The sequence below is a fragment of the Pinus tabuliformis genome, chromosome 4_1 (genome assembly GCF_031772625.1).
Source record: "Pinus tabuliformis cultivar Carrire ecotype Pingquan chromosome 4_1, CPIR1, whole genome shotgun sequence".
In the NCBI taxonomy this organism is placed as follows: domain Eukaryota; kingdom Viridiplantae; phylum Streptophyta; class Pinopsida; order Pinales; family Pinaceae; genus Pinus; species Pinus tabuliformis.
Genome location: NC_142303.1, coordinates 904,105,743 through 904,177,831, shown reverse-complemented (window position 1 = coordinate 904,177,831; position 72,089 = coordinate 904,105,743). Strand labels below are relative to the sequence as shown.

The following is a 72,089-nucleotide window of genomic DNA, read 5'->3' as shown; positions in this document are numbered from 1 at the left end:
CCTATTTTGTACAAATGCCTAGCAATGACAGAAAAATCTATCATGCACACCACTAACTCCTTCTTTTGTTGGACAATGTATCCTTCCAGGGCAGTTCCTATCCTTAGGAAGTGTATTATATCCTCAAAATGACCATCTGCAATGCGTACTGCAAATAGTTATGCGTCAGGCAATCCCTCCTCAAAATTAGTGGGCTCTTCCCCTATTTCTATGCACGACAGATGGTCTGGTCACGTGTTCAGTCATCCAAGCTTCACAATAACTTCAAAGTCATACTCCTGGAAAAATAACAAAAACCTACAAATTCTCCCCCCCCAACACAGGCTTATTGACCAGGTATTTCAGCGTGAAGTGATCTGTATACATCTTAAAATGGCCACCCTACAAGTAGTTTCTAAACTTCTAGAGCATGTATACCATAGCTAACCCTTCGCGCTCGATGGTGGAATAGTTCTTCTCTGCCCTGGATAACCTTTTGCTTGAAAACATGATAGGATGGTCCAAGTCTCCTCCGCTAGCCTGTGTCAATACTGCTCCCAACACTATACATGATGTGTCGACATGTACTTGAAACTCCTTCTTCTAGTTCGGGAAGACTAGAATTGGTGCAGTGACCATCTTTTCTTTGAATACATCCAAGCTCTTCTTACAATCCTCATTCCAGAAGAATGTGACATCCTTTTTCAACAACTTTTCCATATGCGCAGGGATCTGGGTATAGCCTTTGATAAACTTTTTGTAATATCCCGTATGTAATAGGGTAGAGTGTAGTTGTTTCACACTCCTTGGCACTTCCAAGTTCAGTATCACCACTATCTTCACGAGATCTACCATCAGTCCCTATCTGCAAACCACATGACCCAGCAAGGTTCTGAAAGGAGCAAAAAACAAGCACTTCTTCAGACTGAGTGCGATTTGGTATCTTCGACAAGTATCTAACATCAGGCGTAAGCTGGTGACATGGCATTTCACTAGCCCAAACATAGTCCAGTCATCCAAATACACTTCCAGGAACTTATGAATAAATTCCATGGACACAACAATGACTACGCGTGAGAAAATCGTAGGTTCATTCTTCAATCCAAACGGCACTACAGTGTTCTGGAAACACCCCCACTCAGTCGCGAAGGTCATCTTGCTCCTATCCTCTGGCACGATTTTGATCTGATGGTAACTAGAGAACCCATCAGTGAAGGAATATGCTTCCTAGCCACCTACATTGTCCAACACTTCATCAGTGAACAGAGTCGGGAAAGGATCACGTACGCATGTGTCATTCAGCTTTCTAAGATCCATGAATATCCTTATTTCATCCTTCTTCTTCTTCTCCTGTACCACCATTGCGCTTACCCAGTCAGATTATTCCACAGGCTCAATGATGTCCGCTGTGAGCATCTTATCTAGCTCTAAGTGAACCTTATCCTTATACTTCGGATTGAGACGGTAAGGTCTTTGCTTAACCAGCTTCACATCGGGTTTCAACGTGATCTTCATAATAGCTAGGTCTCTAATTATCCCTTTTAGATCCGTAAACTTGGTAGGGAATAAATCTTGGTATTCACGGAGAAATTCAACAAACTTATCCATCGTCGTGTCGTCCCATTAGTCTCCAATCTTCACGAATTTGGGATCTGCGTCCATACCAATGTTTACTTGTTTTGTTTTTAGTGGTGTGGTTATATCAGGATTCTCAATCTACGGTCCTTCAACCTCGTGGTGGCCTTTTGTTTCAAGGATGTTAATCTTTCACAGATCCTCATCTTCTTCTTCAGCGGTCATGTTATAGCATTCCAGTGTGTGACTCAGTTGAGTAGCCCACTCAGGCTAAACCAGGTCCAAAGGATCCTACGGTATCCTAAAGATTGTTGCTTTCACATATTGTAGCGCCTCATCAATAGAGTCAAACCTATCTTCAAAACTGAATGTCATTATGAATCCTTTGCACAGAATATCCCATTCACCTGTGCCACGGCGGAGGTTCGTTTGTACATACTAATTCATCAGGATGACTTCCAGGGTGTGACAAAATAAGTGCACCCATTCAGGTTGGGGCCTCTCTCCATAAGCCTAAGCCCATGTGGCCAAGTGCACGTGTGGGTCATCCTACCTATCATACTTGTCTGTGATTCGTACCCTCGACTTCTCAAAGTGTGTTCTCATCATTCTCCTAAATTCGCACCAATCATCAAAGATTCCCTTGTGCGTACCCCACCATCTTGTGGGCGTAGCACGTAGTGCCCAGTCCAACACCTGTAAACGCTTATTTTTTGGTACCTCCCTCTCAAATGCATCCAAAAAGATATCTACATCATTCAGGCCATCATAAGTGGCCAGATTTCTTACCTCTGACAACACACAATGCAACGATTGGGTCATCATGTTACAGCTCAGTGTAGTTACTTCATGTATCTGATTCTGCCAACACTCTAATTCTTCATCAAAGTCCAAGGTGCAGGACCTCTCGCGATCCCATGTAATTCCACCATCTGCTGTTAGATTCACCCAATCTTGGTCTCACGTTATTATCTTATAGATACAGCCAAATCGTCATCACTCTCATAATCATGGACTAGTTCAGTATATCACAATCCCTCAACAGGATCTAGGGGTACTATTATGCAGAGTGATTTCTTTTCAAATATCATTTTTTGCTTCTTTAGGTTGATTACCCCATTCATATCGGTGGCCCAATAAATGCTAAGGAGCGCAGGGTAGGGGTTGCTATCATCCACAATTTCTATTACTTCAAAGTCAGCTAGCGCACTCGCACGTTCAATATCTATAGTCACCCCTTTCATCAGCCCCATGGGGATGATTTTTTGCTAGTTTTCCATCCTTAGCTGAATCAAAGACCATTGGAGCATAGGTCTCCCCATCTGTTCCCAAGTCTACTTCAGTAGGATGTTTGTGTTTGACCCCAGGTCCAAAATAACTTGATCCATTTCATACTCTCCTATCTGCGCGGTCAGTCTCATCTCTCATCTCATCCTTGTTTTATGCTTACCAATCTTTCATACTACGCACGACTCACTTGGAGCATTTCTGGTGCTTCTATTTATCAGCTCTTGTAACCCCTTCACAGCCTTGCTATCACGTAGTAACTTCATGCAAGTCTCTAAGAAGGTTGTAAGCATAGAAGGGCCCATCTCTTGATTGAGCTTATGCTTGCTTCCTGAGGTGGATACCTCAGCGACACTCTTCTTCACTTCCATGAAGGTTTCAGGTGCACACTACAAATCAAACTCAGTATCCTTCGCCGGAGCTTTGCGAACCCATGTACTGTCCTCGGGTTGTTTCCCCTTGTCATCTCGTGTTGTGATTCCACTTCAGAGCACTATATTCATGTTTGGATCCTCTTCGCATGGCTCAGAACTCATCATTTGTAGGTTCTAAGTCGGCTGAGGCGGTAGTGCCCCTTTGTCACGTATCCTTGCTATCAGCGTAGGAAAGTCTTCCATTTCATGATCAAACAAAGTGAAATACTAGCACGACGGACATGCTGGGTTAGTGAAATTGCAGGCATAGTGTATTGGTCCTCCTCAATTGTGGTAGATCAGTTGCCCCTGACCTCTGCGAGGTCCTCCTCGGCCTCGTCCTCGTCCTCGTCTACACTCTTGAAATCCTGTCCACACCATTCCCGTGCTCTGATCAAGGGGGCGCGTTTCTTCCTGAACCCTATAGGTAGGATTCTATCCATCATGAATTCATAACTTCTGTAATTATGCTCATCATGTCCTACCAACCTACAAAAGTTGCAGAACAATTGTTTCGGTGTCTGTACAAACTTCTACAGCAAATGATAGTTATATGTGGCATGTTTTCCTACTACCTGACATATAGCGCACCATAATTGAGGCCCCGCGCTCGGTCCTGCTTGAGATTCCGGCCTCAAAGGAATTGGTTCCCCTCTTGCAATGTAGTTCGTAAAGACCAGGAAATGGTATTTTTCATGCCCCTGACCCTTGCATTTTAGGCATCATACCTCTCCGTGCACCTCTGGTAGAACTATTCTATCTTGCTTCAAACTTTGCATCTCAAGGCAAAGATTTTCCAACTGCACATGGATCTACTGAACCCCCAAATTTGGATCTTGCATCGGTGTTTCATGTAGTCTCATTGCAATCTCCAAGGCCTTGGTTTGAGTCATTATCTTCTGTTGTGACAGTGCAACCCTTAAGTGTGGCAGGAGCATAGCCACAAACCATTCACGATGTTGTCTGTTTGTTAAGTTCATATTAGCTTCATGGATTTTACACTTCAATCTCTAATCTAATTCCCAAGGTGTCTCGCCTAGCTGCATCATGATCTCCTTGAACCCCACAATCGACTGTGCCTCAGATCTAGGCCTACTGAATTCTCTATTCAGTGTTGTTTGGATGTCTGCCACTCTAGCATTCGGGTTATCATTAGAGTACTTGATATACCAGGTTAGCGTGTGATCCTGCAGAGCACTAACCAATGTCTCCTTATTCATGTGACCATCTGTAACGCCTTGAGATTCCTATACAGCTTTCACAACAAACCAAAATTGGTCCAGGTCCTCATTCCCCAAGCCTTTGAACAAAGGCAACTTCATTGAGTTTGGCATGCTAAATTGTGGTGGAGGTGGAGGAGGTATGGGTGAAGTCTCAAGTGATGGTGGTGAAGTTGGAGGTGGTGTGGGTGGAGGTGGTAGTTGTGGGAATCCTTGTCTTATTAACTAAATATAACTTTGCAAAGAAGCTTGCGTTATTCCCTCTTCATCACCTCATGGAGGTAAAATCAATGGACTATATTGAGGACCCTTTCTCCCTTAATTCCTGTAAGTTTTTCTGCTTCGCGTAGCTCTGAACATCAAGCTAGCTACATAACCCATTTTTCACACAATAACGTTTTAATCAAGGTATTCAAATAATTAAAGTGCTTACCTCACAGACCTTTGAAAAAGTGTCGCTCTGTCTCGCTGTAGATGATTGAGGTGCCGACCACGAATTCAGCTACAAATCCTCCTATGACGTGATCGAGCCAATGATCGACAACATTGGCAATCTTATCCTCAGATGCTTCCAATTTTTGTACCAACTCCAGGGTCCAAAAAATAGGACTGTCAATTTTCCACCTTCCTTGGTTATTTACTAGCTTCACAATCTGCTCGTATAGCTCAACCAGAAAGGAACAAAAGAATATCTCGTGGATCTCTAAATATAGGTACCTGTCGAGCCACTATTCCTTTGTTAGTTGCAGGTTCCTATTTTCTATGCCACAAATTCATGGATCTTCCTATGCAACCAATCTCCGATCTCTCTCTTAGTTGGATTCCAATGATATGACATCACACATCTCTTATGCAGATTTTGATCCTGGAAACGGAAGCATTTCTTGGCTTGTGGGGGCCTGACCCAAGTTCAACGTTAATTAGGCAAACAAATCCTTACACTACTGGCCCTTTCGGCATCAGCCCACAGATCACGGACCGAAGTATCACCCGAGGCAGTAAGGGGGGATGCTGGAACCACGTTTCCACACCCTGAGATGATTGTGATGTTCGTTTATCCTTTCTATTCCTACTTTCATGCAGGTCACTTAGCTCTAGGGCTCGCTAGACTAGCCCATTATTCCACCCTTTAGTACCTTTGCGAAAGGGTATGATTGACCTTAGTGTAGACCTAACCTGCAGCTCACGTACTTTCGCACTGCTATGGCAGTGTACCATGCAAATTCCCAAACTAGTTTAAGTGTCTTACTTATCTTATTAGACAATCATAGTTAGCATCATGTAAACATATGTTCTTACTTGCGTTCACTTAACCAATGTAATTACATACATTCATGCATCATATAAGCATTATAAAGGAAATTCATACATAACATGTCAAGATGCATTAACAGGAAACAAAGACATAGAATTCGTAGAATGGTTCTCTTTATTGATATCTTCAGAAGATTACAAACTCTACCCAGCCTGTGCATATAGCTACAGGGGTCTGCGCTCTCAGCTACAGACTTCTATCCTAGGCCTCTCCACACTCAAGTGCAGAGCCTCTACCTACGCTACAACCCAAAACTTAGGCTTCTTACTTCAGAGCTATCACTATCTTAGCAACTACTGAACTACTTAGAGTCTAATTACTTAACTCTTTTTATACAATCCCATGGTCTACGAACCATGGGTAGATCCTTTACAGCCGACATTACTTTACAAACATAAGGGTGGACATCCTTTTATGACTCATGACACCTTCGCGTTCCACGACCACAAAATGCGGATACTTTACAATTTTATTACAACATTGGACCCAAAAAATGGGCTTTTAGCCCCAAAACTTTCCTTGGGGGATCCTGTTCCCAACACAATAATTCTGGGCAGAGGTGGTAGAGACAACATGTTACCTAGTCAACAGATCACCTTCATCAGCATTGGAGGATAAGACTCCACAAAAGGTATGTACTGGTAAGAAACCCTCTCTTTCACACCTTAGGGTATTTGTATGTGATGCATATGTACATGTTCCAAAGGAGAAAATAACTAAGTTGGATAGTAAACCTGAAAAGTGCATCTTTATTGGGTATAAGGATGGTTTAAAGGGTTATAAGCTTTGGAACCCAGTAACAAGGAAGGTTGTGTATAGCTGAGATGTGGTCTTCAGAGAGGTGAAATATGTTACTAAACATGAAGTCCCATCAAAGGAACTTGAGAAGATAGAGTTTGAGCTAAATGAGGAAGAATCAGACTCTACAACAGAAGAGGAATCATAATATGAAGAGCCACAAACTTCGGTTGTGAGAAGATCAATTCGAGAAAGAAGGCAACTAGAAAGGTATAGTCCATCTACTTTCTGTTTTTTCTTTATCTATTACTACTGATGATCCCAGAACTGTGAAGGAAGTAATAGATTCAGAGGATGGAAAACTTTGGAACGAGGCCATGGTTGATGAAATGGAATCTTTTCACAAAAATGAGGCTTGAGATCTGGTGGAATTATCGGCCGGAAGGAAACCCATTAGCAGCAAATGGCTTTTCAGGAAGAAGACAAATGCAGAAAGAAAGGTGGAGAAATACAAAGCTTGGTTGGTAGCAAAAGGTTATTCCTAGGTGCTGAGAATTGATTTTGGTGATATTTTTTCTCTTGTTGCCTAGGTAGCTTCTATTACATTACTTTTATATGTTGCTATTGCTTTTGATTTTGAGGTAGAATAGATGGATTCGAAGACAACATTTATTCACGGGGATCCTGGAGAAGATATCTACATGAAGCAACCTAAAGGCTTTGCGGTGAAGGGTAAGAAAGAACTGGCATGCAAGTTAAAGAAGTCTTTGTATGGGTTAAACTAGTCACCAAGGATGTGGTATCAGAAATTTGATACATTTATATGGGGACTTGGCTTCACCAGAAGCAAAACAGATCACTGTGTGTATTTTAAATTAATTGGTGACCATGTTATTTATCTAGTCTTGTATGTGGATGATATGTTGCTGGTTGGAAATGACAAAGAAATTATCCAGGATTTGAAGACCCAGTTCTCCTCAAAATTCGACATGAAAGATATTGGTGCTGCAAACTATATTTTGGGCATGGAAATTAAAAGAGATCAGCCAAAGAGGAAGCTCTAGTTGAACCAGAGGAAGTATGTTGAGACAATACTACAGAGGTTTAATATGCATGATAGTAAACTGGTGAAGGTTCCTATTCCTATTGGTGTAAAGTTATCTGTTGAATAGTGTCCCAAGACACAAGAAGAGGAAGAGGACATGTTCCATGTTCCATATGCAAGCACAGTTGGTAGCCTGATGTATGAGATGGTTTGTACTAGACTAGACATTGCACATGCAGTGGGAGTATTGAGCAGATTTATGTCCAAACCAGGAAAGGAGCATTGGACAGCAGTGAAGCGGGTTTTTGGGTATTTGTGTGGCACTAGTGATTATGGTTTGTGCTACCAAGGAAGACCAGGATTGGATAGAGTGTTGGATATTCGTGGCATTGTTGATGCAGATTGGGCTGGAGTTCTAGATTAGAGAAGATCTACAAGTGGGTATGTGTTTAACTTATTTGGAGGTGTAGTTAGTTTGATGAGTAAGAAACAATCTGTAGTGGCACTATCAACTACAGAGGCACAATACATGGCAACCACTCATGCAAGAAAGGAAGCAGTTTGGTAAAATAGATTGTGTTCAAGTATGGGGTTAGTATAGGGAGCTATAAGGATAGACTGTGATAGCCAAAGTGCAATTTTCTTGGCAAAGAACACTGCTTATCATTCAAAGACAAAGCACATTGATGTTCAATATCACTTTGTGAGGGATATGATAGAAGACAAAATGGTGTTGCTGGTAAAGGTGGACATTTTGAAGAATACAATAGATGCATTGACAAAATATTTGAGCTCTAAGAAGTTCCCTTGGTGTAGAGAAATAATGGGTGTTGAAGGGCTGGATAAATGACTAAGCTCTCCTAAGGAAAGAAAACAACAAGTGGGAGAATGTTGGGTTGTGTTATATTCCTTCCACGACTGGTTCCCCTAGTTAATCAGGGGGTTAGAGGGGGTGGTGGGTAGCTCCCCTCTACGGGGTCTAGGGCAGCACCCTAGGGAATTTTTTTTTTGGACCCCATATTAGGTGGGGTGAACCTACCTATGGTTTTATGCATGGTTTTCCCACATGGTTTTGGGCGCAATGGTTTTCGATTCACGGTATTGGATGCTTTAGCATGTATATATATGTATTGTAACATTGAAAGGAACATAATGAAAAATCAAGCTAGTAGTCCTAGTGTTGGGATCTAGGGGAAAATCTCTGTGTATATGTGTTTTATGTGTTATTGTTATTGGGAAATCTAGTGTCTATGCAGAGCTGCTAGTCCCACTAACACTGGTAGCTATCTTAGAAAAAAACAAACTAAAACTACCTTCGTTTTCCTTTATGAGAAGTAGATAAGAGGGGAAATAAGGAGACCAACCTCTTTCTTGCGCTTGGTTCCTTGCTTGATTCCTCTCCCTTCTGATAGATCTTTGCCACTCACTTCCTCATCTACCCAGCTTCAAAGAGCACCTGTGGAATCAAAGCAGCATAACACTATCCAAGAACAGAGATCTACTATCATAAACAATATAGGACTAGATATATATTGACCACATAAATGCATATATCATCAATCATACAAGAATGTGGAGGAAAACTTGAATAGCTTTATTAATATCAAGAATAGAAAAGAGGATTACAACCAATTGTTCTGACCCAGCGTCATCCTCTCAGCAAGAAAGCCCTTCTTCACCTCATGAAAAGCTTAGATCACCCAACACTATGATGTTACACCAAGAAACCAACAACACTTCTTTACAAGATACAAAATTCCAGCCTCCGGATCTCTGGGATGAGGGATCCATATATAGATGATTGCAGGGAGGTGAGTCAGCTTTTCATATTTGATTAGTGTCCTCTCTCTGATCGTTCTTGATTCCACTTGGAGATTGATGATCTCTTACTCATCCCTGGGCGAATGCAGAGAGGCAAGTGTCACAGGAGAAGTTTCTGGAAGATTCCATGATCATCCACCTCGCAAATTGACTCTGCCATTTGTCCACTCTCACCCATCGCACCCGATATAAGGGATTTTCAGTATGCATCACACCTCCCGTGTGCATTTAGGTGGGATGCAAAGCACTTTGACCATGGAGCAAGTGAGATAGTCCATCTTTGACCAGTTCTAAGTAGTTTTTCATGGAGAAGTTCTGGGAGATGATGTAATCAGCTGACCTTGCTCTTTTAGGGGATGGAAAAACACTTTTAGGGACTTAGGAGTCCTTGATTTATGGACATGTTTGATTGGGGTTGCAGTGCCCAAAAATTTCTATAACAGTTGCCCCCTAAAGCATGAGGTCGTTAAACTTTTTATGTCAGGTGAAATGCTTTATCATGAGGATCTGAAGTTTTTTCGAGCTGGAAGGTGACCTGTAATAAGATACAATACAATACATTATATTTATAATATTTTCATGATCTAGCTGAGGTGGGCATTCCCATGCTTAGCTTTATAAATTCATTTTCATGTACATAAGACAGACAATCGTCTGTGTGTAGACTGATGATTCTGGTAGAGCCATCATCCCTTATGTTGGATGATTATCTGTGCAGCAATGATGTACATTTTATGTCTTTATTTTCCTGAATATATATCGCAGCCCGGATGGATGAAACTAGATCCGAGGTATTCAATCTCGTTCGATCTTCACTCAAAGTACAATTCGATCCATGTGAGAGATGTTATGGAGTCGAACATGGAAAGACATCGCCTGATTACCAGCTAATGATGTAAGCTGTTAATAGGCGTGCGAGGAATCACCGATAATGATGATGACCCTCAAGGTACTATAGTACAATTCACGTGGTGTGAATAAGGGACTTTGCATCGAACACCATGCAAAATCTTTCGGTCGAAGGCCATTGATGTAAACCTGTCACCGGAAGTGAGAAACTTGCCATTGAGGCATGCAATCTTCAAAGTACTGAAAGGATTGTCCCTAAGTCGACTTCTTGGATAATGAACTGATGTCGACAAGAAGTGACCCACCATAGGAGGGCCTTAATGAATCCCACATCTACGACACGGAAAAGAGTAAATGATTTTGGAGGTGAAAATGATCTGATGATACAGGGTTCAAGGTGGTGGTCATGAAAGAATGGAGCGTGAATGTATTGCAGTGGATGAGACACATGTGAATTCTCTGGGCGAATTCTCTTGAACATATCGGTGACACTAACATGATGGATTGGTAGCGTTAACCCCAAATGTGGATGGTGTGATGAACCAATGGTGATATGACCAGTGAACAGAACAACCCAACCCAACTCAGATGCGGAGTGAAAGTGTCATGTCCAAGAGAGACTTGCTACCAATAAAGTTTCTTCAATTTTTCTTCCCAATTTTTCCCCAGTCATTGCTGACTAGTACCTCTTTATTTTTTTCAAGCTTGAGGAGGATAACATATTCTTGTTCTATATTTTTCCCTTCAGGCAAACACATCGCTATGTTTTAACGAGCCTAGTGATAGTGAAACTCGTTCTTGTTTGTATGGACAAGTTTGTCGCTATTCGGTTTTAACGAGTTTAACGACAAAGATAACTCAGTCCTTTTCAATTTTAGAGAGTCTGAAAGGGACGTAAAGAAAACTCCAACAATCCTTTTTTGTCATATAATCCCTTAAGTCCGAAAAACTACAAAATAATACAAAAGGGATGAATTTTTGGTAATTTTAACGAGCCGAACAAAACAAGCGCTCGATCTTTTCGTGTAATAATCCCTCAGGTCTAAAAAGATTAAAATCTAAAGGAGGGATAGCACTTCCAGTCACTTTAACGAGCTGGAGAGGCCAATTACTCGGAAATCTTTTCATATTTTATGAGTCAGATGAAAAGAGCTTAAAGGAGACTCGTTTTTCGAGGAACGAGTGATAAATTAGAGTAGCAGCTAATTCCAGGTAAGGTTTGGAATTTTCCAATCACAGAAGTGTCACAAGGATGGCTAACAGGATCACTCTTCGCAGCTGTTCCTCAAAAGGGGTAAACAATCAAATGGAGGTGAATGATCGACCAAAACAGAGTGGAGGTGATGATGAGAACACAACCAAGGTTCGAAGTTTGATGATAATGCATTCACAATGGTTATTTACCTGAAATTGGTTCATTATTTAATGAATGAGCTTAAACTCTGGGGGAAACATTTTCTCACTGCTTACGTTTAATTTTTAATGAGCTTGAACTCCACATAAAACTGCTCGATCCAGTCGTATAATAAGGATGTATCATCTAAGATGCCATTTTTTATGGAGCTTGCACCTTACAAAGCTTTGCCCCGCATCCTTTCTTTATGCAAGTTAGGAAACGACCAATCCTACGATTTTAAAGGGTTAGAGGACCTACAAATTTAAAAATAAATGGTCGCTCTTCACTTGCATGCCAACAGGTTTGCATGCCCCCAGGTATAGCGAAAAATTTCCAGGTTACCAAATATTCTTCTATCCGCACTGCAAACAAAACACATCCTCAGTGATGTCTACCGAAATAGACAAAGGTGAGTGGTGCAACTTGCCTCCACTCACATAACTTTGACGGAGGAATCTTATTCGAGTCTAATCTCATAAACTAGTCATATATCCTTCGCGGAAACCTACCCTATACCCAAGGTCTTCCTGCCGAAACAGTCCAGGGTGCATGCCCCCTCGGTTTCAGCCATGTCCTCCTGAATCAGTCGCACTCATCAAGTGGATGGACTAGGGATTGATGAGACATTTCTTGCGTGAAAAGACCATTCAGGGATGGTATTTGACTATTTGTTATGTGTGAGCTAGGAAATGAAAGCTGGTCTACGAGCTTGACCACTCTTCCTTCATGCGGAAAACACATTACTCTAAAGAGCGAGGAGACAATGGCTCCGATGCAATAAATATAGATGCGTCCAAGGAGTAGATTATAATCTAGGGGTCCTTGGACTACCATTACATTCATGTGAATGGTTTTCCTTCTCAATGTTATCGGCACATTGGGAAGGATCCCTAACGGTCGACTGGTTCCTTTACCAAAGCCTGTTAGATTTCTCATTTCAGGCAAAAGCAATGGCGAACCAAGCGCTTTCCAAGCAGTTGAGGAAAGGATACTCACAGAAGCCCCTTCATTTATTATGGTACCAGCCATGACCATTCTGTATATTTGTGCAATGATTCGAAATGGTACACTAGCCGGTAAATGGAGTCTGCCTAGTAGGTTCCAATCGAAGGAAACAACTAGGTTGCTTGGAGGTGGGACCGAATAGACGACCAGATATGACTCTGACGAACTTCCTTCCTGCAGTAAAGGAACGGGTAGACTACCCCCATGTTCATTGGAGTCTTTGTTTATGAAGAGAATTTGAATGGTGTCGCTCTTGTTCTCTTCGGCGACTGTATCATCTGAAGATGTACCCTCTGAAGGCAAGACCGGGTCAACTGCCGCCTCGACCTTTTGAATTTCATCTGGTGTGGATTCAGATGGTTTAGCTTCAATGATAGATGCTTCAACTGACCACAATGGCATGTTAGTTGGATTTTCAACTAGTGATGGACTTGGCAAGAGTTTCTTAGATTCAGGAGGAAGCCGTAACAGTGAAACTGGATGGTCGTCCAAAACTCTTTTAGCCTTGTCTAGGAAGGGACAACAGTGGATGGCGTGATCACCTTCACACAATTTACAAGGGAATTTACTTTTCCTTTTCTATCCCAACATTTCGCTTTCACTAGTTGACGATGTACTTTCAACATGGTCATCAGAGGTTGTTGACACCGGATTGTGCAAACGAGGAGACCAGTCCCTTAAGATTCGAGGGATGCAAGGACAATCTCTATGATAGTGATCTACTTTGCAAATGACACATGGAGATTTAGGCTTTGACAGTGCAGTGTGTGGATTTTCACTAGATGATGCTTGGTTGCCCCTTTTCCCCTTTGGCTCCTTCTTCTTCTTCTCTTTCTTCTCCTTCACCTTCTTCTCCTTCTTAGTTACTTGATTTTTGCCTTTACCAGCTTCATCAAGCGAAGAGGAAGGAGGAGAGGGAGAACCGGATGAAGTAGAAGGTTGGGGGGTAGCTTTGGTATCGTCTAGCTACTTACTTGATTGCTCAGGAATCACAGTGTTCTAAATGACAGAGGTTGAAAAGAGCCATACGGGCAGGCCAATTGTCAATCTTGGAAGCAACAATGTGGCCATATGGGGTGCACCAGCATCTACCCAAGAGGAGAAAGGACTAGGATTTCCTCCAAGGGGAAATCCTTGGTTGGTGGACTCCATTTTTCTCAACCTAAGACCAACGTAGGAAAGGTGATGTTTATTCCGATTAAAATAAATTTTAGACGCTTTGACACAACTTGTTTTTTCAATTTTTAAGAGTCGAGAAAAAACAAAAGATGACTCTATTCGCCTTCGATTTTTAATGAGCCTGAAGCAACAAGTGCTCAGATGGACCTTTTCCTTTAAGGAGTCTGAAAAGTAACCAAAGAGACTACTATGGAAATCTAGACAGAGGGATTACCAAACCAATCGCAAAACTGCATAATACTTTTTACGGTACGGCAGTCAATCTTCCCGAATGCTGTGCTTAGTGCATTGCAATCGATAGGGCGGCAGAGACGACTTCCTATGGATAAAGGATATAGCCTATTGTGGTCTCCAAATATATACTGGATGATACTTGGGAGCACAAGTCCATACTGGCACTTGTCGTCTCAAAGTGGAGGAATCACCCAACCAGCAATGAAAACAATAGTTACCAGGCTTTACGACGCCGGAATACGTCTCTAGCCTAGACTTCTAAATGTTGTGCATTAGGTTCCAAAGCATTTTTAGATTCATTAAATTTATTTTACAGTTGATCTTGCTTAAGAAATTTGCCTTTCAGGTTCACCGCATGATGTAGATGTACAATTCCTAAAATGTAATCTAAGATGATAAACAATCATTTAATCTTCTTTTTGCAATGAAAATCCTAGCTAATAAAGAAAGAGAGACGATATTCTTTCAACATAGAGCAGAGAGCACACACTATATGCACTGTCCTAAATCAAACCAAGAAATAGTCTAAATGCAAATGCACATGCATGTATTTGTTTTCAGCCTTCTTAATGTGTGAATGATAAAAGGAAAGCTAAGCGCAAATCTGAATTATTTTTCGAAGCAACATTACTAACAAGCTTCTTTTCAAGACAAAATGAAGACAATAACGATACTTTGTGATTTGGAATGGAAATCTTGCTTTCAACAGTTGAAAAACTACTAATTCAAATCAAATACAAGAGTAACAGTGTAATCGACTATCAAGAACAATCGGATTCTCTTCTATGACTGAAAATGACACTTGCGACACTTCCAAATCAAGAAACGACAGTTCAATTGCACTACTTCTTTGTAAGAGAGAACTGAAAATGGCTCACAATACATAAAAACATTTCCAATGGAGGTAGAATAATGGCAAGGAGTGGGTTTCCAACAGAGGTATACTGACTACAGACAGCAAAACTCCTGAATAGAGCTGAAAAGAGTGAAGAAAAACCAAAGTCTGGAGGCAAAATTAGCCTTCTCTGATCAACGCACCTGTTACACAAGGATTCCAGTATGCATCCCACCTACAGCACATGGGAAGTGCGATGCATACTGATATCCTTGAAGAGAGGGTGCGATGGTACAGTGCGAGACTTTTGATCCAGTTCTTGATCACAGTTTGCAGCACAGTTCAGGGATTTAGGCCGAGCAAGTGATAATCAGTAAATAAATCACAGGGGTAGATCTAAGGAGGTTACTAGAGCCACCACAAGGGAAATTAGAGAGTTTGTAAATCGATTTTTTAGTTCATAAACAAAACCTAGAGATAGACTAAAGCAGCATTGATCTACTTTGCACTTGCATAGCAAATGCAGTTCGAAGGCTAGCTAGCTTGACTTCAGGCTCCATCTGTAAGTCTATAAAGCAAACAAATATAGACAAACAAACAATCTATTTGTTCCCCAGCGGAGTTGCCATTTTGTTATCGGGAAATCTACTATCTATGCAGAGCTACTAGTCCCACTAAGACTGGTAGCTATCTTAGAAACAAACAAACTAAAACTACCTTCGTTTTCCTTTATGAGAAGTAGATAAGAGGGGAACTAAGGAGACCAACCTTTGTCTTGCACTTGGTTCCTTGCTTGATTCCTCTCCCTTTCGATAGATCTTTGCCACTCACTTCCTCGCCTACCCAGCTTCAAAGAGCATCTGTGGAATCAAAGCAGCATAACACTATCCAAAAACAGAGATCTACTATCATAAACAATATAGGACTAGGTATATATTGACCACACAAATGCATATATCATCAATCATACAAGAATGTGGAGGAAAACTTGAATAGCTTTATTAATATCAAGAATAGAAAAGAGGATTACAACCAATTGTTCTGACCCAACGTCATCCTCTCAGCAAGAAAGCCCTTCTTCACCTCATGAAAAGCTTAGATCACCCAACACTATGATGTTACACCAAGAAACCAACAGCGCTTCTTTACAAGATACAAAATTCCAGCCTCCGGATCTCTGGGATGAGGGATCCATATATAGATGATTGCAGGGAGGTGAGTCAGCTTTTGATATTTGATTAGTGTCCTCTCTCTGATAGTTCTTGATTCCACTTGGAGATTGATGATCTCTTACTCATCCTTGGGCGAATGCAGAGAGGCAAGTGTCACAGGAGAAGTTTCTGGAAGATTCCATGATCATCCACCTCGCAAATTGACTCTGCCATTTGTCCACTCTCACCCATCGCACCTGATAGAAGGGCTTTTCAGTATGCATCACACCTCCCGTGTGCATTTAGGTGGGATGCAGCGCACTTTGACCATGGAGCAGGTGAGATGGTCCAGCTTTGACCAGTTCTGAGTAGTTTTTCATGGAGAACTTCTGGGAGATGATGTAATCAGCTGACCTTGTCCTTTTAGGGGATGGAACAACACTTTTAGGGACTTAGGAGTCCTTGATTTATGGACATGTTTGATTGGGGTTGCAGTGCCCAAAAATTTCTATAACAGTTATGCTCTCTCATTGTTTATTTTTTGTGTTTTAGAATTCGTATGCAGGTAATTTCTATATGGGGTTAAAGCCTACATGGTCACACTAGTCAAATAAGGGAGAAGGAGATTGATATAGGGTCAGTCATTTTGCCTACACATGTTACGAAATTGCTAGGTCATATTTCCCATACAAAGGTTGGGGAAATATTTGTTGGTATTGTTTTAAGTTGCCTAGAGTAGGAAACTTTCAACATTGGTTTTTTTGAAAATATTCCAACAAATGAAATAATTCCAGATTCCATCAAAATAGATGAATTAGGAAATGATAGAAAAGAGGACATAATGGTAAATTTATGTGTTAAATATAATGGAACAAAAAATTGCATAGGAATTGCAAGAGTTGATAGGAATCATGAAGCTCTAACAACTATGGGATCTTTAAGATGTCCTTCGATTAATAAGTGTTCAAGGGATAGGTTGTTAGGAAATAAAAGGTTTCTTTTAGTAATGAAGTCCAAATTGCATGGAATTTAATCCTATTAAAATGATGAGACCATCATATTTTTCCCATAGAGGAGTCAAACATTTTTCCCATAATACTAAATAACAGATCACTTACTCTAAACAATACTCCACTCTCCATGTTAGATGAGAATCTAATTATGGAAATGGAGTTTCTTTCCTATGAAAAATGTCAAACTGAAGCATTATTGCGTACAAAATAATAACAGTTAAACTATTTCAACTATCAGATATATTGCCTTGCCTCCACCAGAATGTAGATGATGTTCCCCAGGATACCTTGATTATGAAAGAACACCTCTCAACTGTCCATGATGGGATGAATAAGAAAGATAACGACATAGAATAATTCAGTGAGAATTTCATGCACAGACACACTAACACAATCAATTTCTTGTTTATCAATAATATGTCAAAAATAATAAGTGGTTCATGAGATCAATGATCATGTGATACCTTCCACTTGTCCTCCATTTGAGTATAAAGACGAGGAACATGGTCCTAGCTAGATATGGGCAGAAAAAAAAATCCAAGTCTAATTGACTTAATTTTAAATTTGTAAATATAGATGATGAGATTGATTATTTTGAGGTTGTGTAGAAACAAACTTAGATACCTAAAGATCATAAGATAGTCTCTATTTTGCAGCAAAAATGGTCAGAAATTAATAGTTAAGACGATGATCTAAATATGCTTTATAAAAATAGTGAGGAATACATCCATAGAGGAATTGAGTCTGAATATGTTGGTTTTAAATTAAGAGACCCATTATCTACCTCATATTCAAATAAACAACAAAGACACCTTGAAGAGATTATGGAAACTGCTTGAAAGCGTACCATTTATACCCTTAGTGATGGAGGCCCTATATCCGATTTCAAGTGTAAATCACCCAAAGAACTCATGAATGTGTTGTATGCTTAGGAACGATGGGATATGAAACAAAGAGCCCTATCCAAGTTCTGACTATCTTATAGTAAGTTTGCTACAAGGATAATTTGGGAGATTTACAGGGGACCTTGTCCATTGGTGGGCTCAACTATCTCAAGCTGAAAGGGACAATATTCTCAAAAAGGATGAAATTTAGGATCTCTAGATTATCAAATAAACATCAATATGCTGAATTATTCATATCACCAAAATTATGTGATATTTTCTTAGAAAATTAACACAAATATATGATGTAAGAATTGTTATATAGGTCTGGTGAAGGTTGCTACTAAACCTTTAGAGCCAAGGTCCTTGACACAATATGGTTGATAGATGAGGAAGCCTTAATAAAGGCAAAAGTCCTTTCCAATAAATTTTTGTAGGTTCCAACCTTCCAACCACAATCTAGTATAGCTACATGTGGGACACCTCCAACAATATAAGCAATTGAACCTCAAAACGTGTCATAGTTATTATGGTTTCCGTGGAGTGAACATAAAATCACTTCTCCAAGTTCAATGGAATCTAGTTAAATGAATATGCAATGATAAACTGGTTAATAAACTATGGACTGAAAAGTATATAAACCCCATGCCATAACCAAGTATCTGACACCTTGGAATAAGGTAAATGACAACAATATTTTCAACAATAAAGAACACCATGTAGCCCTAGATATGTACTATAACTTTTCAATTCTATATATTACATGATGGGATTCTCAAATCTATTGCTCAATTAAATCACATATAGTCAACCTAGTAGATTCCTAAATGTTAGTTGTACATTTCTATCACTCAGAAAACCTTTGCAGCCCTTTGCCAACTTGATATTTTCTAGGATTTTGGAACCTTCATAATAAGAAAGAAATGGCTTTCAAAATGAACACTACCATAGAAAAGGAAAATTGACCTACATCACCAAATATTCCTTTTCCCAATAAGGACAAATCTTAATCTTATGTCAAATTCTATTGTTGTGTCTAAGAAATTGGTTGTCTCACAGAAACTAATTTTGAGATCCAATCAAACAATACTTGATGCACTTTCTCATTTTTACATTCAAACTGAACCAATCCACAGTTTTTCGTAAGACCAAAATAATGTTTGTGTTCTCCTCCCTTTGAGAATTCTCTCCTAGGCCATGCAAAAATGTCTTTGTAGACTTCAAAAAAAAATTGTGATATGTGTACATATTCTTTTAACAAAATTCTTCAAGTTCTAAATGGCCAATAATATGTTCTTACTATATTTTTTTAGGTCGCTATACTACTAGTTTAACCCCTTATTATTATTAGTGCAACCCCATTATTATATTGTTGTCCCCATGTTGTCCCCATTTTGTTATTATTGTGCCCCATAGAAGCCCATTATTGTTATTGTTGTGCCCTTACATTATTATTGTTATGTCGGCTCTGATTATATTATGATCCCTTGGACTCCTATATATAGAAAGGAGGTCTTGTCATTTGTATCATCCAAGAATTCTTCATTTGTGTAATGTAAAGGAGGTTTCCCCCTCGAAGAGGCTGATTTCTAAGTCGTTGATCTATATTTCCTATCTTTTTGTGAGCTGGTTTCATAACATTTGGTATAAGAGCTTTGGATTCTAGGGTTTTCCTGCTCCAAATAGGTCATCGTGGAATTTTATCTATAACATTATCGCTACAATGTTCCAGAAGCTAAAACAAAAACCCATTTGATACGAAATCATTCTCAACCTCAAGTCTGAATTTCATATCTTGTTGCACTATATTTGTAGAGATATGTTCTGAGGAAGTTAGGGTTTTGGTAGACTCTCAAATTACATTACAAACAAGTTACCTCAGGAAAATTGTCATAACATTCTTTGCAGGCATCAGATTGAAATTTCATCAGAACGTACAAAAAGAGGATAGACTGTAGTTTTATGTATGTCATTTTCAGATAAGAAGGTCGAAACAGTGATACGTGACATGTCGTACAAGTTCGCCCTATTGAAAACTTATATAATCAGGCCATCTTTGGAGATTGGGCATAACTATTTCTTGGAGAATCCAATTTTGATTAAATTGGTGGCACTTGAAATAGGACCCAGAGGGCTATCAAAAACTATAATTTGATAACTTAAAGGTTCGAAATTACAGAGTTACAAATGTTTCAATATCGAGCTCCTAAAACCAAGAAAAAGAGATATGAGGAAGTTTGATGGAAAGGATCTGATAAATCGGATACTACAGATGGAGCAATATTTTGATCTACATGAGGTGGAACTATTAGAAAAGGTACATATTTCATATTTATATTTACAACCCAATCAATTTTTATGGTATAAAGGGCTTTTTTCTCGTAAACCAATTGTCATGTGGTCAATTTTCATGGAGGAAATGATAGAACGTTATGAGGATACAAAGAGCAACACCTTCTTTAGCCAATTGATAAATCTCAAACAAAAGGGTTCAATGGTAGAGCACATTGAGAACTTACAAAAACTGAATATCATGGTAAATTATATTCCAGAGAACCAAAGGATTGATGTCTTCATAGGGAATTTAAAATATAACATTCAACATGAGGTTCGTCTTTGGGAACCTAATTCATTAGAGAAGGCATTTAGGTTGGCAAGAAAAATTGAAAGAGAAACTATGGAAACAAGGAACCATACCACTCACAACTATAAATATGAAAGTGTTTTTTCTCCTATCCTTCCACAACCTACAAGGTTTACACCACAATAATTGGAAGAGAAAAGTGAAAAATGGCTTTGTTACATTTGTGATAAGGAAATACACTAAAGGTCATAAGTGTGCTGAGAATAAATTATTTTACATAGATTGTGAAGAGGAGGAAAAAAATGATCAAGAAACTTCAAAAGAAGAGGATATACATCGAGAACCAACCCTATAGAAAGAAGACATGAATCTGGCCATATCTTGTACAACATTGGCAGGAATTACCACTCCTCAAACTCTTAATATTGAAGGACGTATCAAGAGGAGAAAGGTTCAGGAAGTGAAAGATCACATCGAGCATCAAGAAATGAATCCGAACATATCTTGTAATGCATTGGTAGAAATTGCCACTCCTCAAACTCTCAAGATAGAAGGACATATCAAGAAGAAAAAGGTTCAAGCAGTGAAAGATCACATCGAGCATCAACAACAAGTTCTCCAACTTTTAAAGGATAACCCCACTTTGGTGCAGAATTGAATGAAACAACAAGCAGATCAACATCACAGTGAAAGAAGTTTTGATGTAGGCTATTGGGTATTTTTACGGCTACATCCATACAAAAAAAAATGTCCCTCAAGCAAGCTCTTTACGAGAAGGAAATGTTGGAAATACTACATGCACTTAAGAAATGGTGACCTTACCTAATGGGAAGAGACTTAAAGGTAAAAATGGATCATGATAGTCTTAAATACTTTTTATAACAAATAATATCTTCATAATGACAGCTAAAATGGGTCACAAGGATGTTGGGTTATGACTTTCAAATCATCTACAAAAGGGGGAAGCAAAATGTTGTTGCAGATGCACTCTCAAGAAACAATGAGGATGTGCAAGCATTGTTTTGTGCCATTTCTATTAACCAACTAGATTGGATAAATGAAGAGAGGGATGAATGGAATAATGACAAAGATGTGTGGCCACTCATTCAAAAGTTTTAGAAGATCCCAGTTCAAATAATATTGCCAAAACTTGACGAGGAAGGAAAAATCATATTGGAACCTGAAGTAGTCACAGAAACAAGAACCTGGAAGCTACGAAATTGATCAATTTCAGAGTATCTTATCAAGTGGAAGAACTTACCCGCTGAAGATTCCACATGGGAGGAAGATAATTTTATAGAAAAGCATCCAATAATTACTCAAGCATTGAGGACAACACTTTTTGAAGGAGAGGGGCATGTTAGGTCCCTATACTACTAGTTTAACCCCTTATCGTTTTTAGTGCAACCCCACTGTTATATTTTTGTTCCCATGTAGTCCCCATATTGTTATTATTGTGCCCCATAGAAGCCCACTATTATCATTTTTGTGTGCTTACATTATTATTGTTATGTCGGCTCTGATTATATTATGACCCCTTAGACTCCTATATATAGAAACGAGGTCTTATCATTTGTATCATCCAAGAATTGTTCATTTGTGTAATGTAAAGGAGGTTTCCCCCTCGAAGAGGCTGATTTCTAAGTCATTTATCTACATTTCTATCTTTTTGTGACATGGTTTCATAACATATTTCTTCTGTGTAGGTACCCCCATATGTTTTCTCACAAGTTTAACCATCACGTATGAAATGTTCAGAAGAATATATTATGGAAAAGGGATTTCTCTTTAAATGAAATGCATAAACTAATAATTTATACAAAGAAGGAAAGCACGCAACAATGAAAAAAAAAGGTGTTGGAAAAAATCTTTATTGATACAAATTACACAAAAGGATTCATAGAGGGGTTATCTTCTATGTTATTTACTTACTACTAAGAAGAGTATCATTACCTATATGTGCTTGATATATGCATGAACCAGCTTCCAATGAAGTATACCTAGTAGAAATAAGCACATCATCACAACTCAATACTAATATTTGTAAAAGCATGATTCTTGATATAATAAGATATATTATAAACATATATTTCTATGACTTCCAACCTTTTCTAGTTTATTTTAGAAGTTCTCCTCCTCTTGCTAGTAATTCTTGGATGCATGTATTTTATTCATGGAATTATGGAGCCAATTCTCCACTAAAAGAGGTGGTTTTATTGGCTTTTTTCTCATATGGAATAAATTATGTGATATTTCATACATCCTTCATAGTTCTTGCCTTAAGAATTAATGCTCTTTACAATGCTATGAAGAAAAATTGAAAAAAAAAATGATGTTTGAGTGTAATGATACATGAGAATACCCAATTTTCATAACAGAGTTGTTCTTGTAATTTCAAAAGATTGACCTCAAACAGTGTTAAAAAATGTACATGTATTATTGAGTCTCTTCAAGTCTCTGAAAATATGGGAATATTTTTTTTTTAATAGTAAAATATTGACCTTAAATAAGATTAAAAAATGTAAATGTATCTAAATGCTTCAGCTGGAAAAGAAAGCCTATATGTAGAGTGAAACATTGAACTATGACTTTGAACTCTAATTTTATCATCAAATATTCAGGTTCCATGAATGATATCACTATCTATTTTGTGTGTGGGAGATATTGAACTAAAACTTTCACTCTGCATTTGTTAGCAAAATCTTAGATTCCATAAACAATATCACTTTTTTTATTGAAATACTTCCTAATAGTCCCCCCCATCCGCATATAGGCTTGTTTGAAAAAACATGTCTCTCGGGATTTGAACCTCGAAGGGCATATGAAACGCCCATGCCTTATCATTGAATAAAAACCCCAATGACAAATGATACCACTTTTTATTACAAGGAAAGGAATTCCTAGAACAAATCCCCTTCTCAAGTTATAAAGTAAATTTTTTTTCGAATTCTAGAATGAACACAAAGGACCTCAGAAAAATGATCTAGAGTGAGGGAAAGTAGATCAAGACTAACATACATACAAGAACCATGATCAACATATAAATAATCATAGATCTAAGCAATAAATCCCAAACAATGTTTCAAAACACAATAAGAATATAAACTATGTCTTTGGCAGAAACTCCAATAAAATAAACTTGGTCATTTAAAATACACTGTGTGAAGATGGTAAATATTATATAAAAGTAAAACATGACACTGACAATTTTCAAAAATCTAGTCACTCAAATAATATCAAATTCCCTATTCTATAGAAGGAGCAAACGATAGAATTTATTTCATAACAATAAGAAGAACAAAGTAGAACACCATAGATCTCATTAATATTACCACAAAAAAATCATTAAACAAAAAAGCACAAAATTATACTAAGGTATGTCATTGTCAGTAATTAAAAAAGGAGAATTGTGTGAACTAACAATATAAAGAATTGTAAGTTTCATTGAAGTTCAGAAAATAATTCTAGTTACAATTGAATGTACAAACCTGGCACAACCATAGGATGCATAATTTCTATCTAGCTTATATGTGCTTGTAATAACCTGCAACGTAAATAAACCACATTAGCTCCTAAAGATTGAGTGCAAAAAGTTATTATTTCAACAATAACCAATTTTTAAACATTTTCATATTCTTATTTAATTGTTTTTTCAGGTGACCTAGTGCATTATCAAGTTCAACAATGTACATGCATTTATAATTAGTTTGTTTACTAACACATTGGTGTTTACAACCCTATCATCAAGGTTTCCAAAATGTGGTAAACAACAGCTTAGGAGTTTTAAACATCGAGTCACAAGGAACATACAAATTTTTGAGTAGATACTGGGTATTTTGAGACATCATCAAATCTACAAAATTGATTACAACATGCCGTAGATGTACTAATACCCACCTCTACCATTCTCATATGTGCTTGATTGGAATGTCACATTCTAAAAATAAATCTCTAACATGTAGTCTAACGAGACCTCAAATTTGTCCAAAAAACAATGAAAATTCCAACACAATTTGGTTAAAACCTGACAATTTTTTTTCAAATATGGGTTACAGTTGTCAAACTTGAATATTTTGGGTGCCCCAAGGGTTTTTTATCATTCCCAATCCATTTCCACCACCAAAAACAAGATTCAAGCACTCCTACTCTCAATTTTTTTGGAAAACAAATGACCATATTCCAACGACTTTTGGCTGTCTGGGAAAATTTTATGCCTCGGTAGATAGGGAACACCCAAAAAACCCCAATAAAGTAAACCCTATTAATGTTTATGTCTAGAATGAAGGACACACCAAGACAACTCCAATAAAACAAACCTTGTTGGTGAACCAGTCCGCTGAGTTTCAGAAACTCTTTATTCTACTTATTTTCCATTTACATCATATCATTTAAATAACTATACATTAGAAATCATAATTAAGCACATATGCTTTATCTCATTGTACTTTGGAATTCACTTTGCACATCATTAACATGAATTCCTGGCATATTAACCCACGAAATTATGAAGAGGGAACAACATTGTGAATCATGAGTTGAAACTAATTGCTATCACTTGTAAAAATCTCTTGATATGGAAAAGGTATGAATGGACTTTTCATTACACTAACTGTACAAAGAATATGTTATACAAGGTTGACTACAATAGTCAAAGGTTAAAACTCTTGTGTGAATTTAATGACATTTTAATTTCTCGAGTCAAATGTATGAAAGTGAAGGATCTCCAAACATGGTGACTGAGATAGACAATAGTTGTCTTAGATATAAAGAGGAAACCATGGCATGATACGAGCAATATGCCCCAATCTAGACATAGTATGACAGAAAAAAGAAGATATTTATTGAATTGCCCATGATTTTATGTGATAGATTAGTTTCCCATATCCTCACAAACTGTTTAGCATATAACCTTGTTATGCAGAAGTAACATATTCATGATTGAAAATAAATTTGTATTTTTATTCTGAAATTCTACTCCATCATAATGGTCTTCATATAGCCTATAGAGAATAATTCCCATAAAGTTATAAATATAAATAATTGAAAATAGAGGAGAGTATGCATGAACATAAATAGTGTCAACTTCCAAGCACAAGAAAAGGCAGAAGCACTAGAAGACGACTGATTTGCCAACTAAAACTCCAAATGTCCACCACTGGCAATAACTTTCTAATTTTCTTTCATGAAACTGCATGACAGTGGGAATTTAATTTGATATAAAATGTAAAATCCTCCACAGGCCAAATTGATGTAATTTTTTAAAATATCTTATAGATGCCAGTGTTGTCAAAAAAGTTATTCCTAATCTCCAAGATAAGCAATAACGTAATTACCTCAGGTAAGTATCCATTAAAATAGAACTCCTGTTTGCAAGGAAGCATCTTCAACTTCATAAAATTCTTGAGGGTGAACCACATTAGTTGGTTCAAAATGTCAACCAAATCCTAAAGATGTGATTAATATGAAAGATTGATATCTACAATCTTAGTTTTATTATCTTAAAAGGATTTGGATTTTTATCAGACTGCTATAAATGGGGGGCAAGAAAAGCATCTGACACACTTCAATGTTTCAAATATTATGCTACCATCACTGAATTTGCTAATGGATCAAATTATAAAATAAATTTAGGATTGAAAAAAAGTATTCTCCCATAGGACACGAGTAATGTCCATGTTGGGGCTTTGATCTGGTAGCAAGTTGGAGAAATGATGATGACCCAGGTTCGAGATCTAGAGGGTGTACTACGCATGATAATGTAGCAAACATTAGGGGAATTTTGAGGTCTAAAATGGGCCTTATAAGAAAAATGTACAACCAAAATAAACTTTATAAGAACCAATAGGATTCAAGATGATGATGTCAACCATGGGAGATGACTCACCATTTTTGGAGTAAAAATGTAAAAAGATTAAAAAATAATAAAATAATAAAACTACTTGTTCAACTCTTATTTTCAACTTGTCTCTCTAAGGGTTTACTCAAATTTTAAGCGGGAGTACTCATTGGATGCAAAATTTAATTCCTCATCCAAGGAGTACCATATTGCATACTTTTGATGGACGCTACTACACAAAAAATGAGAAATACATGAAAAACGTGATTGCAATGATGTGTTTTCATGAATTTCTCATTTTTTGTATAGACGGGTCCATAAAAAGTATGCAAAATGGGTACTCCTTAAATGCAGAATCAAATTCTACATCCAACCAGTGTTTCTGTTGGAAATTTGAGTAAACCCATAGGGAGATAAGATGAAAATAAGACTTGAAAAGATAGTTTTTCTTTTTTTCCCTCTAAAATTTGATGATGTAATCAAATATTATTTTATTTTTTCTACTATTGTTTTATAATTTCCTTAGGAGGCCCATTTTAGACCTCAAAGTCCCCTAATGAAGAATATTTCCAAGATCTGAAAATAAGTTTATACTATAAACAATGGTTTGTGCTAATGTGCAAGTAGTGTCCATGGTGGTCTCTGTGGTAATGTGATATCTGTAAATGAGTCCAAGTGCAATGTTTGGGTAGCTTTGAATGAGTAAATACCAAGTTGTGGTCATATGGAGTGGTCTAACTAATATACAAAATGGTTTTTGGTTAGAATTCAACAATAAAATTTCTAGGAATATTGTACTTTCTTGTTATTTAAAATACACCTTTGAATGCATAAATTGTTTCAACACCATGAGAAACCCACAACGAACTCGATCTTTGCAAATTAAACAACTTCAACGTATGATTTTTAAAAAATTATACCATATTTTGAACAAAATTGACCAAAAAAAATTCTCAGAAAAGGGTCATTTCATCTGTTAGATAAATTATGCCACTGTCATATAGCCAACATTCAATTTCAAACCTGCTAATTGTAAGGATTTATGTTCTCTCTCCAGTCTAAAAAATCTATTATGTGTGTGTGCATGTGGCCCCAAGGGTTAGCTCAATTGGTAGACACACTTGTGAAAAATTTATCAAAGGTATCAGTATCAAATCCCATTAGGTCCCTGTAGGTTACCTGCAAAAGGCACAGGTTTAGGTTAAACACATTGTCTCTTGCTGACATCTGAAAAGCCTCAATCATGAATTATCCAAGGATTCATGCATGTGTAAATTAACCTAGCGAGTTGTATATTTTTTTCTCACATAGAGGAATAAAATAGAAAACTACTACAGGTTTAGGTATATGGCACACCCTCTTTTAGACCTATTGTCCAAGGCTGAAAATGCCTAATACATTTTGTTTCACCCACAATGGTTTTATGGGTTCAAGTATATGGAACACCATCTTTTAGACCTATTGCCCAAGGCTGAAAATGCCTTGTACATTTTCTTTCACCCACAATGGTTAGTTGGATTGGTAGATTCTATTGTACAAAAAATCACAAAAGTCTCAAGATGAAATCCCATTAATACACTTGGGGTTACTAGGATCGATTAGGCAAGGTGGCCCTGATGGACATCTAGGAAGACTCTAGCATGAATGGTCTGAGGAATCGAGCATATATGGACTAACCTTAAGAGCTTTCCCTGATTTCCTCGTCAGATAATATAAGATATAAAACTATTATATCTTTTGAATCGATGACACAACCTCTTCTAAACCTATTCTCCAAGTTTGAATATGGCTCTTGCATTTTCAAGATCAAAGAGTTGACACAATTGGTCATTGCCAATTTTACTGGGCATTTTGGTAGTTCCATGCCATTAGGTTCCCATTTTGAATCCCATTGGTGATGCATGTTATCTGGTAGTTTATACTAGAGTCTGCACAAAAATTACTAAATGTGAAAATGAAGGAAATACAAGTTCTACTTCATGTGTTTTCATAGTTGGCTAATCCCATGGAGTTAACAAGGAAACTCTGTTGATCAACAATGGAGAAAATTAGTGACAAATAACAATTATTAGTTATTTTGAATCTTTTAAACATGAAAGCACTGGATATAGTAGTTAGATTCAAATTTTGAAGAGGACAACAATCATTGAAGGCACAACGGGCCTCCATCCTAGGGAAGAATTTGTCCTTTTACATTCGTACAAGGCATGAGCGATATTACACCTAAGTTAATATCCAAGGAAAACAAATTTAGTTAGAAGTATTTAAGCCTTTTTCCATACATATATCAGTGTCACTCAAATAGTCCTCATTTAAATCGTTGGCCACAAATGATGTATAAATTTTGTGTGTTAGAGTCATCTTCCTGTGGATGCTTGAAGTTGTGAAGTTTGTAGCACCAAGAGTGGATTATGTAGCCTTTGCATGTGTCTTATTTGGAGAAAAATTTACTTTGAAGTGAATACTTTATGATGGGTAGTCTATGATACTTGTTCCGACTGGACATAGACAGATTGTGCTATCCATGTAGGAGAAATAAGCATGGGTATGAGTAGCAAGGGTTGTGTAGGGTCATTCAAAATTATTTTCATATGTAGGGCTTGTAAGAGGACACTAGAACTATCAACGTAAAGGATCTTTTACAGAAATTTGCACCTAATTGGGATAGGAAATCCCTCATAAAGGAATTTTGTTATGTTCAGATGATATTTCATGGAAGTGAGAACTCCAAGTGAAGAAAACCATTTTAAAAGTTTGAAGAATTATTGGAAAGTGTGGAGTTACATTTCTTTCAAGAGTTAGACACAGGATTATAGTTGGGGACCTCCATATTCCATTTTTTAAATACCTTGTCTGATCCAATAATATGGAAAATAAAACCTTGTTGAGCAAACAAACCATCATCATTGAATCGAGAAACTTGTTTACAGATGCACTCAACATGATACTATTCACATTAATAGTGGTGTTTGGAAATGGTGTTTTTATACAAACCTTAGATCGCATTAAGTATTACGATCCAAGTGGAGATCGTGGCATCATTGTAACACTTGATGTTCCATGACAAACAAAATTGTTTACCTATAGCAGAATTAGAATTGAGGCTCTTAGGAAATGCAGTACTGGCATTGTGGAATATGGTTACTGGAAAATAAAGATAAGTTCTCAAATATGTTGAGGATTGAAAAGATGACACTGAGGCCTCTTTCATACATTTAGCAAAGGTCAAGTGGAAAAATCATTAGCAAATTTCAGTTTCTTCTAAGAGAATAATACAAAGGGGAAATTGGATCCAAAACAACCCTTGTTCAATAGCACATACATCAAAGTTAGAGGAGGACTCCCATCCTAATCCATAATTAAGGTTATAAGGGGAATTAGGGTGTATATATAAATATATGTACATATGTGACACCAGAAAACATTTTGATCAGACGACCTACAAAATTGGATTGGACCAACCTACTCATTTTGGAAGCCAACTTGTATACCTTACTTTGGATGTATTACACATTATTTTTTTGGCTAATTTGAAATATTTCCCACATTTTGTGGGGTCTCTACTTATGATTTGATTAGAGGAACCCTAAAAGAGTTGGTCTCCATGACATGGAGATTTCAAATTTGGTTTGTGGGCTTTCTTTGAGGAGAAACTCCCTGCATGGAGCTTTCATTCATATTTCAAAGACTACAAATTATGTGTGGAAATCCATTTATTCTCTTTCAAAGACTACAGGCATGTACAAACCCATCTATTCCCCTTGAAGGCTGGAGTGCCCACTTTGAAGTCCCTACATTCACCATTTAAATAGGACTTCAGTTTGGCTTGCATGATTTAAGGAGGAGCCATATTTTTGAAGACTAAACGCTACATTTTTAAGCCCACTTTTCCACCAATGGAGAATGGAATTACATGTTTCGTGAAGCAAGAGACATTTAAGAGCATATGGAGGTTGGACGTTGTGCACCAAAGCCATGCTATTCCCCTTAATTATGGAGATGAGTAAACTTTAAGGGCTTGTGACCCTTAAATATTGTACAAGTGGCTTAAGAAGCACATATTTTTTTTATTTTTGAATAGTTAACTAGAGAAGAGAACTTTTAACCCCTCCATGGTCTATATTAAAGGCTTCTGCTTAAGAAATTAATATTTAATTGGAAAAATAAAGCTGGGCATTTCCCTAAAAATAGAGATGTACTTCGTATCATTTTGTCATGGTGGGAGTATGGGAGAAATCCCTTAAATTGTTCTAAAGTTTCTATTACATTTCTCATTATAAAAGAGGCTATGGAAGGATGACAACAAAGACTTTTTATGGGGATGGTCTTGTGGATGTTTTCGACATCTTTTGGATTTTCATGGATAGGGCTAATGGATTATCAATGATTATCATGTGTAATTGTATTGTAGGTCCCTATACTACTAGTGTAACCCATTATTTTTATTAGTGCAACCTCCTTATTGTATTATTGTGCCAATATGGTCCCCATGTTGTTATTATTATGCCCCATAAAAGCCCACTATTGTTACTTTTGTGCCCCTACAATATTATTGTTATGTAGGCTCTGATTGTATTGGGACCCCTTATACTCCTATATATAGAAAGTAGATTTAGTCATTTGTATCATCCAAGAATTATTCATTTGTGTAATGTAAAGGAGGTTTCCCCATCAAAGAGGTTGATTTTGAAGTCATTGATCTATCTTTTCTTCTATTTTGTGAGTTGGTTACATAACATTTAGCATCAGAGCTTTGAATTCTAGGGTTTTGCTGCTCTGAACAGGTCATCGTGGCATTTTCACTATAAATTTCTCTATGGAGTTTCAGAAGCTAAAAAAAATCCATTTGATTTGAAATCGTTCTGAACCTCGGGTCTGAATTTCAGATCTTTTTTCACTACATTTTCAGAGATATCATGTGAGGAAGTTAGGGTTTTCGCAAGCTCTAGAATTCCATCACAAACAGGTCATCGTGGAATGTGCACTATAATTATTTTTATATGAAGGTTAAGACTCTGAAATTAAAAAAAAAATTGAGCTGCATTCTTGATGAAGGTCATGCCCAAATTTCAGATCTTATTTTGCTATATTTTCGGAGATATGATCCAAGATATTTAAGATTTTTGCAGGCTCCTGAATTACATCCCAAATATGTGACCTGGGGAAAATCATCATAACTTTCTCTTTGAGCATCATATTAACATTTCGTAAAATTTTATAGAAAGAGGATGGCCTGTGGGTATATTGGTTTCAATTCCTAAGGTTGAAACAGGAACACGTGGAACTTTCACTCTACTGAACTAGTCTATAATCAGGTCATCGTGGGAGATGTGGCATAACTCTTCCTTGGAGAATCCAATATTGATTAGACTTGCAGGTTTGGAAAGAGGTCTTAGAGTGCTACCACAGAATAAAATTTTAGACCTCAAAGATTTGTAATTACAGAGATACAATAGATTCAATATCGAGCTCCTACAAAGTAAAACAAAGTGTGTAGTATTTTTAAGTTTTGCATAAGTTTGGTTGAAAAATTAGTTTGAAGGAATTCAAAGGGCATAGTGAAGAATTATTATCATTAATTGATGCCATAAATAAAGAAAATAGAAACACTTGGTAAGCAACCTGAAAGCTTTAGCATGACTCACGAAGAAGAGGAAGTAATGCAACATGATATATCAAAATTATGAGACCAAGTGCAACAAAATTCACTCTCACAAAAAGTAACAGAAGCTAAGATGGACAGATTAAAGAAGGACATGGAAGATAATATGGATGGTTTAAAGAAAGGCTTGGAAGTTAAGATGAATGATTTGGAAGCTAATATGGATGGTATAGAAGAAAAACTTGAAGACAACATGGAAGATTTGAAGACAGATTTGACAAAGTTCCTATAAGAAATGCTTACTAATGGTGAAAGGGTAGTAAAGGAAACTCATGATGAGAACAAAAGAAATGTTAATAATGATTTCAGAGACTCTAACGTTGGATTGAAGACCCACCATGTTCCAAACATATGAGGAAGTTTGATCTCAAGGATCCCGTAACATGGATACTACAGATGGAGCAATATTTCAATCTCCATAATGTCAAAAACACACAAAAGGTATGCATTGCAACTTTATATTTGGAACCAAATCAGTTTGTATGGTATTAATGGATTTTCTCTGATAAAAAAATTGTCACTTGGGAAATTTTTATAGAAGAAATGGTAGCACATTATGAAGATACAAAAAGTAAGACCTTTTTAGCCAATTGATAAATCTCAAACAAAAAGGTTCAATGATGGAGCACATTCAGGACTTCCAAAAATTCAATATAAGGGTAAATGATATTCTAGAGGAACATAGGATTGATGTGTTCATAGGGACTTTAAAGGATAACATCCAACATGAGGTTTGCCTTTGGGGACCTAATTCATTGGAGAAGGCATTCAGGTTGGAAAGAAAAAGGGAAAGAAAAATTATGGCAATAAGGAATCCTACCACTCACAACTATAAATATGGAAGTGTTGTTTCTCCTAGCGTTTCACCACCTAAAAGGTTAACACCACAACAATTGGAAGGAAAAAGAGCAAAAGGGCTTTGTTACAATTGTGATAGATAATGCATTAAATGTCATAAGTGTGCTGAGAAGAAATTAATTTACATATATGGGGAAGAGGAGAAAGAAAAGGAACAAGAAACATCAAAAGAAGAGGATATACACCAGGAACCAATCCTAGAGAAAGAAGAAATGAATCTGACCATATCTTGCAATGCATTGACAGGAATTGCCACTCCTCAGACTCTCAAGAAAGAAGAGAATATCAAGAAGAAAAAGGTAATAGTGTTCATAGATTTGGGTAGTACCCATAATTTTATTCATTGTAAGATAGCCATGGAAATGAATTGCTTCCTATATCCAGCACCGGAGTGTCAAGTAGTGGTTGCAAATGGAGGAACCATAAATTTCTCTGGGAAGTGCCATAATATCAAGCTATCCATGGGAGAATATGTCTTGAATAGTCAAATGCTTTCCACTCTAATGGGTGGTGCAATTATCGTACTACGAGTCCAATCGATACAATATTTGGGTACGATAGCTTTTAATTTTCAAGAAATTTTCTTGAAATTGTTTGGGACAGAAAGGAAGTTGAATTAAGGGGTATTGCATGGAAACCGGGAAAGATAATCAACTCTAATAGCATGAAAAAGCTTCTAAAGAAATAACAATGGGGCCTAATTGTACAATTATGTTCACTAGAGGTTCCCACATTGAAATCATCTATTTCTCTAGATCTCCAAAACGTTTTGGGCAATCATTCCAAGGTATTTGAGATTCTGAAAGGCCTCCCACCTATTCATTACCATGATCATGCTATTCATTTGATTCCAGGAAGTGTTCACCCAAACATCAGGCCTTACAGATATCCATATGCCCAAAAGAGTGAAATTGAATGTATGGTTGTAGAAATGCTAGAGGTTGGTATAATTCAACCTAGTCAAAGTTCTTTCTCTACTCCAGTGGTATTGGTACACAAGAAGGATGGATCATGGTGCATGTATCTGAATTATAGGGAGATCAACAAGCTTACTATTAAGATAAATTTCCCACGCCCATCATTGATGAATTATTGGATGAATTACATGGAGAAGTTTACTTCACCAAGTTGGATCTTTGTTCAGAATATCATCAAATCAGAATGAAGACTGAAGACATTCCAAAAACAACATTTAGAACTCATGAGGGTCATTATGAATTTTTGGTCATGCCTTTTCGCCTTACCAATTCACCTTCTACATTTCAAGGTTTGATGAATTACATTTTCAAACACTTCCTTAGAAAAGTTGTGTTAGTATTTTTTGATGATATAGTAATCTAGAACAAGTCTTTGAAGGATCATGTTCAACATGTTGATAGGGTGCTCAAACTATTGGAGGAGAAACAATTATATGCAAAAAGATCCAAATGTTTCTTTAGAGTATAAGAGGTGAAATATTTGGGTACTCAGTTAGCTCATAACTCATCTGATCATCCTCAATCTAATGGGAAAACTGTGATAGTGGACAAATGTTTGGAAGGATATCTTCATTGCTTTGTATCTGATAAACATACACAATGGGTCAAGTGGTTGCCTCTAGTTGAGTGGTGGTATAACACTTCCTTCCATACTGCAGCAAAAATGACCCCATTTATGGCACTTTATGGATATCATCCACCGTCCATCACATCATCTTTAAAAGAAAATTCTAAGGTTCAAGAAGTGGAAGATCACATTGAGCATCAACAAGTTCTCAAACTCTTAAAGTATAACCTCACTTTAGTGCATAATCCAATGAAACAACAGGTAGATAAACATCACAGCGAAATAAGTTTTGATGTAGGTGACTCGGTATTTCTACAACTATAACCATACAAACAAATGTCCCTCAAGCAAGCTAAGAAGGATAATAAATTATCACCAAAGTATTATGGTCTGTACAAGGTGTTACAAAATATTGGTACTATGGAATACAAATTTTAGCTTCCTGCATCTTCTCGAGTGCACCCATTTTTCCATGTTTCATGCTTAAAGAAGGTTATAGTTGAGAAAATAAGAGTTCAAACAATATTTCCAAAACTTGATGAGGAAGGAAAAATCATATTGGAACTGGAAGCAGTCACAAAACCAAGAAATTGACAGCTACAAAATCAATCAATTTTAGAGTATCTAATCATGTGAAAGAACTTACCCGTTGAAGATTCCACATGGGAGGATGAGAATTTTATAAAAAAGCATCCATAACTACTCAAGCATTGAAGACAACACTTTTTGAAGGAGAGGGGCATGTTAGGTCCCTATACTACTAGTGTAACCCCTTATTCTTATTAGTGCAACCCCCTTATTGTATTATTGTTCCCATATAGCCCTCATGTTGTTATTATTATGCTCCATAGAAGCCCACTATTGTTACTATTGTGCTCCTACAATATTATTGTTCTATAGACTCAGATTGTATTGGGACCCCTTATACTCCTAAATATAGAAAGGAGGTATTGTCATTTGTATCATCCAATAATTTTTCATGTGTGTAATGTAAAGGAGGTTTCCCCTTCGAAGAGGCCGATTTTGAAGTCGTTGATCTATCTTTTGTTCTATTTTGTGAGATGGTTACATAACATTGTATTTTTCTAGTGTAGATGGCAGACTCACTTGGTTTGTTTTGGATATATCCCTTCTTGAAACACTAATAATACTTCTAGTGGATAATATTCCATTAAACTTCATGGATTTGGTAATATTATAGGCTTTTTGGATCTTCCAAGGTAGTGGACAACTCTAGAATATAGATATCACCCTATACCCATTTTTTTTCTACCAAAGCAATCCTTATTTAAACTCATATGCCCCAAGAAAATATTAGTAGTGGAAAGAACTGGTCTCCGGTCATCCCATCAAATTTCATACCCTAAAATTTTACCAAAACCATTTTGTTGGAAACATTATTCATAACACCATCTCATTCATTGTCTTAAATCCTACCAATATTAACTTAAGGAATCCCCCCTTGAGATAAGGAGAGTTGGTCTATAATGGAGAAGAGGGTTGATGAGGTGACACACCCCCCTCTTAGTTTCACTTACCTCACACTTGAGGTTTTTGGGCTTCATCTCCTAAAGTGTGAGTTTGTCTGATAAGAAGGTGTACTAGTCTATGCCAATAGGTTTACTATTGATGACATCCACAGATGTGGGGAACATACTTAAAGTTTCTGTACAATACTTTCCAAGGAATATGTGTGGGTTTCAGTAATAACTATTATTAATAATAACAAAAAAATAACGATAACTAAAAATGAAAAAAATTCTCAGAGGACTTGTTTGTAGCAATATAGGCTAATGGATAGTTGTTTTTTTTTTGTAAGTAAAGGTAGTACCATCCTTTTTTTTTTCTTTTCAATTATATCAAATAGGGCAACCATATACATTGTTCTGGTGGCCTCACGCTGCCCCTAAGGGAAACCAGGTCTGTTGGCCACCTTAGATTGTTATAGGCACTCCAAAAACAAAATTTTGCTAATCTGTCCATATTGGCTACATACACCAAACAGCTAAAAATACTTATCAGACTACTTATACGCATGCAAGTAACATAGAAAGAAAAACAAAACAGTTAACAACGAGCCATCTGAAGCTCATTCTCCCCTTGTTCCTATTTGCTGGTCCATCTCCATGGGCATATGCACATGATCTGCTTGGCTGGGGCCACGTCCAACCATCCTGGACAGGATTTGTGACATCTCCTCGATCTTGTTATTCTGGTTTATCATGATAACTTGAAAATTATTCATTTATTTCTGAATATCAGGCACCCCATTGGCAAGTTCAGTTATTTCCTTAGCCACCTCTTCAAGGGCTTTAGCCAACAAACGCTTAAGGACCCAGTAGATATGCAGGGATTGTCTGTAGAGAGTCATCCTGCCCCTAGTATTGCCTAGGTCGGTCACCTCTTCTGCTAATTCCTCTGTCTCAGAACCTGACTGCTCTTCTAGTATGTTGGATTCCATGTTCTGAATAATGTGCCTGATATTTTAATCAATCCTTTCCTAATAGGCACGGGCAGCCTCTTGAACCGCAGTCAGAGTCATTCTCCTTCCGCTGCGCTGTCCACCAGATGAGTCTGCATTCCTCCCACCCTGGGTCTCCTGCCTTGGGCAACCCCAACCAGCACGACCTCTTCCCCGGCCCGAGCGCGCCATCCCTTGTCTTTCACTCACTTGTAAAAATTCATCAATTATAGGAGTTAGATTGTGGATATGCTTCTCATCATCTGTCCTTGCGTCGGCTCCTTTGGATAATCCCTGGCTTCTACTACAGTTCCCTTTGTTTTCATAAGTTTGATTCTACTCTCGCCCATCTGGGTAAAAAAACTCAATTATACCCTCTGCCATACGGACCAGATGATGGGCAGTTGGAGTAATTTTTGGGTCACCCTTACCAGATTTCTTCTCCTCTTCCGCTTGGGCATACTTGTCACTGGATCCCTCTTGCTTTCTCCCACTCTTATCTCTGTGACCATTTTCCTTTTTCATAGTATTTCCTGCCCAGTATAATCCCTTATTACCTTCTCCATAAGTTACAGAGGGGCTCTCATAACTCTCATCCTCCCCAGCTTCACAACTATTAAACATCTCCATTCTAAAAATAGTGCAATATGGAAAAGAAACAGAGTTCACAATAAACACATGCCCATGGATGCCGACCTCCCTGTTGAGAGCTTCTGGTTGCAGATCTTGCTTCTTCACCCTCACCACGAACAGGATAAGTTTACAACTACCTCCCTTAGTCTTCATATAAAAACTGCTCTCCATCCTAGTCTCTCTGCCACTACCGCCTCCACTCCTTCTACTCATCTGCAAACCCCTACCACCACTGTGATGCCTTGAGGCTTGGGATGAGTTCCTACTCATTAGATTTGTTGGGGGTGCCGCCTTTTCCCAGGAGTCACCACCACCTGCCCTCTCTATGCTATGATTAATCCTTTCATCTCTACCTACCCGACTCTTCATCCTGATCGGGAACCAGCCGTCACTGCTTTCTTTAAGTCATGTTTTCATGATGATCTTGAATGAGGATCGTCTTGAGTTGCTCAAATCTAGAATCTTTTGAGTATGTCATCTATAAACTATCCATTTTCTCCCTTGGTTCCTGAACTCCCCAGTTCGCAAGGAAATCAGCTGCTTGATTGGCCTCTCTTCTGACATGCCTAAGAATCATATAATCAAATCTTCCCAAAATACTTTCCAACTCTTGGATTAGACTGGCAGTCCTCCAGCTCTGAGTTACTTTGTCCCAGGAGGTCCCGTTGTTAAGTTTTTTTAGGACTTGTATCACCATTAAAGAATCTCCTTCAACTTCCAGTTTATTGTAACCATTCCTTATTGCTATCTTTAACCCTTGCCTAACTACCATCAGTTCTGCCTCATTGTTACTCATAATGCCTCCGTTGTCTGCATATATCCACTTCATTCTTCCTTGATCATCCCTGAAGAGACCTCCAATTCCTGCAGGGCTGGGATTTCCTTTAGAAGCACCGTCGAAGTTCAATTTTATAAAACCATTTGGGGGAGGGTAAAATTGCCTGATGCCCTCATTTCCCCTTTCCACAATTGGGGGGCCATCATCCCTTGATTCAAGTTTAGTTTATTTAGGATCTGTTCTTCTTCCTACGGCAGTTCCCAGTCCTCTCCTCTCCATGTATCTGCAAGAATGGTTTCCCGAATGTGACTCAGGGTTTTTTCCCATAGTTGGTCGTGTGTCATCTCTTTGTTCTGGAATACCCTCCTATTTCTTTCCTTCCAGATCATCCACATATTCATCCCAACTACCAGATTCCAAGCCCGTCTAACCACTGGGCTTGTAAATTGACCTCTTCCCCAAATTTTGATAGTGTTTTTAATACTCTGCTGGTCCCTGTGGGTTTTACCAAAAAGCCACCTTACCTTATCCCATTGTCTCTGAGCTTCTACACACGAATTCAGTAGGTGTTCTTGCGTTTCCAGTTCCTGTTTGCATAGAGGACATCTGGGGGGACCCTGAATGCCCCTCTTTTGGAGTTGATCCCAGGTTAGAATGCGCCCTTTGAGGACTAACCACGAGAAATGAGTCACTTTCGGCCACCAGTTGTTGTTCCAAAGCTGTTTCCAGGTACCTGTCATATCCTCAGGTTCTCTATTAATCAGGAGATGGTAAGCTTCTTTTATTGAGAAATTTCCTTTTATTTGGTGTCCCCATCTCAGGATGTCCGGACCCGTTCTTCTGGGTATTCTTCTTGTCTGCATTTCCTTTTGGTATAGCTCTTTTTGCTCTTCGTCTATTTGGTCCACCCACTCTTCCAGGCTTTTCCAGGTTCGCCATGTTTCCTCTTGGCTCTCTATCTTCCAGAAGTCTTTAACAAGTATCATTCCTTTTTTGGTAGCTTCTTGGCTTAGTCTCCTAAGGTTTTGTATTCCATTCATTCTGTCCCTCTGTTGCCATGCCTCCTCCCAAAATCTTGCTGAACTGCCGTCCCTGATTTCCCAAAAGGCATGCCTATTTATCATGTCTCTGTTGAGACTGGCTAGATTCCACACTGTCGATCCTTTTGGCATGTCCCTTATTCTTAGAATTTCCTCTGGATTGGTGGGCATGTTATATTTTTTTGACCATATTTGCTTCCATAGGTCATTTCCTCCTCTCATCCACCGCCACCAAAGTTTTGCGCCCATCACTTGGTTTAGAAGATAGGGATCTCTAAGGCCTAATCCTCCCTCCATCTTGCTTTTCACCACTTCCTTCCAGGAGACTAAAGCCCATTTCTTTTGGTCTTTATTCCCTCCCCAAATGAATTTTTTGAAGATCTCAGTCATTTTATTGCATGCTCCTTTGGCGGCAGCCATTGCCGAAAGTTGATATATAGGGATAGATTGAAGAACTGCCTTAGCTAAAATAGTTCTGCCTGCAAAATTCAAGGTTCTGAATGACCAGTTTGTTAATTTTCTTGTTATTTTTTCCAGGGTTTGTTGCCAATTTACCATCCTTAATGGATTTAAAGCCAGAGGGGCGCCAAGATACCTTGTTGGGAGTTCTCCAGAGCGGAATCTCGATGTTCTAGTCAAGAAATTTCTTATATTTCCAGTTGTGTTAAAAAAATACATGCAAGATTTATCATTGTTAATTTGGGTTCCTGAGGCTGTCATGAAAACGTCTAAAATTGCTTTAATTATGCGGGCTTCTCTGAGAGATACATTACAAAACAGCATGATGTCGTTGACAAATTGCTGATGGGTAATAGGCAGGTTGTTGCCCCAAATTTGGATTCCTTTAAGGTGTTTTTCTCTAACTTCTCTTTTGATGTATCTCCCCAGGCCTTCAACCGCTATAATAAATAGGAAAGGGGACAGAGGATCCCCCTGACGGAGACCTATGGAAGCTTTGAAAGGCTAAGAAGGGGTTCCATTAACCATAAAAGAGAAGTTAGTTGATGAGATCATAGATGATATCCATTCAATCCATCTATTACAAAAGTCGAATGCTTTTAGTATTCATTTCAGGTACTTCCAGTTCAGGCGATCATAGGCTTTGGAGAGATCAAGTTTAATCATCATACCAGCTTCTCTTTTGACCTTTAGGGAGTGCACCATTTCTTGGGAGACCACCAACCTATCCAGGATTTGCCGGCCCTCCACAAAGCCAGTTTGCTCAGGGGAGATGATACTAGGCAAGAGCGGTTTGAGTCTCTTCGCTATAAGGGTAGCTATAATCTTATAAATTACATTGCAGAGAGCAATAGGTCTGAAGCCCTGAGGATCTTCAGATTTATTCTCTTTTGGAATGAGAGATAAGAAGGTTGAGTTTAGGTTTGAGCTTACCTTTTGATTCCTTCTTGATTCTTCTACAACATCCAGGATGTCTTGTCCAAGAAAGTTCCACCCTGCTTGATAGAATTCCACAGTAAATCCATCAGGGCCTGGGGCTTTATTCTTTTACATTCCTTTCACTATTTCTTCTACTTCTTCTAGAGTGGCTGCCCTCATCAGAGCAAGGTTTTGGTCTCTATTTATTTTGCTCGGGATCTTATTACACATTCCTTAAATAGCTTCTTCTCTATCGACACTTGGCTCTGTCAGAATATCCTTAAAGTGCTTAACCAATACCTGCTCAATCTCCTCATGTTGCATAACTCTTGTTCCTTCTTCATTTTTAATAGAAAAAATTCTATTTCGCTGCCTTCTTTGGATCATAGCTTGGTGGAAGAACTTAGTGTTACTTTCCCCTTCCCTTAACCAATTTACCCTCGATTTTTGCCTCCACAAGATTTCTTCTTGTTTACGACTTTCTTCTAATTGCCCTATTAATATTCCTTCCTCTTTGGCTAGTTCATTGCTTCTGCCTGTATTTATTATTTCTTGTTGGATTAGTTCCATCTTCTGTTCCAGTCTCTGTTTATCCTCCAGTATATGCCCAAATTCTTCCTTATTCCATTTCTTGATATTCCCTTTTATTTCTTTTAATTTCAACTGGAAAGTCTGCATTTTGTTTCTTCCCCTCTGGCTACTTTGTTTCCACCATTCTTCTACCTTCTTCATAAAGTTTTGGTCCCTGAGCCAGAAGGCTTCGAATCTAAATGGTTTTCGTTTCAGGCTAGCTTTAATATCAAGTTCGACTTTAACCGGCCAGTGATCCGATCCCATGCCTGGGAGAATCATTGCTTCAATGTAAATGTCCCAATTTATAATCTGTTCTGACAATAGGAATCGGTCTAATCTGGAGGCTATCTGATTTCTACCACCTCTCCTGTTGTTCCAAGTATAAGTTCCATTAGTTGTCTGTATGTCCACAAGCCTTTGAGCAGCAATCCAATCTCCGAAGGCTACCATGTCTGTCTCTGGTCTTCTGAGTCCTCCCTTTTTCTTAGTTAGAGATTTTATCATATTAAAATCTCCACCCACTACCCACGGTAAACTTGGGTAAAGGTTGCGCAGAGCTGCCAAGTTCTGGAGAAAGTTCCTGCGATCATTCTGCATATGAGGCCCGTAAACATTTGAAATTAGAAACCATTCTTGGGACCCTAAAATTCTAAATCTCCCCGAGAGGATCCGAGAGATGCTCGTCCAATCTTCAAATTGGACCTCCTCTGGGTTCCACAATATCGCTACTCCTCCAGCACTTCCTACCGCGTCTTGACCCATAATCTCATAATAAGGTTTGAAAATTTTCATTATTTCTCTAAGTTTGCTCTCCTGAACTTTTGTTTCTTGGATTAACATTATATTTGGCTTATCCCTTCTGAGTCTCTCTTTCAAGTATCTCTGTTTTCCCTTACTGTTCAGGCCTCTGATATTCCAGGTTGTAATATTCATTTCAACAATTTTGGGGGTTGATGGAAGACCTCCGACAAAGGTATCACTTTCCCTGAATTCACCAAACTATCTCCTACCATCTGAATGGTCTCACTCATCGGTCTCCTTCCTCTCTTCCTGCCGCTTTTCCCTGTTGTACCCATCTCTGAATTCTGATCCCCTTGTGATCCGAGATGCTCAGGTTGCTTCGCTGTCCATCTTCCTTGTTTCTCCTTGTACCTTTGGAACACATCCTTATAGAGTTGTTTCTGTTTCTCTGGTATAAATCTCTCATCCAGATGTTTCCATTCCTGTAGAAGTTTCCTCATAATCTTTTCTTCTTCTCCTTCATTTTCCTGTTGCGGGTCTATTTCCATTTGGATCTGTTCTTGGATCCGCTCTTGTTCCCTATCTTCTTGTGCGCTCTCCTTTTCCCCTACCATTTCATTCTTTTCATTGGCCTCTATCCTGATTTCTTTCTGAACTTCTCTCGCAACTTCTAGGGTGTCTTTTTCCTCTTCTTCTTCTTCCACTTCCATTTCTAGATCTTTCAGGGCTTCGAACTGATTCTGGATTTTCTGGTTGCTTTCCGGATGGGAGGAGTTTAATTTGTTTTTTCCTTTTTGGGATCTTGTTCTTTTCTGGACTTCCGTAAATCCATCTCTGTTTTCTCCATTCTTCCTTCCTTCCTGTTCTGCTTTTTTTCTTTCTTCCTCCTTATTTGATGGATTATTACTTTGATTCAGTGGGCATTGTTTGAACAGATGGCCATATTCATGGCATTGTTTGCACCTAAATGGAATGTGTTTGTAATCAACTGTCTGCTCCCATATATCATCGTGATATTATATTTCAATATGGTTTTGCAGAGGTTCCGTGATATTCATATAAACGAAAATCCTGGCATATGAAGTATATCTACCTCTCTTTGTCATCTCTGCTACCTTCACAAAGGTTCCTATTGAATTCCCAATTCCTTCTAAAATCTCCGGATCCCAGAACTCAATCGGGAGCCCGAATAATCTGACCCAGACTGGAGCCGCCAACATCTTTTCTTTCTCCGGGTTATAAAATTCTTCCCATTGCCTCATGAATAACCCTACGTTGTTAAAGAAATAGGGGCTGCCCTCAAAAACCTTCTCCTTATCTTCTAAGTTTGTAAAAACTACTGTGAAAAAACCTTTTGCCCCAAGTTTAAGGTCTATATGTCCTTTCAGTTTCCATTTTTGTTGAATCCATTTTAGAAGATCCTTCTCAGATGGCCAGATCCCTATAAATTTACAAATAAGAGCGTGATCCTTCATATAGCCTCTATACTCTTCTAGTTTGTTATTCGGAATTACGAACCTGGGTTTTTTGGATGCCCACGGTAGACATTTGTTTCCTGGCTTTGCCTGCCATTCTTCTCCCATCACCAGTGCAGATTTGATACTGTTTCCTTGTCCTCCATTTGTGCCATAGCAACTTAATTCTCCCGCTGTAACCTCCTTGTAGGAGGGGATCTCTCCCCCCCCGCTTGCTTCCTCCATTCCCCGCCGCCTTACCTATTCGGCTCTTTCTTTTCTATTTTCCTTACCTAAAACTTGGTTTTTGCAGGCGCACACAAGGTCTCCTGTGCCTGCCCTGGAGCAGGACCGCCCAGGGCCGACTGAACCAGCCCGAAAACCCTAACCCACCATCGCAAATCTTCGCTCCTCCTTCATCCACCCTCCCTTTCCCATCTGGCTAATGGATAGTTGTTATCTGTATAGAATACTCTGTTTTGTTTATAAATCATGTAATGAACATAAAATAATGTGTGTGTAACTATGTTTCCAATAAATCCTCTAAATCTATTTTTCTCTGAAGAAATATTGTTTTGGATTTGCTTTGAAATTCCAAATCATTTTACAGGAAGGCTGGAATATTTACATAAATCAAAACAGTCCTTGAAAATGACATACATTCCATGAAAATTCAGATATATTCTCAATATAAATTTCAAAAAAAAAAATGAAAACCTTATTAGAAATTTGGGTTTTTTCATAGAACCTTCTAACCAGTAACTCATTTCAATGCAAGCCCAAAATGGAAAAATTGATACATGTTCTTGGACGTAGGCTTCCAAGTCAGGGAGAAGGCCAGGATTGTAAGTGTTCAAACCATGTAAGGAACTTGCTGTTGCTGCTCTCTATCCATCAATCTCTCCCTCTACATGATCTGTCTTGTTCTAATATTTTGAGTGAAAAATCCTTCAAAAACACCACCTGATATACCAAAATCTAAGATAGGGATTTTCGAGAATGATGAAGGTAGTAATCGTTGTTGGCTATGGTTTTTATTTTGTAGCTACACTGAATGTTGAACTAAACCTGACTAGGTTAGAAATACTTTCATATGTATGTTGTAAATTCCTAGGATTATTGAAGGTTGTCCCAAGATGAAATGTCGATGAAAAAAACACGATCATGTTCACTTTGAACCATGAAAAAATCACGATCATGATCATTTGAATCATTTTTATTTATTTTTTATTTTTTGTTGCAAAATGTGTTTTGACACCAGGTTTTGGTTATTGAAACTTTGAATATGGATTGTCAACTAAATAAGTTACATTCTTTACATACATAAATTCAATGAATGGTAAATATTAATAAGTAATATTTTATTTAACATTTCAAAACATATATATCATTTATTAATAATTATTAAATAAAATAAGATAACATATATACAATGATAATGATGTTTTATATCCATTAAGACCAATGTGGCCATTGGACCTTAATAAAGTAAGTGATTAATTTTGACTCTTTAATTTTAACATGTTGGGAGATTTAGATACCCCCTTAATGGAGTCTCTAAATTTTAAAACTGTAGATTGATTCAGAGACTCCTTTGTCTCTAAATTTTAACACTACAGATGGATTCATAAATCACCTTAAAGGGGTCTTTAAATCCATTTGCAGTGTTAAAATTTTGTGAAATGTAACACTTGAATATAAAAATTGTAATTTTCCATTTCCAGAGTTACACAATTAAAAATGACTAGCATAAATACTTGTACTTTTTAGTTGGTCATATTTTTACTCTTGGACTATAGTAGTCATTTAATTTAATCACTTTTAATTTTCTCACTTATTATCTAGTCATATATTTTAGTCCTCAACAAAATTAGTCATTTAAGTTAGTCCTTTTTAGTTGGGTTACTTATTATATAGTCATATATTTTATCCCTAGACTAAATTAGTCATTTAAGTTAGTACTTTTTAGTCGGGTCACTTAAAATTGCTCAAATTTAGTAGTAATTCACTTGAAATAATTTTGGTGTCTAATGGTTTTAGTCATGTAGTCACTAATCTCTCATTTTCTACTAGTGATGATTGCATCGTTGGAATAGATTTGGAAATTCATAGTAATCATTGAGCTACTTGGATTAGTTTTCTTATTCACAAATCTATATTTCTAGAATTCCCTTGTGACAAATAGTAGTAATTTTATGCTATTTTTTATAACATGCTAATGAGCTTCAATTGAGTTGATTCCACTTGAATTATATCATTAAAACATTAAGTTTAATAAATAAATTTACCCCATTTCATTTTCACTTGATTAGGTTACGCATTTGATAGATTAACTAGGTCACTTGTTCCTTTATTTCTAGATTTTAGACTAGTAATGTTCTACTATTTTTTAGCATGTGTTAACATGGTTATTTTTGAGTGATTCCACTTGTGATGGATACCTAAGAAAAGCTATTCAATAATAAAGAATTACCCATCGAATTTCAATTTTATCTACTGTGTTATTTGGTGAATTATATCTTCTTGTAGCAAACCTGTAACTTCCTGTAGTAGCACTTGTAACTTCTTGTAGCACTCTTCCAACATGTATATAATTACCCGTATTTGCTCAAAAATCTTGGTTTGTGTCCCTTAGGGTTGAATCATACCCCTAGGATCTAAATCAATGGTTGAGGAGAAATAAATACCACCTAGGACTTGCCTTCTTACCCCTGCAAAAAATCTCAACAATGTGGATTAATGGATAGATGTATGAATTGGATAATACAATAATGATTTTTTTGATTGCCACCTCCAATGAACTCTATCAATGATATAAAATTTTTGAAATGTAATTATTTATATTTAGTTCATGATATTTACTTCATGCAATTAGAATAGGTTTTCCTTCCTTGTTTTTTCTTTCCTGCAGTAGGTTAACATTTCCATTTCAAGCATTTCCATTTCTACAATTAGTATAATATTTGACTTCATTACATTCAATCCATTACATCATCACATCAAAGGAAGGACACATTGTGTGTTGGATATATAGTTATGATACCTCTCAATTTTTTACGAATCTCAGGTTTATAATTAAAGTTGGTATCCTTGATAGTTGCAACATTCTTGTTGCAATACTGAGATGCATCACTTTTTCGCACCATTGTCGGGGATGTGTCAAAGTATGCATTGTTTCCTTCCCTAGTTGATTCATTTTTTACTTTCTACAAAAGAAAAATAAATGAATTAGGAATCTTGCATTTCATTATCATTCTAATTCATTTTTTTATAAAAACAAAAAATACTTCTGCAACACCAACCCCCCATCATTTGTTCGCATGGTGCAGTAAGAACCACATCACCATCCACTTTTGCAGGTAGAAGAAGAAGAGGTAACAGAGCAGGTAGGAGAAATGGATAGAGATGATGATAATGAGGAAGATCCTCTTGGATTTCCCATTCAAGACACTGATGTTAGTGTGCACATGAAGAACATCCATCCGTCCTTTCTTACAAACTTCCATGGTATGAGGTCAGAGGATCCAGAGACCTTTCTCTTTCAATTTGAAATTGTTTGTAGATATTATGGTTACTTATTAAACATGAAAAAATCAAGATTATTTCCGGAAACATTGAAGGATAAAGCTCTTAAATGGTTCATGAGTTTAGGGACTAATTCAATAAGATCATGGAATGATATGAAAAATATATTTCTAGAAAAATATAAAGATCATGATCTTAAGGAATAAATATTTAGAATGAATCAAAAAGGAGATGATAGCCTTGATGATCTAGTAGATAGGTTCATGGATAATGTTAAGGGAGAAAAATTACATCATTTAGGATCAAACACACTAAAACCCCTCTTGCTTATAACAATTAGCGATGAGTGCACCGATCTACTTGATCTCATGAGTAGAGGTGATGTATAACAATTATCATTTGAAGAAATTTGTGAAACATGCAAAAAAATATGAAGAGGAAGGGCAAGAGTAAGTCAGTCAACATCAAGATTGGTAAGTCAAGCTAAAATTGGAAATTTACTTGATAACTTAAAAAAATAAATTATTACCAATCTAAGTGAACAAGTAGAAATGTTAAGAATACGAAATGAGAAAAATGAAGATGTTTTTATTTGTGTTGTGATGAGCACTAGTATTGTAGAAAAAATGTTGCAACTCCTGGAGCTACCAGCTTTACTTTATCTATCCGGGGTTCGTACAATCTTGGAGGTGACAATGCTATATACACAAGTATAAGTGATGGTTCTGCCTTTTGTCACTATCAGCTGGCGAGAGACAACTAGGGTTTTCAAGCCAGGCTTCTATGGATTCAGAAGAAGATTGATTGCTGGCGAAAGAAAGAGAGATCTACTCTATGAGAAAGCTTAGCTACCACAAATACAAAAAATGACTAAAATCCTATGCTAAAATCACACCATTCTATAACTAAGTGCTAATAAAATATGATTTACAAAAATGCCAAACCAACATGTATGAAATGCTACTATCTAAAGCATGGAAGTTGAAGACATCAAACATCACTACCATGCATGTAAAGGACTGAAATAAATCTGTTTTGTTCTTTCTATTCTTTTGCTAGAAAGTCAAGTATAAACCCTAATCTATTTTGGTGATGTGACAGGTGGTTTAGTGATGATGGTGGATGGTTGGGAGATCTAGGAGATGATTGGGAGTTTGGGAGACCCTTGGGTGACATGGTGTGGCTTCCTATAGGTTTTCCCTCAATTCAACCTCAAAATAGGCCACTACAGGAAATCCTACCAGATGTACCAGAAACCTACAGGATTCTGTGTATTTCTACAGGATACAGCCTAGAGCAAAACGATGGTTACTGGAGGTGATGGAAGGCTTAGGAAAGGTGGTGGATGGGTGGAATGGGGTGATAAAATGCACAGGATCACTCAAAACGCAATACCAAGGTTAGGAGATGGTTGGATTCGCTCAACGTGTTTGGAGGAATTTCTATGTAAATGATGAGATTGGTGAAGGTATTCGTGAAAGAAAGGAATGATTATGGATGGATGAAGTTGGAAGGTGGTTGCTTGCTATGAGAGCCATTTTGATTTCTAAAGCACCTACTCTGCATCAAACATTTAGAATTTCCACAAAGTCATGTAAACAAGAAGAATTCTAACAAGCTAGAAAAGCAGAATTTAATGAACTAGATGTCTACTTCATACATGAAGAAAATTGTTGAACAAAATCAAATCATAGATGAGATATACTAAAATATTAAAGATGGAAGAGATGAAAACTAAATCCTATGCTTGCAAAAATGAGAAAATGTTAAGTTAATTATAGCAAACTGTAAACCTTATGAGGAAATGGAAATCTATTTTTTGGGGGCTACTTAAGGGTCTTTTCCTCAAATCATGATCCTTGAGGGAAGAGGTGAGGTAGAGACACCTACTAATATATTTGTGGTGCTCCTTTAATCTCTTATAACCTACTAACAAAGTAAATCACAAACGGAAGAAAACTAATAAGCAACTAATCAAATCCACAGAACTTGCAATGAAATACTTCTAGAGACAATTTATCCATGAATCTATGAAACTAAGCTAGGCATAAAGATACAATAAGAGGGGCCTTTGCTGCTAGTGTTGAGCCCTAACCCAAGAGCTTCATCCCTGTGAGCTAACTTAGTGATGGATCAAGAAAAATCTCATTTTCATTATCAAAACAGAAAATTACAACAATGTTTTCCACAAGTCTGGAGCTCGAAAATAACTAGTGTTTTTTTAAAACAAAAATTCGAATCGTAATGAGTCTCTAGGCCTCTCTACTTATACAACTAAAGTCTCCAACAACTTCCTTAAATCTAAGGAGGCTCACCTCCCAAAATCAAGATTAACTAACTCTTTATTTGTCACTTGTTCGACTGCCTTTTGATCTTCATGACTTGGATACTTGCACTCTAAGTTGGTGTGATTAATGGAGGGATATTTGAATGGGGGAGGAGTAAATGATGAGGATTTACCTCCTACAATCTCTCTCCCTTGTCCCATTCAAGTTTCAAGCCTTAGTCTTGACAAAATTCCTTGATTTTTTCTTCCAAACGTGCATTCAATGTATATTAGTCCACTAGGCATAATATCTCACTTGAACTCATCTCATTAAACAAAATATAATCAAAACATGCGATACGTTGTGAGAAGAGATGATTTGACTAAGCTAGGAGGTTAATTAAGGCCCATAAAATTACCCAATGATGAGGCTCATCATCACCCCCTACTGAAAGTGTTTCTCATCCTTTCAACAACTCAATCAATATCCATGTCTTTCATAGCTCTAGAAGCTTCCCTGACATCCCATGCCTCTGCTGTGGTTTCTTCTTCTTGTGCATAGAATCTTACCTTCTGCTCTACCTCCTCCCACTGACTTCTTTCTTCCTCTTCCTTCCTTCCTTCAGTTGGTTGATAAAAGGTGTGTTTTAAAACTCCTAATTATCCCACATTAATTATCAACCCGGGCAAGTCCTCTTATTTCAAGTGTTGGGTCCCTATAATACTAGTGATTACCCCATTACTATTGTAGTTATACCCCTTATTTATATTGTTGTGCCCCTATTACCCCCATATTGTTATTTCTGTGCCCCATAGAATCCCTCTATTGTTATTTTTGTGGCTTTATATTATTATTGTTAGGTCGGCTGGATTATATTGTGACTCCTTAGACTCCTATATATAGAAAGGAGGTTTTGTCATTTGTATCATCCAAGAATTGTTCATTTATGTAATGTAAAGGAGGTTTCCCCCTCGAAGATGCTGAATTCTAAGGCGTTGATCTATCTTTTCTATCTTTTCTTGAGCTGGTTTCATAACATTTGGTATCAGAGCTTTGGATTCTAGGGTTTCGCTGCTCCAAACAGGTCATCGTGGCATTTTCGCTATAACTTTTTTGCTGTGACATTTCAGAAGTCACAAAAAACAACCCATTTGAGAAGAATTGGCACTGAACCTTGGGTCCGAATTTCAGAGCTTTTCGCGTGATATTTTCGGAGATATGATCTGAGGAAGTTGGCCTTTTTTGCAGACTCCTGAATTACATTCAAAACAGGTGACCTGAGGAAAATCGTCATAACTCTCTCTCTGAGGATCAGATTGAAATTTCGTAAAAAGGTACAGAAAGAGGACGGAATGTAGTTTCTTGTGCGTGTGTTTCAGATTCAAAGGTTGAAACAGTGACTCGTGGCATGTCGTACAAGTTCGCTCTACTGAACCAGTCTAAAAGCAAGTCACTGTGGGAGATTTCACATAACTCTTCCTTGGAGAATCCAATTTGGCTCAGACTTGTGGCATTGGAAAGAGAACACAGAAGGCTACTACAGATAGCAATTTCAGAACTGGATGATCTGAAATTACAGAGATACATCAGATTCAATATCAGGCTTCTATAAAGTGAAAAAAGGTGTGTAGTTTTTTTCTTAAATTTTTGTGTAAGTTTGGTTTAACGGAATTCAAAGGGCATAGTAAAGCATTATTATCGGTAATTGATGCCCTGAGGAAAGAAAATGCAAACACCTAGTAAGGAACCTGAAAGCTCTAGCATGACTCGTGAATAAGAAGAAGAAATGCTACATGATATATCAAAATTACAAGAACAAGTGCAACAAATGTCACGCTCACAAAAGCTAACAGAAGCTAAGATAAGTGGCGTGGAATCTAAGATAAAGGGCATGGAAGCTAAGATGGATGATTCGAAGACAGATTTGAAGAGAGACATGGCATATTTGAAGATATATTTGAAGACAGATATGGAAGAATTGAAGAAGTTGCTACAAGAAAGGGTCACTAATGGTGAAAAGGTAGTAAAGGAAACTCATGATGAGAAAAAAAGAAATGTTAATGATGATACCATAGACGCTAATGTTGGATCGAAGAATCACCATATTCCAAAAATCGATATGAGGAAGTTTGATGGCAAGGATCCCGCTACATGGATATTACAGATGGAGCAATTCTTCGATCTCAATAATGTGCAAAACGCACAAAAAGTACGTATGGAAACTGTATATTTGGAACCAAATCAGTTTGTATGGTATCAATGGCTTTGCTCTCGTAAACATTTATCACTTGGGAAATTTTTACGGAAGAATTGATAGCACATTATGAAGATACAAAAAGCAACACTTTTTTTAGCCAATTGATAAGTCTCAAACAAAAGGGTTCAGTAATGGAGCACATTGAGGAGTTCCAAAAATTGAACATAAGGGTAAAAGATATTCCAGAGGAGCATAGGATTGATGTGTTCACAGGGTCTTTAAAGGATAATATCCAACATGATGTTCGCCTTTGGGAACCGGATTCATTAGACAAGGCATTTAGGTTAGCAAGAAAAATGGAAAGCAAAATTATGGCAACCAGGAAGCATACCACTCACAACTATAAAGACGGAAGTGTTGTTGCCCCTAGTCTTCCACAACCTATAAGGTTGACACCACAAAAATTGGAAGAAAAAAGAGCAAAATGGCTTTGTTACAGTTGTGATAGCAAATACACTAAAGGTCATAAGTGTGGTGAGAAGAAATTATTCTACATAGATTGTGAAGAGGAAGAAGAAAAGGAGCAAGAAAGGTCAAAAGAAGAAGATATACTCCAGGAACAAAGCCTAGATGAAGAACAAATAAATCAAACCATATCTTGTAATGCATTGGCGGTAATTACCACTCCTCAAACCATCAAGATAGAAGGACAAATCAAGAAGAAAAAGGTAATAGTGTTGATTGATTCAGGAAGCACCCACAATTTTATTCATTGTAGGGTAGAAAAAGAATTGAATTGCTTCCTATATCCAGCACCAGAGTGTCAAGTGATGATTGCAAATGGAGGAACAATAAATTTCTCTGGAAAGTGCCATAATATCAAGCTATCCATGGGAGAATATGTATTGACTAGCCCAATGCTTTCCATTCCAATGGGAGGTGCAGATGTTGTACTAGGATTCCAATGGCTACAATCCTTGGGTACAATAGCTTTTAATTTTCAAGAACTTTTCATCAAATTTTCTACAGAAGGAAAGGAAGTTGAATTAAGGGGTATTGTAGGGAAACCAGGAAAGATAATCAGCTCTCATGGTATGACAAAGCTTCTAAAAAAGGAGCAAAGAGGTGTAATTGCACAATTATGCTCGCTAGATGTTTCCACATTGGAATCATCTATTTCTCCAGATCTCCAAAAAGTCTTGGACAATCATTCCAAGGTATTTGAGACTCCCAAGGGTCTCCCACCTATGCGTGATCATGATCATGCTATTCATCTGATTCCAGGAAGTGTTCCTCCAAACATCAGGCCGTACAGATATCCCTATGTCCAAAAAAGTGAAATTGAACGTATGGTTGCAGAAATGCTAGAGGCTGGTATAATTCAACCGAGTCAAAGTTCTTTCTCAGCTCCAGTAGTATTGGTGCACAAGAAGGATGGATCATGGCGCATGTGTCTAGATTATAGGGAGCTCAACAAGCTCACTATTAAAGATAAGTTCCCCATTCATGTTATTGATGAATTACTGGATGAATTGCATGGATCAATTTACTTCACCAAGTTGGATCTTCGTTTGGGATATCATCAAATCAGAATGAAGATTGAAGACATTCCAAAAATGGCATTTAGAACTCATGAGGGTCACTATGAATTTTTGGTCATGCCTTTTGGCCTTACCAATGCACCTTCAACATTTCAAGGTTTGATGAATTCAATTTTCAAACCATTCCTTAGAAAATTTGTGTTAGTATTTTTTGATGATATACTAATCTACAGCAAGTGTTGGAAGGATCATGTTGAACATGTTGACAGGGTGCTACAACTATTGGAGGAGAAACAATTATATGCAAAAAGATCCAAATGTTTCTTTGGAGTCCAGGAGGTGGAATATTTGGGTCATATTGTATCTCATGAAGGAGTTAAGGTAGACCCTAGCAAAATTAAAGCCATTAAGGAATGGAAAATCCCCACATCCATAAAGCATCTGCGAGGATTTCTTGGGTTGACAGGGTATTATCGCAAGTTTGTTAAGAATTATGGGAGAATAGCAGCACCTCTAACAACATTATTGAAGAAAGATTCATTTTCATGGACTCCGGAAGCAACAAAGGCCTTTGAACATCTTAAAGAGGCAATGTGCCAAGTGTTATAGACATTTTTGTGCCTTACAGCTATAAGCATGAAATTTCCATAATCCAAGGGATCCAAAGTCCCTAGAGATGTTGTTACAGCTCCTAAAGGAACAAGGTCAACCAATGACAGCTTCTCCCAGAAGTTCTCCACCAAAAACCACTCAGAACTAGTCAAATCAGGATCAATTCAGAAGCTCCACTAGCTGCCTGCATTGCAAAGCACCCAAATACACTGGCTAGGTGCATTGCAACGCACTTGAATGCACTACCTAGGTGCGTTGAGCGGGAAATGACAAATGGCAGAGTCATTCAACGAGGTGGAAAGACCATGGAAGCTTCCAGAATCTTCTCCAATGACACTTGCCTCACTGAATTCGACCAAGTGATGAGTAAGAGGCTCTCAGTCTCCAAGTGGAAGCAAGAACTGATAGAGAGAAGCCACAAGTCAAAACATAAGCTGACTCATCCTCTCTGCTTACATCTATATATGGATCCCTCATCCCAGAGATCCAGAGGCTGGAATTTTGTACTTTGCAGAGAATTGCTGCTGGTTTGAGATTGAGATTAGTACATTGGGCGATTTATGCTTTGTTGGAGGAGAGGAAGGGATTCCTTTGCTGGGAGGTAGATGCTGGATCGGGACTCACTTGGTTGTATCTCCTCTTGGACTTATTTATTCTATCAATAAACTATTTGAGTTTCTCCTACATGCTATGTATCAATGATGTTTTGTTATATTTGCATGTTTAGCTTAATCTGATCCTGAGCTTTTTATGAATGTATATCTATATCTTCGTGTAGTTTCTCTCTCTCGTGATCTTGCAGGAATTCGGTGAAGCTGGGCCGGTAAGGGAGCTGGGAGCTGGGAGCTATTGAAGAGAGGAGCGATTGGATCAACAAACTAGCGAAAGAAACAGGTTAGTTACATCCTTCCTCCTCATTTACATTTCATAAAGAAGAATACTCAAGTAAGTTTTCCTTGTTTGTTGCTAAGGCACTATCACACCTTAGAGTGGGATAGGGGCGTTCTGAATAGATACTTTTCCCAACAACAAATTGGCGACTCCGCTGGGGATCGTATCTAGTTAGTTTATTTGTGTTTCTATTGTTGTTCTTCTCATAAACTTAGGAGTGTTGAATCGAACTGCATTTGCCATTTACAAATGCAAAGTAGAGATCTACTACTCTAGTCCATTCACTGGGCCTGTTTATGATCTGAACAAGCTGATCCACAAATGCTCTAACTGCCCTTTGTGATAGCTCTTAGTCCTCCTTTAAATCATCCTCCTAATTGTACCTTATTGATAGCTTTTATCCGGCCAAAAACCTTAGATCAAACTGCAAACTGTGACCCAGAACCCAGAGACCATTCTCGTTTCTGCTTCAGCGCAGGCTCTGTGAAGAGACTCTGCATTTCAATGCAGGTCCCGAGAGGGCTACCTGCGCTGCAATTCAGTTTCTCTGTGCAACAGGTGCGTTGATCAGCCTTTGCCCTGTGCAGCTGTGGTTCTTTGCATCCTTGTGTTCAGTTTTATCTCTGATTTTTGCAGCCTGTTATCAGTGTGTGTACCTATCTGAAAACCCCTTTTCTCTGCCTTGATTCCGCCTCAGTTGTATAAAATAAACTGTATTTGTTTTTGTGTATTTGTTACATCATTTGCAGTTTCCCATTACAAAAGTAAACTAGTCATACTGTCGCCCTTAGATCTAGACCTGTCGTAAGTGTCGTTTTGATCTTAGGAGTAAGTTTATTGCTGTTGACAGTTGATTGCGCTTTTAATTTTGTCTTTTGGTTTGAATTTATGAATTTCTAGTGTCGAAACAAGTGTTTACTTCAAAATCATAAAGTGTCGTAATCGTCTTTTTGAGTTCAAAAAGAAACTTGTTTGTGTTTTCACTTGAAATCGAATTCAAATTTGTACAACAGCTTTCTTTTTAGGCATCAATATTAAGAAAGTGAAAACAAATACATGCATTTGTGCATTTGCATATTGATCGTTTGTATGGTTTGATTTAGGAAAAAGTGCATTTACAGTGTGCTCTTTGCTCTTTGAGAAAAGATTGTGTCTTTCTTTTCCCCTTGTAGCTAGGATTTTCATTGTTGAAAAGAGATAAATGCTTGCTTATCATCTTTAGACTGCATTTAGGAATTGTATCTACATCTCGTGGTGATCCAAAAAGGCAAACTTCTAAGAAAGATCAACCTAAAATAAATTGAATGAACTTAACAACGCTTTGTAACTTAACGCACAACATAGAGGTCTAGGCTAGAGACGTGTTCTGGCGTCGTAAAACCTGGTGACTGTCGATCTCACTGATGGTTGGGTGATTCCTCCTGAGAGACGATAAGCACCAGTACGGATTGTGCTCCCACGTACCGTCGAGTATATATTGGGAGACCCCTATAGGCATAAAACCTTTATCCATAGGAAGTCGTGTCGGCCGCCCTACTGATCACAATGCACTGAACACAGCGTTCAGGAAGATTGACCGCCCGTACCTTAAAAAGTATTCTGCGGTTTTGCGATTGGTTTGGCACACCCTCTACCTAGAACTCCAGAGCAGTCCCTGTCGTTCCTTTTCAGACTCGTTAACGGAAAAGGTCCATCTGAGCACTTGTCACTTCAGGCTCATTAAAAATCGAAGGAGACTAGAGTCATCTTTTGCTTTTTCGCGACTCTTTAAAATTGAAAAAGCAAGTTGTGTCCAAGCGTCGTTAAAATTTATTTTAAACGGAATATTCACACCCTTTTTCCTGCGGTGATCTTTATGTTGAGAAAATGGAGCCTACCAACCAAGGAATTCCCCTTGGTGGAAATCCTAGTCCCTTCTCCTCTTGGGGAGATGTTGGTGCGCCCCATATAGCCACATTATCGCTTCCAGGACTGAAAATTGGCTTGCCAGTCTGGCTCTTCTCAACCAATGTCGTTCAGAACACCACTATTCCTGAACAATCGAATCAGCAATTAGACCAGTCCAGAGTTACCCACCAGCCTTCTACTTCCTCTAATTCTTCCTCTCCTCCTTCCTCTTCGCTTGATGGGACTGGCAAAGTCAGAAGTCAAGTTCCTAAGGAGAAGAAGGAAAAGAAGAAGAAAGAGAAGAAGAAGAAGGAGCCAAAAGCGACTGGGGGCAAACGAGTGTCGTCTAACGAAAATCCACACACTGCACTGACCAGGCCTAAATCGCCATGTGTCATTTGCAAGGGAGACCACTTTCACAGAGATTGTCCCTGCATCCCTCGGATACTAAGGGACTGGTCTCCCCGTTTGCACAATCCGGTGGCGTCAACCTCTGATAGCCATGTTGAAAGCACACCGTCAACTAGCAAAAGTGAAGTCCCAGGACAGAAAGGGAGAGCTAGATCTCCCTGTAAACTGTGAGAAGGAAATCACGCCATCCACCGTTGTCCCTTCTTAGACGAAGCTAAGAGAGTTTTGGATGATCGTCCAGTTTCACCGTTACGACTTCTTCCTGGATATAAAAAACTCTTACCGAGTCCTTCGTTAGTTGAAAATCCAGCTGGCCCGCTCAAGTGGTCAGCTGAAGCGCCGGTCATTGAAGATGAACTAGCTGAATCCATACCCGACGAAAGTCAAAAGATCGAGGCGGCAGTTGACCCGGTCTTGCCTTCAGAGGATTTATCTTCGAATGAAACAGTCACTAAAGAGAGCAAGGATGACACCATCCAAATTCTCTTCATCAACACAGACTCCGACGAACACGGGGGCAACCCACCCATTCCTTTATCACAGGAAGGAAGTTCGTCAGAGCCATACCCGGCCGTCTATTCGGTCCCACCTCCAAGCAACCTAGTTGTCTCCTTCGACTGGAATCAACTAGGCAGACCCCGTTTACCAGCAAGCATACCATTCAGAATTATCGTCCAGATATACAGAATGGTCATGGCTGGCACCATCATTGATGAGGGGGCATCTGTGAGTATCCTTTCCTCTATTTCTTGGAAAGTGCTTGGTTCGCCATCGCTTTTGCCTGAAATGAGAAATCTGACAGGCTTTGATAAAGGAACCAGTCGACCTTTAGGGATCCTCCCCAATGTGTTGCAAATAATACTGAGAGGGGGGGTGAATCAGTATTATCTAGCAATTTAATAAATCTTCCTTATTTGATCTTTGAATTATTTTAGCATGTCAGTACCATAAAATAATGAGCATGAAAAACAGATAGTCACACCAAAGAACACAAGATGTAAGGTGGAAACCCAATGTGGGTGAAAACCACCTGCTGCAATATGTCTCTATCTTCTTTCAATTTAGAAACTTCTTTTACAATGATTTTGTACTGGTGCAGTCCTTTACCAGTACGCAGGCTGCAACCTGCAGAGAGCTACAACTCTCTCTCTCTCTCGTTTTCCAGTCTACTCCTGGAAGGGAGCTACAACCCCCTACTTCTTTTCATAAAGCATCAGATGATCAACAAGTACATAACAGATAAAGATTACTACAGATATCAGATCAGCAACAACAGAACTAACCCAGAACACCTTATCAATAGAGAAATTCAATCAACAGAACATCTTAAAACAGAGACGCAGATTTTCTTTCTGTGGCCTGCGACCAGACGCCGTTAACCTTCTGCTACTCTGCGTCCACACGCAGATATCCTTCTGCTCCGCTGCGTGCCCACGCACTGTTCCTTTGACTGCTCTGCGTTCTGTTGCTTTAGGGACGCACCCAAAGATACTATCGCGCCGCGTCTTTCGCTACAGAGAAGCACCTGAAAACACTATCGCGCCGCGTCCTTCTGCTTCAGAGACGCACCTGAACCTTGATCGCCCTGCGTCCCCATGCAAGTCTCTCTCTACTGCGCTGCGTCTCGGCGCACTTGCCCTTTACAGTACCTGCGTCCCGGCGCACTTTCCCTTCACTGAACCTGCAACCCTTTAGATATAAATGATATGAAGACTTCAGGACAAACCCAAACAGTCAGATCTACAGATCTGATCATGCGCCATAGAGATCACAGTCCATTAGAATATTCTCCCTCTTAGATCTGGACTAGATCTCACCAAATAAGATATTCAACCCAAGACAATTGCTCAATCCAAATGAACTCCTTTGCTTTATATAGGCAAGCTCCTCCCCAAAACATGGAACAATACCACGAGCCGACACCATAGAAACACAAAACCGTCGGCTAGATACCACACAAGAAACCCCCACGTGCTTTTCTCTGCCTTGAAATGTGTGCACTGGGTAGACGCACCCCCTGAACAGCTGGCCGACGTCCCTGGACGCGGGTTCTGCATGGTATACCTGCGGGGACGCACTTTCTGAACCGATTGCCTGCGTCCTTCTTAATTTTCAACAAACTGAGAGCCTTACCACTGGAGTTGCCATCAAGTACAACATCTGTAACATACAGTCATACCAGAAAACATAATGCCAACAATCTCCCCCTTTGGACTTGATGGCAACCTCAACCTTACAAGCTTCAGCTTCATTCTCCCCCTTTGACATCAAGGGCAAAGGGTATGCTCCCCCTTAGCTCATGCTCCTCCAGATCTGCAACAAATAACCAGAAATCCATCATGAAAGAGATAAAGACATATTGCAGCTATTTCCAAGATCTCCTTCTCCATAATGCCAACAATGCATTATGTGCTCCCCCTGAGCCTTGTACCACCAATAAGAAGATGTTCAACAATAAGATAATGCATCAACAACCCCCAGCTTTTGCCTGAGGTATTCAAATGTGTCCCTGGGCAATGGTTTGGTGAGAATATCAGCAACTTGTTCCTTGGAAGGAACATACTCCAACTTGACTTTCTGTTCAAGCACTTGTTCCCGGAGAAAATGGTACTTGATTGGTATGTGCTTGGTTTTTGAATGCATAACAGGGTTCTTTGAGATGCTGATTGCACTTGTATTATCACATAAGATGGGGATTGGTGGAGTACAAGTGATTTGAAAATCCTGCAAAGTCTGCATCATCCAAAGGAGTTGGGTGCAACAAGATGCAGCAGCAACATATTCTGCTTCAGCTGTAGATAAGGCAATGGAACTCTGTTTCTTGCTGAACCAGGATACCAGTCTGGAACCCATAAAGAACGCACCACCACTTGTGCTTTTCCTGTCATCCACGCTTCCGGCCCAATCTGCATCTGTATAAGCATGAAGAGTAAGATCTGTATCTCTAGGATACCATAAGCCATAATTTTGAGTCCCTTGAAGATATTTGAAAATTCTCTTTACTGCCTGAAGATGAGTCTCCTTCGGATTTGCCTGAAATCTTCCAACTATTCCAACTGCATGCATGATGTCCGGTCGGGTACCTGTCAAATATAGTAAACTTCCAATCATAGATCTGTAGGTTGGTTGATGTACTGCTGCAGATTCATCATTTGCACTGAGACTACATCCTGTGACCATGGGTGTACATACTGGTTTTGCATCTTCCATGCCATATTTCTTCAAAATCTGCTTGAGATACTTGGTTTGAGATAAAAAGATTCCTCCTTCCTTTTGTTGGATTTGCAAACCAAGGAAATATGTCAGTTCTCCTAGCAAGGACATTTCAAATTCTTTCTGCATGACCGAGGCAAAGCTTTGACTCATAGCTTCTTCATTGCTGCCAAAAATAATGTCATCTACATACACAACAAGTATTAGCAATTTGTCATTTTCAACTTTTATATACAGATTGCTATCTGCTGAACCTTTTGAGAAACCTTGTTGATGAAGATATTTGTCCAACCGGTAGTACCAAGCCCTTGGAGCTTGTTTGAGACCATAGAGAGCCTTTTTCAATCAGCATACAAGATTTGGATCATTTCCAAGAATGAACCCATCTGGCTGTTCAATGTACACTTCTTCTTCCAAGTCTCCATTTAGAAAGGCTGATTTCACGTCCATTTGAAATACTTTGAAGTTTTGAAAACTTGAGAGAGCAAGGAACATTCGGATGGCCTCAAGTCTTGCAACAGGAGCAAAAGTTTCTTCAAAGTCTATTCCTTCTTGCTGCGCATACCCTTTACAAACAAGTCTGGCTTTGTTTCTAATTACTTCTCCATTTTCATTCAATTTATTTTTGAAGACCCATTTTGTTCCGATAACATTCTTATCCTTTGGTCTAGGAACCAGCTCCCAAGTGTTGTTCTTTTCGATTTGCTCAAGTTCTTCATCCATTGCTTTCACCCAACATTCATCTTTGCATGCTTCTTTCACATTTTGTGGTTCAGTAGAGGAGAGTAATGCCAAATAGCTTGAGGCTTCTGCAACTGTTCTTCTTGTTTGTACACCTGCTTCTTTCTGCCCCACAATCTGAGATTCTGGATGATTCTTCTGAACATATCTGGATGGAGTTTTCTCTTCTATTCTTGTCTGCTCCTCTGGTTCTTCTTGAGGTTCTCCTTGGGGTTCTTCTTCTTCATTATTCTGTCTTTGAGGGTAGCCTTCATCTTCTTCTATATCTTCATGATGTACTTGCCTAGGAATATATCCCTTCTCATCAACCACTACATCAATGCTGTCAACAATTCTGCCAAGTCTTTTATTGTAGCATTTGTATGCTTTGCTATGTGGAGAATAGCCAAGAAGAATGCCTTCATCTGCTCTAGGTTCAAGTTTGCCAAGCTGCGCATCAGTATTCTTGATATAGCATTTGCTCCCAAAGATTTTGAAGTTCTTTACCGAAGGAGTCCTGCCACTCCAAAGCTCATGAGGAGTTTGAGTGCTGTTCACCCGGACATTTGTTTTGTTGAGAATAACAACCGCAGCATGTGCAGCTTCACCCCAGAAAGTTGCGGGAGTTCCTGATTCATCAAGCATAGCACGAGCCATTTGTTGGATTGTTCTGTTCATTCTTTCAACAACTCCATTTTGCTGAGGAGTTCTAGCTGTAGAGAATTCTCTCCTTATCCCATGTTCATCACAGAAATCGAAAAATTCATTTGAAGTAAATTCCCCACCTCTGTCGGATCTGAGGAACTTAATTTTGTGACCTGATTCATTTTCAACCAAGGCTTTGAAGGATTTGAATTTTTCGAATGCTTCATCTTTGTGCTTCATAAGTCCTAACCAGACAAACCTGGAGAAATCATCAATAAATAATATCAAGTATTCCTCTCCTCCAGGTGTTCTTTTCTTGAATGGACCACATGTATCTGTATGTACTAGCTCAAGAGGCATGCTAGCTGATCCTTCTTTCTCTGGAAATTTAGTCCTGGTTTGTTTTCCAAACTGACATGATCTGCATATGGTGTTGTCAGGAATTTTGATATCTGGAAGATCGCGAACTGCCCGATATTTGCATGCTTTCCTTATTTGTGAGAAGCTTAGATGTCCCAACCTTCGATGCCATAACCAGTGCTCTTCATCCTTGCTTAGATAGCATTGTTGTTGTCCTTCTTCAAATATGTACAGATTATTTGGAGTTCTTTTGCCTTTGAGTACTGTTTTACCTGTATCAAGATCACGAACAAGACATCCATTCGATCTGAAAACAACCTCGGTTCTTTGATCACACATCTGGCTGACACTTAGAAGATTATGCTTCAATCCATCAACATACAAAACATTTCCAGCTTTGACCTTCCCTTTTAACTGAGCAATGCCTTTTCCTTTTATAGTTGCAGGAGTATCGTTTCCAAAAGAGACTTTCTTTCCTTTTTCTAGAACAGAATAAGATTCAAGTTTTTCTTTATCACCTGTCATATGCTTCGAACATCCACTGTCAATGTACCATAGATTTTCCTGTCCCTCTTCATAAAATGCTATTCCACATCTTTCTGTTTGAGGTTCCTTTATTCTCCATGTTTTGGTGCTTGAGGCTTGCTCCTTTTTCTGCTGAAACCTGCTCCTGCATTCAGATTCTTCATGACCAAAGTTATTGCAAATAGAACATTCGACTTCATTTTCAAGAACCGAAAAGTTGTTATAGGTCCTTTTTGTCATCCCTGTCATACTTCTTTGTTTTTGAGCTTCCCTAGTCATGATTGTCTTATATGCAACACATTGAGCTGCTTTGTGACCAAAATTATGGCAAGAAAAGAATTGTCCATTGAAGAAGCTCTGCGGTTATTGAATCTACCTGCCAACTGATTGTAATTTCTATTTTCATCTATTCTTGAACCAAACTAAGAAGATTTTACCTGTGGCTGGTTGTAGCTTTTGTTCACCCTTAAGATGGATTGCCCCTGATAGTTTCTGTTTGTATTTTGTCCCTGCTTTACCTGATTTTCTTCATTGTTCTTCTGCTCATTTCTTCTTGCTGCATCAAGATAACTTTTTGAGGTGGATGCTTGAGAGGTTTCTCCATTGTAACCCAAACCTATCTTGTTTAGAGGAGACCGCTGCACATTGATAATCTCATCCAAAGTTTCAGATCCTTTGACAAACTTAAGATTAATAGCTTTTGTTTTCTCAATTTCTTTTCTGAGACCAACAATTTCACCTTCTAGTTTTTCAAGATGTTTTTCTTTTTCATCAATTTGAAATTGTAGAGTATCAATGATCACATTCTTTTCTTCTATACATCTCTTGAGTCTAGTAATTTCATCATAGAGGTTATTCACATCTACAGCATCCTCATAATCATCATCTTCAAATGCCATTAACAACTTATATTTATTACCTTGTTCATCTTCATCACTGTTTGATAAACCATCACTATCTTCATGGGTGTAGTAGCTTTTCTTATTTGCACTTTGTTTCTTGTTCCATCTAGCAGGTTCCTTTCATTTATCCTTATAAGGACATTTTGCAGCATAATGACCTACTCTTCCACAAGCAAAGCATTTGAAAGGTAGCTTACCTCTGAACCTTCCAGAACCCCTTTGAAGATTTCTGACAAAATTTGATTCTTCTTCCTCTTCTTCTGGAACATGGCTTGCTTCATAGTAATCTTCTTTGCCTGATGCCTTAAAAGCAGCTTCCCTTCTGTCTGATGGACCTCCCTTTCTCATTTCATAAGCAGTTAGAATTCCATGTAGCTGAGACATAGTGAGAACACGGAGATTTTCCTTTTCTTCTATTGCAGATACTTTAGATTCAAACTTGGGGGATAATGATCTTAGAATCTTTTAAACTACTATAGCCTCTTTTATTTCTTCACCCAAATTTTTCATACAATTAACAATCTCATCTACCCGAAGAAAATAATTAGCCACACTTTCATCATTATAAATCTTGAGAGTCTCATATTGAATCCTGAGAGTTTGAAGTTTAGCTTGTTTTACCTGTTCATCTCCTTCATAGCTCGTGACCATTTTGTCCCATATCTTTTTTGCTGATTTGAAGTGCATTACCTTCATGAATTCTATTTGGGATATACTTCCTAATAGAGTACTGACTGCTTTTGCATTTGTTTCATACTTCTTTTTCTCAGCTGGATCTGTAGGAGTAGCTGAAGGAAAAGCATAGCCTGTTTCTACAATGTCCCAAACTTCTGTACCAAGAGATTGAAGATATGCAGTAACTCTTACCTTCCAATAATTGAAGTTTGTCCCATCAAAAATCGGTGGCCTGATTGATGCTTCTCTCTCGTAGTTGCTCATGATGAACGATCTACCTTCAAGCGATCAAGCTTCTCTGAAGGACCTGCTCTGATACTAATTGTTGGAAATAATACTGAGAGGGGGGGTGAATCAGTATTATCTAGCAATTTAATAAATCTTCCTTATTTGATCTTTGAATTATTTTAGCATGTCAGTACCATAAAATAATGAGCATGAAAAACAGATAGTCACACCAAAGAACACAAGATGTAAGGTGGAAACCCAATGTGGGTGAAAACCACCTGCTGCAATATGTCTCTATCTTCTTTCAATTTAGAAACTTCTTTTACAATGATTTTGTACTGGTGCAGTCCTTTACCAGTACGCAGGCTGCAACCTGCAGAGAGCTACAACTCTCTCTCTCTCTCGTTTTCCAGTCTACTCCTGGAAGGGAGCTACAACCCCCTACTTCTTTTCATAAAGCATCAAATGATCAACAAGTACATAACAGATAAAGATTACTACAGATATCAGATCAGCAACAACAGAACTAACCCAGAACACCTTATCAATAGAGAAATTCAATCAACAGAACATCTTAAAACAGAGACGCAGATTTTCTTTCTGTGGCCTGCGACCAGATGCCGTTAACCTTCTACTACTCTGCGTCCACACGCAGATATCCTTCTGCTCTGCTGTGTGCCCACGCACTGTTCCTTTGACTGCTCTGCGTTCTGTTGCTTCAGGGACGCACCCAAAGATACTATCGCGCCGCGTCTTTCGCTACAGAGACGCACCTGAAAACACTATCGCGCCGCGTCCTTCTACTTCAGAGACGCACCTGAACCTTGCTCGCCCTGCGTCCCCACGCAAGTCTCTCTCTACTGTGCTGCGTCTCGGCGCACTTGCCCTTTACAGTACCTGCGTCTCGACGCACTTTCCCTTCACTGAACCTGCGACCCTTTAGATATAAATGATATGAAGACTTCAGGACAAACCCAAACAGTCAGATCTACAGATCTGATCATGCGCCATAGAGATCACAGTCCATTAGAAGATTCGCCCTCTTAGATCTGGACTAGATCTCACCAAATAAGATATTCAACCCAAGACAATTGCTCAATCCAAATGAACTCCTTTGCTTTATATAGGCAAGCTCCTCCCCAAAACATGGAACAATACCACGAGCCGACACCATAGAAACACAAAACCGTCGGCTAGATACCACGCAAGAAACCCCCACGTGCTTTTCTCTGCCTTGAGATGTGTGCACTGGGTAGACGCACCCCCTGAACAGCTGGCCGGCGTCCCTGGACGCGGGTTCTGCATGGTATACCTGCGGGGACGCACTTTCTGAACCGATTGCCTGCGTCCTTCTTAATTTTCAACAAACTGAGAGCCTTACCACTGGAGTTGCCATCAAGTACAACATCTGTAACATACAGTCATACCAGAAAACATAATGCCAACACAATGTGCCCATAACATTGAAAGGGAAGACCGTTCAAATGAACGTGATGGTCGTTCAAGGACCCTTGGATTATAACCTACTCCTTGGATGAGACTATATATACTGCATGGGAGCCATCCTCTCCTCACTCTTTAGAGTAATGTGTTTTCCACATGAAGGAAGAGTGGTCAAGCTCGTGGACCAGCTTTCATTTCCCAGATCACGCATCGCAAATAGTCATATACCATCCCTAAATGGTCTCTTCACGCAAGAAATGTCTCAACCCACGGTCCGTCCTCCCGATGAGCGCGAGTAATTTGGAGGGATATGACTGGAACCCAGGGGGCATGCGTCCTGGTCTGCTTCGGCAGGAAAACTTCGGGTATAGGGTAGGTTTCCGCGGGAGAGTATGACTAGTCTGTACCTCGTCCGTGATTGGAAGAGGGGTTGTTCTAGAATAAGATTCTTTTGTCAAAGTTATGTGAGTTGGCGGGCTTCGTCGCTCACCTTTGTTTATCTCGGTAGACATCACCGAAGAAGTGTTTTGTTTGAAAGATTAACAGAACAATCTTTGGGTGACCTAAAAGAGGTAGGCCTCTCTCGGTAAAACAATTGTTTTGGCGGAAGTGAAGTAGAGGTAACCTTGAAACTCTGTTTTATACCTGGGGTCATGCAAACCTTTTGGAGTGCAAGCAAGGGGCGGCTATTTACTTTTTAAATTTTTAGGACCTCTAACCCTTTAAACTCGTAGGATTAGTCATTTCCGAACTTGCATAACAAAAGGATGCGGGGCATAGCTTTGTAAGGCGCAAGCTCCATAAAAAATGGAATCTTACATGAGACATTATTATCATATGACTGGATTATCAAGCAGTTTTAGCACATAGTTCATGCTCGTTAAAAAATAAACATAAGATCGAGCAAGTGTTTCAACCCGCGTTTAAGCTCGTTAAAAAATGAACTATCTTCCGGTAAATAACCACCGTGAATGTAACATTATCAGCCATTAAAGCTTTGGTCGTGTTTGCACCGTCACCTCCACTTTTCCATTGGCCGATCATTCACCTCCATTTGATTGTTTACCCATTTTGAGGAACAGCTGCGAAGAGTGATTTCATTAGCCATCCTTGTGACACTGCCGTGCTTGGAAAATTCCAACCCTTACCTGGAATCAGCTGCTACCCATTTTGTCACTCATTCCTCAAAAGACGAGTCTTCTTTAAGCTCTTTTCATCTGACTTGTAAAATATGAAAAGATTGCCGAGTTTTGGCCTTCTAGCTCGTTAAAGCGACTGGAAGAGCTATCCCTCCTCTAGATTTTAATCTTTTTGGACCTGAGGGATTATTACATAAAAAGATCGAGCGCTTGTTTTGTTCGGCTCGTTAAAACTATCGAAAATTCATCCCTTCTGTATTGTTTTATACTTTTTCAGACTTAAGGGATTAGATGACGAAAAAGGACTTCCGTAGTTAACTTTACGTACCTTTTCAGACTCTCTAAAAATGAAAAGGACCGAGTTATCTTTGTCGTTAGACTCGTTAAAAACATTAATAGCGACAAACTTGTCTTTAGACGAGAACGAGTTTCACTATCGCTAGGCTCGTTAAAACATAGCGATGGGTTTGCCCGAAGGGCAAATTATAGAACAAGCATATGTTATCCTCCTCAAGCTTGACAAAAATAAATAGGTACTGGTCAGCAATGACTGGGGAAAAATTGGGAAGAAACTCAAAGAACCTTTATTGGTAGCAAGTCGCTCTTGAACATGACACTTCCACTCCGTGCCTGAGTTGGGTTGGGTTGTTTCATTCACCGGTCACATCACCATGGTCTCGCCATACCATCCACCTTTGGGGTAAATGCTACCAATCCATCTTATAAGTGTCACCGATATGTTCAAGAGAAGTCATCCAGAGAAGTCAACCGTGTCCCATCCACTACCATACATTATACTTCATTCTTTCATGACCGCCACCCTGAACCATATATCATCAAATCGTTTTCACCTCCATCAAAATCATTTTCTCCGTTCTGTGTCACTGATGTGGGATACATTAAGGCCCTCCTTTGATGGATCGCTTCTTGTCGACATCAGCTCATTATCCAAGAAGTTGATCTAGGAACACCCCCTTTAGTACTTTGAAGCTTGCATGCCTCAATGGCAAGTTTCTCACTTCCGGTGACAGGTATACATCAATGACCTTCGACCGAAAGATTTTGCCTGGTGTTTGATGCCAAGTCCTTTATTCACACCACGTGAATTGTACTGCAGTACCTTGAGGGTCATTATCATTATCGGTGGTTCCTCTCGCGCTTGTTAACAGTTTACATCATTGACTGGTAATCAAGCGATGTCTTTCCATGTTCGACTTCAAAACATTTCTCACATGGATCGACTTGTACTTAGAGTGAAGATCGGACAAGATTGAAGACCCCGGATCTAGTTTCATCCATCTGGGCTGCGATATATATTCAGGAAAAATAAAGACATTGACATGTACAGCATTGCAGAACAGATAATCATCCTACCAAAAGGATGATGATTTCATCAGAATCATGAGTCTACCATCAGACGATTGTATGTCCTATGTACATAAAAATGAATTTATAAAGCTGAGCATGGGAATGCCCGCCTCAGCTAGATCATGAAAACAGTATAAAAAATAATGTATTGTATTGTATCTTATTACAGGTCTCCTCCCAGCATTGAATGAACTTCGGATCCTCCTAATAAAGCATTTCACCCGATAAACGGCCTCATACTTTAGGGGGCAACAGTTATAGACATTTTTGTTCCTTACAGCTATAAGCATGAAATGTCCATAATCCAAGGGATCCAAAGTCCCTAGAGATGTTGTTACATCTCCTAAAGGAACAAGGTCAACCAGTGACAGCTTCTCCCAGAAGTTCTCCACCAAAAGCCACTCAGAACTAGTCAAATCAGGATCAATTCAGAAGCTCCACTAGCTGCCTGCATTGCAAAGCACCCAAATACACTGGCTAGGTGCATTTCAACGCACTTGAATGCACTACCCAGGTGCGTTGAGCGGGAAATGACAAGTGGCGGAGTCATTCAACGAGGTGGAAAGACCATGGAAGTTTCCAGAGTCTTCTCCAATGACACTTGCCTCACTGAATTCGACCAAGTGATGAGTAAGAGGCTCTCAGTCTCCAAGTGGAAGCAAGAACTGACAGAGAGAAGCCACAAGTCAAAACATAAGCTGACTCATCCTCTCTGCTTACATCTATATATGGATCCCTCATCCCAGAGATCCAGAGGCTGGAATTTTGTACTTTGCAGAGAATCCCTCTTCAAAATTGCAGCCTCTGGATCTCTGGGATGAGGGATCCATATATAGATGTAAACAGAGAGGATGAGTCAGCTTATGTTTTGACTTGTGGCTTCTCTCTGTCAGTTCTTGCTTCCACTTGGAGACTGAGAGCCTCTTACTCATCACTTGGTCGAATTCAGTGAGGCAAGTGTCATTGGAGAAGATTCTGGAAGCTTCCATGGTCTTTCCACCTCGTTGAATGACTCCGCCACTTGTCATTTCCCGCTTAACGCACTTGGGTAGTGCATTCAAGTGCATTGCAATGCACCTAGCCAGTGTATTTGGGTGCTTTGCAATGCAGGCAGCTAGTGGAGCTTCTGAATTGATCCTCATTTGACTAGTTCTGAGTGGTTTTTGGTGGAGAACTTCTGGGAGAAGCTGTCATTGGTTGACCTTGTTCCTTTAGTAGCTGTAACAACATCTCTAGGGAATTTGGATCCCTTGGATTATGGACATTTCATGCTTATAGCTGTAAGGCACAAAAATGTCTATAACAGTTGCCCCCTAAAGTATGAGGCCGTTTATCAGGTGAAATGCTTTATTAGGAGGATCCGAAGTTCATTCAATGCTGGGAGGAGACCTGTAATAAGATACAATACAATACATTATTTTTCATACTGTTTCCATGATTTAGCTGAGGCGGGCATTCCCATGCTCAGCTTTATAAATTCATTTTTATGTACATAGGACAGACAATCGTCTGATGGTAGACTGATGATCCTGCTGAAATCATCATCCTTTTGGTAGGATGATTATCTGTTCTGCATCGCTGTACATGTCAATGTCTTTATTTTTCCTAAATATATATCGCAGCCCGGATGGATGAAACTAGATCCGGGGTCTTCAATCTCGTCCGATCTTCACTCTAAGTACAAGTCGATCCATGTGAGAAATGTTTTGAAGTCGAACATGGAAAGACATCGCTTGATTACCAGTCAATGATGTAAACTGTTAACAAGCGCGAGAGGAATCACCGATAATGATAATGACCCTCAAGGTACTGCAGTACAATTCACGTGGTGTGAATAAAGGACTTTCGAACACCACGCAAAATCTTTCGGTCGAAGGTCATTGATGTATACCTGTCGTCGGAAGTGAGAAACTTGCCATTGAGGCATGCAAGCTTCAAAGTACTGAAGGGGGTGTTCCTAGATCAACTTCTTGGATAATGAGCTAATGTCGACAAGAAGCGATCCGTCAAAGGAGGGCCTTGATGTATCCCACATCAATGACACGGAACGGAGCAAATGATTTTGATGGAGGTGAAAACGATCTATGATATATGGTTCAGGGTGGCGGTCATGAAAGAATGAAGGATAATGTATGGTAGTGGATGGGACACAGTTGACTTCTCTTGATGACTTCTCTTGAACATATCGGCGACACTTGTGTGATGGATTAGTAGCATTTACCCCAAAGGTGGATGGTATGGTGAGACCATGGTGATGTGACCGGTGAATGAAACAACCCAGCCCGACTCAGGCACGGAGTGGAAGTGTCATGTTCAAGAGCGACTTGCTACCAATAAAGGTTCTTTGAGTTTCTTCCCAATTTTTCCCCAGTCATTGCTGACCAGTACCTCTTTATTTTTGTCAAGCTTGAGGAGGATAACATATGCTTGTTCTATAATTTGCCCTTCGGGCAAACCCATCGCTATGTTTTAACGAGCCTAGCGATAGTGAAACTCGTTCTCGTCTAAAGACAAGTTTGTCACTATTTAATGTTTTTAACGAGTCTAACGACAAAGATAACTCGGTCCTTTTCATTTTTAGGGAGTCTGAAAAGGTACGTAAAGTTAACTCCGAAAGTCCTTTTTCGTCATCTAATCCCTTAAGTCCGAAAAAGTATAAAACAATACAGAAGGGATGAATTTTCGATAGTTTTAACGAGCCAAACAAAACAAGCGCTCGATCTTTTTGTGCAATAATCCCTCAGGTCCAAAAAGATTAAAATCTAGAGGAGGGATAGCTCTTCCGGTCGCTTTAACGAGCTGGAAGGCCAAAACTCGGCGATCTTTTCATATTTTATGAGTCAAATGAAAAGAGCTTAAAGAAGACTCGTCTTTTGAGGAACGAGTGATAAAATGGGTAGCAACTGATTCCAGGTAAGGGTTGGAATTTTCCAAGCACGACAGAGTCACAAGGATGGCTAGTGAAATCACTCTTCGCAGCTGTTCCTCAAAATGGGTAAACAATCATATGGAGGTGAATGATCGGCCAATGGAAAAGTGGAGGTGACGATGCAAACACGACCAAGGCTTTAATGGCTGATAATGTTACATTCACGGTGGTTATTTACTGGAGGGTAGTTCATTTTTTAACGAGCTTAAACGCAGATTGAAACACTTGCTCGATCTTATGTTTATTTTTTAACGAGCATGAACTATGCGCTAAAACTGCTCGATTATCCAGTCATATGATAAGAATGTCTCATGTAAGATTCCATTTTTTATGGAGCTTGCACCTTACAAAGCTTTGCCCCGCATCCTTTCGTTATGCAAGTTCGGAAACGACTAATCCTACGAGTTTAAAGGGTTAGAGGTCCTAAAAATTGAAAAAATAAATAGCCGCCCCTTGCTTGCACTCCAAAAGGTTTGCATGCCCCCAGGTATAAAGTATGATTTCAAGGTTACCCCTCAATTTGCAGATAAAACATTTGTTCTACCAGGAAAGGCCTACCTCTTTCAAGTTACCAAAGATTGTCTCATTTGCGTAGCAAACAAAACACTTCTTCGGCGATGTCTACCGAGATAGACAAAGGTGAGTGACAACGAGCGCTAAACACATAACTTTGAAAAGAGAATCTTATTCTAGAATAACCCCTCTTCCAAGACGGACGGGGTACAGACTAGTCACATTCTCCCGCGGAAACCTACCCTATAACTGAAGTTTTCCTGCCGAAGCAGACCAGGATGCATGCCCCCTAGGTTCCAGTCATATCCCTCCGAATTACTCGCGCTCATCGGGGGGACGGACCGTGGGTTGAGACATTTCTTGCGTGAAGAGACCATTTAGGGATGGCATATGACTATTTGCGATGCGTGATCCGGGAAATGAAAGCAGGTCCACGAGCTTGACCACTCTTCCTTCGTGCGGAAAACACATTACTCTAAAGAGTGACGAGACGATGGCTCCCATGCAATATATATAGTCTCGTCCAAGGAGTAGGTTATAATCCAAGGGTCCTTGAACGACCATCACGTTCATTTGAATGGTCTTCCCTTTCAATGTTATGGGCACATTGGGGAGGA

General features: G+C 38.7%; 1 protein-coding gene across 1 annotated transcript; it reads right to left on the bottom strand.

Annotated features, from left to right (window-relative positions):
* Positions 1–43,043: 43,043 nt before the first annotated feature.
* On the bottom strand, positions 43,044–43,727 carry LOC149179078 (uncharacterized). The gene has a single exon (XM_089422342.1). The coding sequence runs from the start codon at positions 43,725–43,727 to the stop codon at positions 43,044–43,046; it is 684 nt and encodes a 227-aa protein (XP_089278468.1).
* Between the last annotated feature and the right edge of the window lie 28,362 nt (positions 43,728–72,089).

Excerpts from the sequence above, each read along its gene's own strand:
- LOC149179078 (XM_089422342.1), bottom strand. The coding sequence starts at position 43,727 with ATGGAGGAAGCAAGCGGGGGGGGAGAGATCCCCTCCTACAAGGAGGTT.